General features: G+C 45.3%; 1 long non-coding RNA gene across 1 annotated transcript; it reads left to right on the top strand.

Moving 5' to 3' along the window:
* Nucleotides 1–17,899: 17,899 nt before the first annotated feature.
* On the top strand, nt 17,900–45,751 carry LOC121829737 (uncharacterized). Its single transcript, XR_006072803.2, has 3 exons — nt 17,900–18,018; nt 19,621–19,674; nt 45,566–45,751. It is a non-coding gene; the product is annotated as an uncharacterized LOC121829737 (long non-coding RNA).
* Nucleotides 45,752–72,089: the final 26,338 nt, after the last annotated feature.

Here is a 72,089-nt window from a genome sequence, read left to right as displayed (position 1 = left end):
GTTTTAACTTATTATGCACTTTCATTTTATGATTATCTCCCAGAAGCCCATTTGTGTTCTAATGAGAGACAGAAAGGGGTGGATCTGGATGGGAGAGGAGGTGGGGAGAAATTGAAAGGAGTAGAAGGAGGGGAACAATGAGCAGAGTGTATTATGGAAGTACCTATTTTCAATAAAAGAAAAGTCAAGTCACTATCACTATCTGCAAAGCAGTCTGCTGAGATGTTGGCTGAGACAGCACTGACTCTATAGATAGCTGTTCCTGCCTGGGTGTTCTAGCCCATGAATGTATGGTCTGATGGCTATTTGCACCTGGGTATTCCAGTCCATGAATGTATGGTCTGATGACTATTCATGTCTGGCTCTTCTAGCCCATGAATGTATGATCTGATGGCTATTCATATCTGGGTGTTCTAGCCCATGAATATATGGTCTGATGGCTATTCATATCTGGGTGTTCTAGCCCATGAATGTATGGTCTGATGGCTATTCATACCTGGATATTCTAGCCCATTGATGTATTGTCTGATGACTATTCATGCCTGGGTATTCTATCCCATGAATGTATGGTCTGATGGCTACTCATACATGCACCATCTGGCCCATAAGTGCATGATGTGTTTGCATCCACTTACAGCTCCTTTGACATCTGTTGTTTTTACATATGAAGCTTATACTTATCTTACCTACTTTAAGATAGTCTGTAACCATTACTTATGGTCTGATATTCTGTTAACTAGCTATAGTCATTGAGGTCTGGCTATTCTTTTCTCAGTAGGTTCTTGGGATATTTTTTTTTTATATATATAGAAGAACATAATCTGTGAACAAAGTTTTACTTCATCCTTTTCGATGTGTATACAGTCTGTTTCCTCTTCCCAGGTGATTCTACAGCATGTCAAGTTGACTCTGTGTGTGTGTGTGTGTGTGTGTGTGTGTGTGTGTGTGTGTGTGTGTTTTGTGTGATGGATTTTGTGAAATGCTTTTCTACATGTCATTTAATTTTAGCAATTTTTCTTCTTTAGCTTACTTGTGTGATGGAACACAGTAATTTTTGCATGTTGAACCAGCCTTGCCTACTTAAAGTAAGTTTCGTTTGGTTGTGGCATAAGCACATTATAGATAGTTGGATTCCATTTGTAAATCTTTTGCTGGAAATTTCAACATCTCTGTCCTTAAGAGATACTGGGGTTTGCAGAGTGTGGCAACATGACTCTGGTACTGCTGTAATGCTGACACCATAGAATGTGCTAGAAGTATTCTGTCTGTTTCACTTTTCTAGAAGTTCTCAAGTGTTGAATTACCCAAACCCTACTGTAGGATCTACTTCTGAGAAATACAACCCCAAACTTGATTGCCTTATCTGTAAACTGGAACCAACAACAGCCTTCCTCACAGAGTTCTTCTAAAAGCATCAGGTTAAGGGGGCAGATGCTCGGGTACCCACCTGGACCCCCTTGTTAGCTGAACACACCCATTCCCTAACTTCTATGAGTCTGGATACTGACAGCTTACTTAGCAGTTCCTGTATACAGCAACCTGCCCTTGGAGAAGAGGAACTGCCCCTTCTGGGCACCCCCCAGGAGCCAATGTTAACAAACACATTGCCAACTCTGCTATCTACAGTGGAGGATGACCTCCTGGATACTTCATGTCTCAGATACATCCATGGATCTGGCCAATGCTAGATATCCCTGCTCAGTATCCCAAGCTTTTCTTAAGAGGAACAGCTCAATAAATCACATGCATTTATATTCCTAGGACCACTGGGAACCCCACCCTAGGGCATTTGGCAGCTTACATAGCCCTGGCAGAGAATGAGATTCTGACATTGACTCCTGTACTGGATAATGATGGAGGACTCTCATGAGAGCTGAGCAGCACCTGGAGGTCCCCACTGTGTGGAGGAATGCAACTTCAGAGACTTTACCTGGGGTGAGCAGAACCGCAGAAGGAAAGGTGCTTCTTCCTGCTTCCTGCAATGACTCTGTGTGAAAGGTGTGAGGTGAGGGAGCTAGGCACCTTTAGGACTGCAGATCTGAGTGCTTGTGTTGAAAACAAAGTTGATTGATGTTCTGAAGAAAGACATGACAGAAAGAAAATGAAATTTTGAATTTTACGGGAAAAAATAACCTGAAATGTAAGAGCTGGCATCTTTGGGATTCCTATGCTATCCCATGGTGCTCTACATAATTATGTCATTGAAAAATGTTTCCCCACATGACCTGGCCTATATGTATATGACATCAGAACTTTTGGCTATCAGACCTAACATATTACAGCAAGAAGATTGGCCACATTGGTTATTCAGCCTTGTATACATAAACAAAGAGGAGACTAAGGAATCTTTGGCTTGGTTGTTCTGTGGATTTTGTCAGAGATGGTTCCTCTGTCATGAAGTTTACAGCTTTTCCCAATTCAATTAATTGGAACTCAGAAATGTGAGCACTGTGAAATAAAAGCCTCAGACATCTGGGGCTCTATACACCATCTAGTGTAAAGGCACACCCAGTAACTCACAGCTTGTGGATGGTAGCTTTTAAAAGCCTTTATGTCTAGAACTACTGCTCAGAGAGAGGGAGGCATTTTGTTGATAGCTAGAGGACAAGGCAGGTTTAAGGGATTTTTTTTCCTTAAAATGCAATTTATTGAGGCATCTCCTGTGCATTCCATTCCATGAAATCCATTTATTGGCATTTACAGACAGCCCATACTTGAGGAACAGAGTATACACAGGTACTGTCTGTCTTCACAGCACAGGGTCTAACTCCAGAGTCAGACTGGAGACCAGGCAGAAGACTGTCACAAAGACAAGGCTGCCCCAAAAGAACCTTATGTCAAGGCCAAGGCGCCCACGTCCTCTTTCCTAGGACTCTCCATTAGTCATCCCAACCAGAGGGAGGACATCATGTTTGCAGCCACTTCGTTTGTGAGTGTGTGTGAACAGGCACACAGGTGGGTGGAGACCGGGAAAATCTTTGGTTGTTGTTCTCAGATACCATTTGTTTTGTTTTGTGAGACAGGGCCGCTTATGGGCCTGGAACTCATGTAGAAACCTAGGCTGGCTGGCCAGTGAACCCCAGGACTCCACCTGTCTCCGTTTCCTCCGAACTGGGATTACAAGCATGTACCGCCATGCTCAGCATCTTTTTTTTCTATGTTGATTCTGACGGTCAAATTTCAGTGCTTTCAAAAGAAGCACTTTTCTGACTGAGCCATCTACTTAGTCTGGAGCTACTTCCAAATGAAAATGCATGGGCATATTGAATAAAAGGCAATCTGAAAATGATGAATTTATGCCTGAGAGAAGATGGGATGTGATCAAGAGTAAGGCTATTAAGTGCTTTCTCAGTAGAACCAAGGACAAGAGCACCAGACAAAGCAGGCAGCAACACATCCTAACAGTGTGAAGGATGCTGATGATGCTAAGACCCCACAGGTATCAACAACAACATCAACACTGGTATAAGTGCCTGACGCCACAACCACCCTTGTACATACTATTGCATTTAATTTCCTACTGATATGATGATCAGTGTATACACATTTAATATGCAAACTGACAAATTATAGAACGTTTAGTTCTATATATTTCATCTTACTCAGTACTTAAGTTGATGATATTTCAACCTTTTCACAAACATAATTTTGTATCACTTAATACTGAAATCAGCTTAATTATTCAAGGACATCTATTAATATACCCATTTGTATACCTTTTATTTCACATATAGCTACTCAAGTTTCTATTACCATTTCAACTTGGAATGTGCGGGCAGTATGGGTTGGCACCCAGAGGCACACACCCAGAAGCGGCAGAGCTGGGCTAAACACAGCCTCCCCATCTTTAACACAGAGTGTCCCCTCCATCTGCAGTAGCTGATGTGTAGAAGTCACTGTCATGTGTCAAGGTCAAGGCCTACACTAATGTGTATACTTCTCATTTGATCTCAGAACGACCAGATGAGGTGGGTTCTATTTTCAATCTTCATTTAGCTGATTTCAAAAATGGCACCCAGGCAGATTATGGCAATTAGGAGAGACATCTGCTGAGAGTCGAGTTTGACTAAAAATACAGGGTCTGGGCCGTCACTACCATGAAATCCTCTCAGAGCCAATGATGCAAGGAGATGAGCCGTGACTGAGGACATGGCCTAGGCTCAGGAAGGAAAAGAGTTGGGGGAGACTGGCTAGAAGATGACCCTGGAGAAGCAACTACTTTCCTTGGATTCTATTTTTTCAAGATTTATTCTGCTAGCTGAGTATAGTGGTGCACACCTTTAATCCCACCCAGCACTAGGGATGCAGAGGCTGGGGGATTCCTGTGAGCCAAAGGCTAGCCTGATCTATATATCCCGTTACATGGCTGGCTACATAGTGAGACCCTGTCTCAAAAAATATTTATTTTATTTTCAGTGTTGTGGGAGGAGAGTTGCGTATACGTGTGCAGGAACCTGCAAAGGTCAGGAGACATTGGATCCCTGGAGTTGGAGGCTGATGTGAGCTGTCTGACATGGGTGCTAGGAACCAAACTCAGGTCCTCTGACAGAAGCAAATGCTCTGGAACCATCTCTCCAGCCCCCTTCCTGGTGCTTTTGAAGATTTTTTTTAGTTTATGTATATGTATATTTATTTGTGTGTGATACATGTATACCATTTGTACAGAGACCAGAAGTGGGCATCAGAGCCCAGGATGCTGGCGTTACAGGCAGATTGTGAGCTGCTTAAAGTGGGTTCCAGTTCCCTGGAAGAGCAGGAAGTGCTCTTGACTTCTGAGGCCATCTCTCTAGTCCCTTCCCTGGGTTCATCAATCATGAGAAATGAGACAGATGCACTGATAGGTGAACACCCACATTCTTAGCAATCAGGTATTTTTAAACATGATGTATCAGAGTCCTGGGGTTGTAAGTGATAGGAAGTGATTCCGCCTCCTGCAGCAAACCAGCACAAAGATGTCCGGACTGGAGATGTCTGCTTCACGTGGGGAAAAGAGGGCATGATGTTTCATAGGCTAAGCATTCAGACAGCCTACAAAGTCTAGAAGATTCTAAAGACTGAAAAGGTGAAATTACAAACTGCCCAAGCAAGAAAGGAAATAGGAGAAGCCAGCCATGTAGCCACGTAAAATCCCAGTCCCTTATCAAGTCTTTTTTTTTTAACTTCTATTGATTCTCTGTGGTTTTCACACCATGCATGCCGATCCCATCCATCTCCCCATCCCCCCACATCTGCCCTTGCAACCTCACCCCAAATGCCAAACAAAATTTAAAACAAAAAACAAACCAATCACACAAAGCAGAACAAGAAAGAAGAGAGAAAAGAAGAAAAGAATCTCCTTGTGGAAGCTGTGGTGTGGCCCAGGGAGTCACACACACATTTAACCCTTCAGTCCTTTGTCTTCATTGCAAGTGTTTGGCTGCCGTGAGTCATCAGTTTGGTTGGAGGCCTCTGTCTTCTGTCACACCATGGACAATGGCCTCTCACCGGGGCTCCTCTCTGGACTTCCCAACATTGTCCTGTGTCATGGAGATCCTGCTGTGCTCTCTGGTGCTCACATCCCACTCACTCACACCACCAGGGCCAGCTCCACTGTTTTGAGGGCCCTCTCTCTCTCTGGATTGCTGTAGGGGATATATGGGGGAGGGGAATCAAAGCTCTCCTGTTCTCACACCCTCAGGGCTGGCTCACCTGCATCCCTGACAACAGGGTTAGCTCTCTGGTGGTGCCCTGGTGGGTTGCAGAATTCACTCTCCTGTGTGCCGCAGCTGGTGAGGGTCAGGGCTAATTCTCCCAATTTGGCTGCAGTATCCTGGGAGGGGAAGGGCCATCCATCCCAGTGCCAGGGAGGGGCATGGCCAGCTCATCCCAGCCCTCTGTTTACAACACTTGCGATTCCCATGATCCCTTGTGGTAACCCAGGCCACGAACATCAGCAAAGACCCCAGGTGCAGTAGGACCACAGACTCAGACACAGCCCTCAGCAGCAGCTTGGACCTGGACATTGCCATGGCCCCGGTGTCAGCACCGGCCATTCAGATCAGCTTGGCCCTGGTGGTGGCACAGCCTTTGGACATCCACATAGCCACAGGTTGTGCCCTAGCCCTCTGGCATCCCTGTGGCCTTTGGTGGCAACATGGGCCATGGACCCAAACATGGTCCTAATAAGCAGCCTAGGTTCCGATGTCACCATGACCCCAGGTGGCAGTGCAGGCCACCAGGTTTGGCATGGCCCTCACAGCAGTGTGTCCCTTGAACTCCAACATGTTCCCAAGTGGCAGCCTTGACCCCCAGTATCAGCATGACCCTTGATGGTATTAGGGGCCATGGACATCAATGCAGACCCACCCTGGCTATTGTAGGGCCATGGACCAGACCCAGACATGGCCCACAGCAGCCCTAGACCTGGTGACGACATGGTCCCAGGTGCTAGCCACTTAAGTTGGCATGGTCCTTCGGATACCTACATGGCCATAGGCTGTATCCTAGACCCTGGGCATCCATGTGGCTTTTGATAGTAACAAGGGCCACTTGACATCAATACAGCCCCCCAGTTATGGTAGGACCAGCAGCAGCCCAGGCAGACTAGCATGGCCCAGAGGCACTGTGGCCCTCGGACACCAACATAGCTCCAGGTGGTAGCCCAGACTACAGGCCTCCTCCTGGCCTTTAGTGGTGACAGGAGCCATAGATCTCTTCTTAGGCCTCCTTATCTGCTTTAGGGCCCTGGAACAAGACTTGGCTCTTGGCTATAGTTCAGGCCCAGACATCACCTTGGACTGCGGTGGCAAGCAGCAGGTCATTCATGTCAGCCTGTTCCTCAACACCTTCACCTTTTCAGATCCACATCTCTCCCCAGCCAATGAACCTCTCTACCTCTCTCTCTTCCACCTCCCCACCCAATACTCGATTATTTACCATAATAGTGCCTAAACATCTGGTGCCTCTGGTGCCTGGTAGGCTCCTAGTTGGTGCAGAGCCATTTCTGGAATCCTCTCTTAGGCCACGGCTAGAAACCCTGGGCTATGTTTGGTTGAATCCTATCTGCCTCAGCCACTTGGCATGAGGCTGAGCTGTTCCTTTATCAGGGCTTAGAAGATCCAGTTACAAAGACAGAGAGCAGCATGTGACTAAAGGCCTATGAGAACATTTCAGGGAAGAGCAAAGACCAAAAAAGATATAGGCAGCAGCCAAAGATAACCAAGACTTGGGAACATGTCCTGAGAAAAACTAAGCAGGAGATTGAAATGTTGCTGTTAAGTTTGGACACTGGAGTCTGATGGAACTTACAATTTTAGCTCTCCTGACCTCCCTCTTTCAAGCCTTCAGTTCTGTCAGCATCTTTTGAATGTGTTCAGCCATGACCAAGACCTCTTCTCCATCACTCCAACTCCAGCCATTCCAATCACCCTTTCCGTTTTATTCTCCCCACAGTATTGTCTTCTAATGGACACAATGTGTTTTCATATTGCATGTCTTATTTATCATCTGACCCAACCACCTATGAACACTAGGAACATTTGCTAGTTTTGTCCATGATGAACCTCAAATATTAGAGTAGCAGGAAGCATGTAGAGGAGTCCTCAGTAACCATTGGCTCATGGTGATGGTTAAGAGCAGTTGTCAACCTGACAGGATCTAGAATTTTTTTTAAAGAAACAAACCTCAGGTTTGTCCAGAGAAACATGGACGGTGGAGACTCAGCTCATGAGGTTTCAGAGGTGAACAAGGGCTCTATCAGGAACTGGGCTAATGGCTGTCCATCTGATATTCTACTCTGGCTGCTTTCTGTCCGTGTCCTGAGAATTTGAGTGAGACTGAATTCAGGAGTAATGGGACGGCTTGCCGGGGAAAGGCCTCCAGCTAGAAGAGCATTCATGCCGTGGCATGGTTACTGCTCTCATCCAAGCTACAGTGAAAGGAAATAAATGGAGCTGAAGGATCTGGAAACTGCATTTTGTTTGGCTTTGTAAAGAGTGAGAGTGAGTTTGATATTACAGACAGGTGGGATCAAGCCAGCAGTCACCGTCAAAGAGATTTGTGCCATTTAAGAGAAATGCCAAGCTCTACCACGAAGGACAGAAAAGGAGTTCTGAGGGCAGGACCCCACCCACTGAAGGCTCCAGCTTCTAAAAAGGAGAGATCCTGGACTGAGAGTGTTGCTGAGGGCTTCCCTGCTCAGGAACCACCATCTTGAAGGTTTGCATTGGTATATAGGGTTTTCTGCATGTATAGGGTCCTCCATCTACAGAATGAGAGCCAGGTATCCTCTGTTCTGATTTACATGTTCTGATTTACATGATTTACATGTTTCTTCTTGCCTAACTGCTGTGGCTAAAACTTCTAACACTAGGCAAATGGACACCTCTTTATAGGAGACACACAAATACAAAAATAGCATGTGTTCAATATGTATTATATATGTGTTCAATATACAATATATATACATGCACTTATATATGTTATGTGTGTGTGTTCAATATCATTAATTATCCAGGAAGTGAAGATTAAAATCAGCTTGAGTTCACACTTGTCAGCTGGAGAGATGCTCAGCAGTTAAGGCTTTATCCCAGAGATATAGGGATGGTTCAACACACAAAAATCTGTCAACATAATCTACCATATAAACAAACTGAAAGAAAAAAAAAAAACATGATCATCTCATTAGATGCTGAAAAAGCCTTTGACAAAATCCAACACCCCTTCATATAAAATTCTTTCAGAGATCAGGGATACAAAAGGAACATACTTAAACATGTAATAAAAGCAATACCGTAGGTGGAGTTTCCCTGCCCCGACAGCCTGCTCCCAAATAACTGGTAGCCACTTCCCAAGTAACTGACTCAGAGACTTAATATAAATTATAAATGTTACCTAATGACAGGGACATCAGGCTGCCTGGACAGTCACCCAAAGTTCCTCTGTAACGTTGGGGCATCCATCCCTGGCATACAGGCCTAGAATATCTGACAGACTTTTTTGAGAAGCAGGGAATTTTGAGGAACTGTCCTACCTTGTTTTAGCAAAGTTTGGTAGTTGCTTTTTTTTTTTTTTCATCCTGCTGGTCCAGTTTGGACAGTAGCTGTCAGCAATTGAGGCAAGGGAGTTTCTTTGCCTACAAGGCTAGTTTTTGCCATAAAGAAAACAAACTCCATATGGAATTTCTTTGATGCCCATCATCTTCTCTGAAGTAGATTGGTGCTACTGGAGTAGACATGTCTCACTGTCATGAAAAGCCTTAGGTTATTAAACATATTAAATACCACATTCTGTAGGTTTTTAAAGTGTTTGAAGACCACCTATCTAAATATATCTGTTTATGACCTTGAAAACATATCTAACTTGACTGTAAGTTTGACAATTATAGATGACTATTAATCTGTATTTTTAATTATATATTACATTTTTAATGAGTTGCATAAGCATAATACCCCAAACAAGAATAGAAACATACATACAGTATAACAAAATTAACTTTAAATTTGTATCAATATACAAAAATCCATAGCAATGTAAAATATTTAAGACTAGTAGTTGCTTTTTTGGTTTAAAAGTAAATTTAATAATCTATCCTTTTATCCTATCACTTCTAAGTCTTATCCACCTTTTTTCCTTCAGAAAGAGATCTTTGAATTTGACTCCTTTGCTTAGCCTTTTAAATCCTGACTATGATGGATAACAATTTGTAAGCAACCTCCCTTTAATGATAATAAAGACCCATAACCCATTTTTTTGGAAATGTGGGCATAGTTCTCTAGATTACTTTCTGTTGATTGGGGGTGCTGGTAATCTTTAGATCCTGAGAAAATTTAAGACAATGGTTAAGTCTTGGCTGGAGTAGTCTGTGGGGCTGGAACATCTCAGCCAGCAGCCTTGAAGCTGTGTTGGATGTTGGATTACCTGAACCGTCCATTTTCATTGGTGTGTGGTCCCTTTGGTCTGAAAATACATAAACTTTTAAAGGTAACATACACATCTGCATTAATACAAGTATAGACTGTGCATTGTATATGAGTCAGTCAAAGATGATTTTTGTTATGTGCTTGAGTAGGTAAAATGTACATCATGTGTCTTGTAGTTCTTTTAGGCTTATTTCTTTATGTTTGTATTCAGGATTTTCAGGGGATCTTCCTTGATCAAACCTGATTTTCTTTAACCTACAGTGAATCCACAGCTTCTCAATTCCTGTGGATATAAAAGTATAACCTCTCCTCCACAGCAATATACATTTTAACTTAAATGTTTGAAGTCAAGATATTTTTAAAATGTATAGGTTGGCTTAATCTAACAGCTTTAATGCAGCATCTCTTAGCAGCCATTGCTTCTTCTTCAGCAGCCAACAAATTCAAAGACAACACAATAATCCAACTCTCTGTGTATTTTCCATCTCTACACGGCTTTTTTTTTATGACTTTACTCCCTTTTTAAGAACTTTATTATTTTAAAACTATGTTTTAAATCTAGCATTGTATAGATGCTTTCTCTTCTCTCTCCTAAGCCTTTGTACAGTTTTAAACACACTGTCAGCTGTTTAGAGGTTTCTTCATCTGAATTTGTCTTTACTGCATATCTCTATCTTTTTCTGACCACAAGAGTCTTTAAGCTGCTAAATGGCATGGCTGGGACCAAAGCAGCGGCTGTGGCAGCTGGCTCCGCCCCATTCCTGGGTTCCCTGAGAGCCCAGCTTCATAGTGGAGGTACCTGCAGGAGCCACATTTATGGCCAAAAATCTGGGGGGTTTTTGGATCCTTGCTGCCATCAAGTAGTGTGCCAACATAAACCCCATTTAAGTGTTTGACAGCAGGGCTCTTAGAAGAGCTGCATGGTTTTTGCTGCTAATGCTGAGTCAGGAGGCTGTCTCTTAAAGGAGCTGTCAGCAACCAGCCTGCTAGATCCCAACACCTGTGCTGGGCAGCTCACAGCCCCCTGGAACTCTCTCTCCAGATGCTATGATGCCATCTTCTGGCTTCATGGCATATTTTCATACATGCAAATTAAAATAAGTAACAAACGTTGGTGTAAGAAAAAATGAAACCTTTACACACTGGTGGGGATGTAAGTTAGTGTAGCTTTTAGAGGACACAGTATGAGGTTTCCTAAAAACAAAAACAAACAAAACAAAACAAAACAAAACAAAAACCCACCCTAAAATCAGATCCCCCAAATGATCCGGTTACTACAAGTGACTTACATATCCAAAGTAAATTAAGTCAGGATGCTAAAACAAGATGTGCACTTCATGGAGTGGTCCTCGGATCTTGAAGATATGAAAGGGGTGCTATCACCCTGCCTAAACCTGGAGGGTACTGTATTAAGTGGAATAACCAAGCAGAAATGGGAAAATGCCACCTGGTTCCATCTACACGAGGAATCTCAAAACCAATCTCAACAGAGGAAGAGAGTCCAGTGATAGTTACTATGTGATATAGGCTAGGAGTGGTTAGGACAGTGGGTGAGAGCATGGGCAGGAGATGCTGAGTAAGTGATACAAAATCTCCAGAAGGCAAGCCGAGTCCTAGAAAAGATCTGTTCAAAATGTACTGTATACTTGAAAATCGCTATGAGAATAGTATTTCTAGTGTTCTTGTCACAAATAATTGATAAATGAAGTTAATCCCTATGTTAAATAGCTTGGTTTAGCCATTGCGCAATGTCTATATGTTTCAAAACATTGTGTAGTCATCAAATTTATTTTTTTATTTGGAAAAGGAGTATAGCTCAGGATAGCCCAGAAATCACAGTCCTCCTTCTTAGCCTCCCAGGTGCTAGGATTGTGTGCAAGACTACCATGCACAACTCTTTTATTTGCCAATTTAAAAAATAGAGCCGGGCGGTGGTGGCGAAGCCGGGCGGTGGTGGCGCACGCCTTTAATCCCAGCACTCGGGAGGCAGAGCCAGGCGGATCACTGTGAGTTCGAGGCCAGCCTGGGCTACCAAGTGAGCTCCAGGAAAGGCGCAAAACTACACAGAGAAACCCTGTCTCGAAAAACCAAAAAAAAAAAAAAAAAAATAGATAACTCAAATGCTTGTGGAGGGAATAAATGAAGTCCCTGTGTATCTCTGCCTCAGCCCTCAAGTAGGGGCAACATTTTGCTGTGCTTGGGAGAATCAAATGAGATAATGCATGCTAAAAATCACTTAGCACAATACCTCGAAAGCCCTAATTACATTAAGTAGAGTCCCTTTTCCAGCTTCTAATTATCTCATTTAATCCCTATATTAGTTGAAAAGAAGTACTGTTTTACAGTTGAGAAGCATGTGACCCTTAGAGAGAGAGCTAATTGATAGTATGATATAGTACCACTGAGTCTGCATGCCACAGGAGTAGCATGTGGGGTTCAGGTATCACACTGTTCCAGTGTTTTGCAGCTAAGGAGAGTTAGCTATAGAAGAATTACCACAGAGATTGAACGAAAAATAAAGAGGATGATCAAATCTATGTTCTATGAATATTTCTTATTAGGAATAAAATACACAATCACTAAAAATTGTGTTAGATTCGCTAGCATCCATTACACTGCATAATGCTGATATCTTGTTAGTATGAGGGTGTCTACATGGGGTACTTGGAAGAAGAACACATGTTGTATTCATTTTAAAGGGGCACATAATAGGCTCTTTGCACACCTTGAATGCATGGTGGTGTGATGTGGATTTCCTTACTGTCGAGCTTCCTCTGAAAGAAGGATCAGCAACTTTCTTTGCTGTAAAGGACCAGATAATTAATACTTGTAACTTTACAGGCAAGAGGGTCTCTGCCCCTCTATCCTGCCATTACAGGTATTTAGTGTGAATGTAACAGCAGATAACACACACACACACACACACACAGGAGGCATGGCTGTGTTTCAATAAAACTTTATTTACAAAAACAAACTGCAGGCCCCATGGGACAACAGGCTAAGGAATGTCACTCCCCTGGTTAACATGGCTGAATAACTACACCCCTAGGTGTGCCCTGGACTGAATGGGCAAGCACCCCTTTTGCAGTGATAGGATAGGTTGACCATGTCTATAAGTGAAACCAAAGCAAGGAAAAATATTCAAAATGTGGAGGGAAAGGCAAGACTGGAAATTGTGCTAAGGAGCTGGGCTCCTTAATTAGATTAACTAGAATTAGTATCATGCAAGTTAATGACATTTTTATATTTACAAAACTGACAAGAAGCTCAGCTACATCCCACCAGAAAGCAGAGGGCAAGGCACCTTTGACAGTCATTGCTCAACAGTCTGGGGCTGTCACATGCCTATCTCTCATTTATTCACTCATTCATTCCTTCCCTTGTTTACACATTTAGTGTTCAACACTAACCCCCAGATGTTTACTAGAGTCTCTACATATCACAGGAGCAATTCTGACAGCTAATGAAGTAATTTCTGCCAACAGGACACACAGTCTATCAGACAGGACAGATGTTTCTTTATTCAGTCATTCATTTATTTGTTTTGTCAATAACTAGGTATGACAGCCACTGACATGCCAAGATTAGAATAAATGTGACATGGAACTGACAGGGGCAAAGGAACCCTGGTCTCAGACTTCCAGGACCTCAGTCTGTAATCTTGGAGACACACATGGAAACAATAAATTATGGCATAGCACAGTATGCACTGTTGCAGAAATATACACCAAATGCTGTGAAGCTGGAAAGAACTCCCGCTCTCCCCGGGGAGTTCATGAACTAATGTTCAGGCTGTCTCCAGACAAGGTTTCCTACCCAGTGTTGATTTGTTCTTTAACTTTGCTGAAGGAATTTGAGTCTGCTTACAAACAACTAGGAATACACATGCTTCGACTTTCATCCCGTTTGATAAAGTCATCTACTCCATTATTGGCAAATTCTTCAAACTATCTTCTTTTGCTAATATAAGTAGTGCTTACAGATTTAACTAATTACCCTTAATTAAGTTAAACTGCAATTATGAATGCAGTCCCTGCTGGATTTGCTCTAGAAATGTCTCTGATAAAGGTTAAGGGTGTGCAGTATATTTAGAAATTGGTTAGCTGGCTGGGGAGGCACACAGTTTAATCTTAGCACTCTAGAGGCAGAGGCAGGCAGATCTCTATGAGTTCATGGCCAGCTTGGTCTACAGAGTGAGTTCCAGGTCAGCCAGTGCTACACAGTGAGACCCTGTCTCAATAACAACAACAAAATGACAAGAGGGCTTGGTGGGACTTCTTTGGGGAAATGGAAAACCACTCTGGGTTGGGTGAATTAGCTTGCGGTGAGAAGGTTGTCTAGACAGCTCTCAGCAGGTGCTGACACTGGGGACGAGTCTAGGAGAGCAGGGGAAGCCATGCTCCCCTCCAAATTATGAAGATGGAGGGGAAAGAGTGTCTGCATCCTCCACACCTGTTAGTCATTAGGTAGGACTGTGCCAGGGTGGAGACAAGGGGGCTAATTCCAAGATTCTTTTTGTGCACATAGCAGATGGGTTCTGGAGACCCGTGGGTGACGCCCTGCGACAGAGATGCAGTTAAGGTCGTTGAAAGTCAGTTGGAGACATAGAAATGAGCCCCATGGACACTTAGGTAGAGCAGCAGCAGCAGTTGCTAGGTACATGATGTATGAGCTTTTAGAAAATTTCAGACACCTTCAAGAGCAGAGGAAACATTCAAAAAAGTAAGACTTAGAGCTGTGCTTCTGCCCCACAAAAACTTGTTTGAGCCATACTACACCCAGTGCTTTGCCGGGCACCTTGAATGTTTTCTACGGTTATCATTTTTATTTCTTGCAAAGTTGTCATTGTGGCCATTTGATAGTTTTCCTGCTTGGGGTTATTGCATGTGTGTGTGTCCAGATTTCTACATGGGTGCCAAGGACCCTCATGCTTGGGAAGCAAGCATTTTAACCACTGAACCTTCTCTCCAGCCCTCTGCTTGGGGATATTACATGCCATACCCAATCAAAGAATAACGTCTCTGACCCACTGAGTCTGAAGAGTCCCTACAGGACTGCAGGCCAGTTCATCAGTCTGAGTAAGTGCCCATTCAACATAGCCTCCTGATAAGAGTTACCAATCCACCCTCCACATGGGTTTGCCTGAGTGGCTCCTGGGAACGTCCCTGCAAGCTGTGTGCATGAACATCTTGTTGGGCTGGCATTCTACCACTGTGCCTCTCATGATGTCGTTTTATGTTATTGATCTTGCCTGTTAACATTATTAAAAGCTCACACATTTCTCCTCATATTTTATTATAATCCGTGCAGCTTTCTGGAGGCTCTATCTCCTAGGAGATGAGCAGTTGGATCCATGTACTCCCTGTTATCTCTCTGGGATTCTTGGCTAATTAGTGGTTTTGCAACATTGAGCTGTGTCCTCCTTCCACTCGGCTGCCTGCATGTGACCATCAGCACTGACCAATCTGGCTTGACCTTTGAACATTATCTGATCTGATATTTTTAGAATTAATTCACTTATGTATATGTGGCTAGTTTATTATTTCTTAATTATCCATATTCAAGCAAGTATAGGTTTTTATTTTATACAAAATAATAATAATAATAATAATAATAATAATATTATTATCTGGGCTAGTAAGATGACTCAGTGGGTAAAGGCGCTTGCAGTCAAGCCTGATAACTTTCTTCCATCCCTGGGAGCCACATGTTAGGAGAGAACTGATCTGGCCTCCACTGTGGCAAAGACACACACACACACACACACACACACACACACACACACACACACACACCTACTTATATGGAGATGTAGTACAATCTCATATGAGGAGATCCTGGAGCTAGATGGCCTGAATTCAGATTTAGGGCTCCCCCACTCAGAAGCTGTGTGGCCTTGAGAAGGTCACTTAATCTCTCTGACAATTTGCAAAACGGGATTAACAGAACACTGCTGGGCTTGGTGCATGTTGCTGGATTATTAGGCCAGGGGTTTTCGGTATGGTGCCTGTACCATAGGTGGGCATTTACTATTTTCTGTGAAGATCATGGGGCCCCAGCTCCCTCTGTTTGTTAATATCCCTGGGATCCCTGAGCGTGCCCTATCATTCTTAACTTTTCAGTATAAAAACTGCGTACTCTATGGCCACTTTCACTGTTAACTCATAGCTTTTCACAGACATCACTTGTCCCAATTAAATGCAATTATTGCTACTCTTTCCCAATTACTGATGCTCAAATTGTTGCCACTTAGCCAGTAGGAGTTCTTTAAGCTGATTTTCTGTGTCCGTGCAGTGAATTCCTGAAGCAGTCTTGCTTTCTGGAGACACAAGGGTATTGTGGGGCTGGGATACAGCTCTAATAGCACACATGGCTAGCATGTGCCAGAGTCCGAGTTTAATCCCCGGGTATAAAGGGAAGATTATGAACCTATGTTGTCTTCTCCCATCCCCAAATGCATGAGATGGCATCCCAGGTTTCAGGAGTGTGGGGTTAGCAACTGAAATCTAGGCTCTGAGCTGGTGCTGAGCAATGTGTCCATCACTACTGCTAATGAGCCATTGGCCAGCGATGATAGAGATGACTTATTTTGAAATCATAAATTCATGCTTATCTTTCTCAACCTGACAAGTTTGTTTATGATAGTTCATTTGCCAGCTAGTGTGGGAGTTCCTCGATGGCATGTTTTTTTTGTTGTTGTTGTTGCTATTTTTTTTTTTTTTTTGTCTTACCTTGATAGCAAAAAGGATGGAGATAGGAAAATACGGATGTTCAGGAGAGCAGAGAACACAGGAGAGCACAGAGGGCAGCCAGGAGCACTTGCTTGATAGGAGGAGGATGGGGACACTGTGGGGATCCAATGACTGCCTGAGCTTCAGATTCCAGACCCGCTGACCTCCCTGCCCAAGGCACTCTTGCCTCACTACCCTCTCATGACACCAGCCTAGTCTCCCTGGAATATGTTTCAGTGTGATCTGGGGGCTGCCCAATTGATATCTGGGACCTCTGGTGAACTACACACTCCAAAGGGCACAGATTTCTTAGTTGGGGTGGAGCTAATAAAGTACAAAACCAAGGTGGTTTAAGATTTATTTTATTTTGTTTATGTGTATATGTGTGCATGTGCATACACACACACACACACACACACACACACACACGCACGCACGCACGCACGCACGCACGCACGCACGCACGCACGCACGCACGCACGCACACTGCCTTTGGAGGCCATAGGAGAGTGTCAGACACCCCAGAGCTGTTTGTAAGTTGCCTACCATGGGTTCCGGGACTCCAATGCAGGACCTCTACAAGAACATTAAGCACTGAACTATCTCTCCAGTCACGTGCTTTTTTTTTTTTTTTAAGATTCATTTCATTTTTTACCAAAGAAGTTTAACACCAGAAGCATGTTTTTTTTTTTTTTCTTGTTACACAGTATAAATGCCATTGGATATGTGACAGCAGCGTTCCCTGCAGTGACTTGGGGACCCAGGGCTCCATTTAATGACTCCACCATCTGGGAGGGCCTAGGGGTTATTGATCTGAACTTGATCTTCAGCTGAGGAAAGAGGGCAGATGAAGGAGTGCATATGGAAGACAAACAGGCGAGCACTCGCTATGCCCATCATGTCACTAGCCTACGACAGTAGCCTGAACAGGACGCCACCTCAATGTAAAGGAAGCTGGGAGATGTAATCTAGGTGGGTACCCAGGAAGGAGAGTGTGAAGGATGCCTGCAGAGCTGAGCCTGGTTCTGGTCTTTGTAACATCCTGAGAGCCATCTCAGTTCTACAACCAAAGGCTCAGGCCCTTGACAGACATTTGTTAACTGAACAAGTAGCAAATGAAACAAGACTGAGAAACAAGGTAACTGAGGCCAGGCTGCTGGATGTCTTCAGTCTCCTGAGGTTGAACATGGCTTTCCTCACAGAGGCCCAGGGAGATGTCATGAACGTGTAACACTGCTCTGGCTGAGACAAACACAGCTCAATGCCTCTCCTGAAAAGACAACAAACAGGAACAGAGGAAGGCCTTGTCCAACCACCTACTACATGTGGCTTAGTTCTGAGCACAGCCTTGCCTTAAAAGAATTCCATCAAGGAGGAAGCATTTGAAGGTCAGCTGAGAGGAGGGAGCGAGAAGCTAGGAGTTATCTGCTCAGAAAGCAGTTGGAGCAAACAAAGAAAAAGATGGGCTGTTTTCCCAAGAGAAGGGGAGATGGAGTGGGAGGGTAAGGAGATGACCAAGGCAGGTATCTAGAAGTCTCAAACCAACAGAAACTCTCTCTAGGAAGGCCTATGGCAGGCTGTGAGGAGAGCCAGTCTTACCAGCTGATACAGCCTGGGTCTTATATTTGTCCTTTCATGACTGACTAATTTGACTTGGCATAACCCCTTTGAGGTTTATTTATGCTACAGCATGGTTCAATCTTGTTCCTTTTTTAGGGCCATTATTCGTATATTCCACTTTATTTATCCACTCATCTATTGATGGGCCTGTCCACAGCTTCCATTTCTTGACATATACTTAACACTACTGGACTGCTCGCTCATGAATGACCGATGGTACAATGAAAAGTATGAGGTGATGTGCTCCCAGGGAGCCATGGGATATCAGAATCCTAAAGTCATAGGTAGAGGTGTGATGTTCCTAAGCTCCATCCTTAGGGCTCCCTCCCACTGGGCAGCTGTGGTTTTGAACGAACGCTTGTACCAACCTCGAAGTCCTCAAGTGTCTGAAGGTCCCTTTGTCTGAGAAGTATGTAACACAGGGCCCTGGTGCATCCCCAGTTCCCAGTGTCAAACCTCCCCAAGCAGGGCAGCTTGCTGAGAATTCCCAGGAGAGTCTTTTCCAAGCCTTCGTCTTTCTCCTCTGAGATACTTCCAATCTGTGATGAGGAACACAGTGTGTGATTTTTTTTTTTAAGTTCTGGTGTTGAGATCAAACAGACCCAGGTTTGCAAACTTCGCAATCTGTGCGTGTTTGGGGAAGACGGTTAATTTGTTTGAGCCTCAGTTGCTTTGGCAAGAGGAGGAGACCAGTTAAGTTCTTGCCTGCATCTCTTTCTCCTGGGCCCCTCTCTACACCTCCGCACACTATTGTCCACCGAGGAAAGGGATCTGTGTGACTCCTTGCTGCTCATCTTGGGGCTTCTTTGCACCTTTTGGTCCTTTTTAACTCATTTTCAAAACAAATTCTCTTCCAATTATGGCAATTTGGGTTATACTCTGCTCCATTTTGGCAGGAAGGCCATTATGAGCTTCCAGTGAGATAAGAGGTGGGAACATTTGACTCAGGCCAGGACGTATCATAAATGGCTGGCAAATCAGGGCATCCTAGGGGGCGGTCTACTTTGGGCAGGGCTGTTTCCCTAAGCCTCTGTGACAAACAACACCTGAAATGTTTTCTCCTTTTTAAATTTGCAGCTTGCTTGGATCCTAGAACAATTTCTTTCTTTCTTATTTTTAAATAGCAGTGTTCTGGTGTCTAGAGAGAGCTGTTCAGCCAGCCGCCGAGCATACATATGGCATTAAAATATGTTGTGAGTTGGACAACCATCGCAGAAGTTCCAGGCCTGCCTCTACCCTCAGAATGCAAGCTATTATTTGTGTCCCTGTCTCATACATTTGGAAGCTCTGTCCATGCTGGCCTTTTTCTCTCTGGGCTTCTTGACTGGATAGTTAGAATGGATGAGCCCAATTTTTATTGTTGTTGACAGGAGGACCACAGGGCTGCAGCCTCTGCAGATAGAGTTGGACAAGATTCAAATGAGGTAAGGGACTGATCACTCTGCCCATGGGAACATGGGGATCTGGGGCAGCTTTGCCATGGGTGAAAGGTGCGACCAAACATAGAATGTGTGAGGATGCAATGAGTCACTGGAGTGACTGGTTCATTTATCCATCACTGAATGACTTATGTGTATTGAGGCCACAGAATATCCCTGAGGCTTGGGCATGCAGACCTCTTCTACACCATCATCTCCTCTACACAAAACAATAAAAGTTAAAATTAATGTTCATGTTCCAATCCACTTTCTGATATAGATTAAATACTATGAGATGGGTGTTCCTATTGGCCCTATGGTAAGAATATGAAGACCCAGACTTTGGGAGGGAACCACTTACCCATGATGCACTGGGATGAGCTGAGATTCACTCACAGAGATCCTAAAGTCAGCCACAACCTGGCTGTCTAGCCTGAGTATAAGAAATAATTTTTGGCTTCTCACTCTCTGCCCTCTGTAACAAAGGGATCAATGGTCCCTTCCCTGCTCAGTTCACAGCCAATGCCAAAGGTGTCAACTAGCACTATGTAATTCAGGAGGGAGGAGTTCTGTTTGGCATTCCTGAGTTTGAGCTCCATTCTACCTAATGGCAGCAATGTCCCTCGAACAAACTGTGCCTTATCAACAAACCAAGGAAGAGCACTGTTTAAGGACTCAACAACAAATACAAAGGACTGTATATTAGTTACTTTTCTCCTGGCTGTGACCCAATTCCCAACAGGTTGAAACTCATGGAGAGACTGTTTATTTGGCTCAAGGTTCAGAGGACACAGTCCATTGTGGTGGGGAAAGCATGGTGTTGGGGGCTGCTGGTTCGCATCTCAGTAGAAGCAGAAGGGTGCAAACACTAGGCTTAACTGTTTTGTCATTAAGGATAGTGGGTGTATCATTAAGGATAGCCCCCATGACCATCTCTATCCAGGGCCAGTCTTCCCTCCTCTGTTAACCCCTCCGGAATGGTCCTCACAAGGCAGATTCATCCTTAACCATGTCTCACCAGTGCCCTAGGTGTTTCTTAATCCAATCAAGCTGGTGATCAAAATTAATCATCACAGGCTTCAAAGCAGAGACATCCTCCAATGATGGGCTTGAGAGGATACCTCTGGGGTTCCAGAAAAGAGCATCCAAATGTCTATTGCTGATTATTTAATGTACCACACAAGCCTGAGGAAGTTAAATTTGTTTGGTATATAAATGTATGCATAAACACTTAACGCATATTTGCCCTGTTTGGTCCTTCTTCTCCATTCTTCAGTGTAGACTGTCTGGTGTGGCAGTTTTGTGTGCCCACTAAATGAATTCAGGGATTGCAACACACAGTTTTGTGACTTAAAAACATTCCTGATTTGAATTAACAATGCAGGACCTGAGAGGTGGTGCAGTGGTGGGCAGCACCCGTTGTCCCAGCCTGATGATCCTGAGCGCAGATTCACCAGATCCACGTGAAAGCTGAATGTAAAAGCAGGTGCCCATCATCCCGGCCATCCTACCCTGAGGCAGGAGGCAGAGATCTTAGAGTCTCCTGGACGGTGGAGGGCCAGCTAACTGGGAGCATGTAGCACAGCAGCAATGACCAGAGAGACCTGCCTGAATCCAGTGCTCAGAGATGTCTTCTGGCCTTTACATGCATACCGTGGCATACATATGTGCGCATGTTATACATACACACAGAGAGAAAGAGAGAGACAGACAGACAGAATCTGCCATTCAAACAAGTAGATACAGAAACTGTAGCACTCGTCTGTCTTCCTCTTCTTTCAAGTTCTTCACAGTCCAAGAAAGGATGGCATCGAGCTGACAGAACAGTGTTCACCGCCCACCCAGGAAAATTATGCTGAGAGTTTAAAATAGAGATTCACACCCACTATCCTTAATGACACATTTTTCTCTGAGTGCAGCATGCCTGGAGATAGCCACTAATGATAGTACAAGTCTGCCACAATTAGCAGGGCATTAAATATTATGGATTCCAACTTAATTTCACCCTTTTAGAACTTCATAGACTGTGCATGTGTGTGTCTTACGAGGTCCAGGACAAGTGGCATTTGACAATGTGTAAGTAACCAATGTAGCGCGTGCTTTTCAGTTGTCTTTGTGGAGAAGGGTGTGTGGTTTTAAGAGTGTGGGGCGGCCGAGCTAATGTAAAGAAGGTCATGGACTCCATAGCTGTGTTGTAGCACGTGCCCAACAAGTAGCAACTGTGGACACTGACAACCCCCTATCTACTTAGTGCTTATTATTTTTTCACAAAGTCTGAAACACTTTTATTATGAAGAATTTCAAATACGCAAACAGAAGTTGTATGACCCATGTGGACCCTTATCTAGCTTCAATAATCACCCTTTTCCTTCTTTTGAGACACTGTCTCATGTAACCTAGGCTAGCTTTGAACTCCCTATGAAGCAGAGGTGATTGTGAACTTTTGATCCTCCCGCCTCCACCTCCAGACTGTTGGGATTACAGGCCTGTTCTCCCACACCCAGTGCCAGGGATGGAACCCGGGACCTCATGCATGCTAGGCAAACACTCTCCCCACCAAGCTACATCCCCAGCCAGTAATGATCATTCTGACAATCTTGTTTTCTCTCTCCCCTCACTTAGTTTTCTGGACTAATTTTTAAAAATCCTATGTACTTCATCTCTAAAGAGCCTGATACAGATCTCCAACTCATGAAGGCTTTTTAAAAACTGCTTTACTGATATCACAGAAAACAATGTCTTCCCGTTGTCTCTCACATTCATCATGATTATCAACATCTCCTCAAAATACAAAGATGGCCAGTCCTTTCAGGCATGCTCCATCTTCTTCACGCCCTGGAAGAATCCAAACACACACCATCCCTGGAGAGAGCCAAAGTGTCTAAAACTGCTGCCCTGGCCACTGATCCCCCATTGCTGCCCTGGCCACTGATCCCCCCCATTGCTGCCCTGGCCACTGATCCCCCCCATTGCTGCCCTGGCCACTCATCTCCCCCTATTGCTGCCCTGACTATTCATCCTCACCACCCCATTTCTGCCCTGAACACTCATTCCCCCATCGCCCTTAACACTTGAAACAAGTTCCTTCTATGATTTCTGAACTAACTGGCTCCCTGGGTGCCACCAACATCCTGGCACTTGCTGTTACCCCTGCCTGCCTGCCTGCAGGTCTCAGACCCAGGGAAGACTTGAGAAGAGTCATCACAGACTCCTATCTAAAACCCCACCATCTACTGTGTTCTTCCCCTAAATTGTGTCCCTGTGCTACAGAACACTCGTCACAAGCCCTGGGTCTGTCCCTTGCTGCTTGCTTATTCTTTGTGTTGAGCTGGGGGAATCTGCTCTGCTCTAGTCCCCTGCCTCAGGTGGAACTCAGTGCTGGGCAGGAGGTAACAGCCAGCACCCATTAGTCTGGAAGGAGTCGGGAGCTGTGATCTCACCCTCCTCCCTTCCTGTCACCCCCAGATTCTCTCTTTCCACTTCTGAGGTCTTTCCCAGTTCATCCACCCACTTGTCTTTCCACATCCCCTAAGACTTCCACATCTCGCCTAAGACAGGTGAGAGCTCCTCCTGGGAACCTGCCTCTGCTTGCTCTACATTGGCCTCCCTCACCAAGCTCAGCCCCTCACTCGTCTATAACCTGCCTTCAATCCACTCTGCACCTTGAGAACCAAAACTGGCTCCTACTCGTCACTCGTCCTTGTGTCAAGGACACAGTTCTGGGACAACACCAAGCAGGTATCAGGACTGATTGGGTGAATGAATCATTCACACGTGGGGGATAGAATGGCGCCTAAAAGTCTAGGAAACAGAGGGCAAGTGATGAATCTGGGTCAAGGGGGCCTGAGACATGACAAGAGGCTTTATAAGGAAATGTCTGGCCAAGCCAGTGATGGCTAAGACCTGGAACAAGAAGGGGCCCTTTCCCCTCCCCCTGCTTTTCTTTTGGAGGGTCTGCCAGGTGTGAGTTCAGGAAAGGATAAAGTTAAGTCACCAGAACACAAATTTCACCAGGACAGAGCTTCCAGGGAAGGGATTTTTTTTTCTTGCACCATTTACTACTGTGTCTACAGCACCTGGAACAAAGCAGGTGCTTAATGAACTTGGAGACAGCCAAAGATAGAACAGGAATATGAAGTGCATAAGAACAGAGGCAGGAGAGTACCTGTTTTCTTCATTCCCTGGGCAGTTACATAGCATCTAAGAAAAGACACAACGCTACCAACCAACCTTGGGGCCACCAGCACCAAGCTTAGCTCACTGGGACCTGGGTCTGCAGTGCTTGGCAGAGCCTGCCACATATGTGTGCTGAGAACATCATTGATGGTTTGTGGTTGTGTTTGTGAAATGGACTTCATATTGCTTGACTTGAAGTTAGTTAAGATTCTCTACGTTCTTCACGTCTTCAGTGAAAGTTCTGTATTAGTTCCATCTTTAAGGATTTTTCTCAGCCCTGTTTTGAAACGTTGAATGGATTCCAACCCTATCAATCAAGGTCAGATTTGTCAGGAGAGCATCTGTGTGCGAACATGAGTGTGTTTGCATTCCATTGAGCTTTCTATTTTTACTCTATGATAGTACATGCCAGGCTGTCTCCAAATCGCAGAACTGTAAGTAGCGCACCAGCGTCTTATGATCTATTAATAGGTTCTCTATGGGGTGGAAGGAGAGGCTCTGAAGACACAGAGGCTTGGCTAATTCTGTACTACACAGTTCTTCAATGCAGGGGTGCTCTCAGTCTTTGTTACGTAATGTGCAGACGGTATTCTCCCAAGACGTGGTGTCAAAAGATGTAGCCCTCAAGTGCACACACTTAGTTATAGACTTTCATTTTTTTTTTGGTTGTTCAGGTGTCCCCCCAACTCCCCAGGACATCTTTCAGCAATCTATAAGTTTCCTGGCCTAAGAACAAGTCCAGAAATTCTGTTTTCCAAAATAACAAATCATGAAGAATCTTGCTTTTCTTCATCCTTAGTTAACTAAAATGTCTGCTTTACCCATGAAGCAGAAGCCATGTTCTTATTCCTCACCCTCCTAAGAGCAGAAGCACAGGAACCAGAAACCAGGGCTCAGGTGTGAACTTTCTTGGAACCGATTCACGTGACTGTCTGAAAACTCGTCAGCTCTGAGTCCCAGCCGTCTTCCGCAAGAACAATGAGGTAACTGAGAGATCACTTAGCTGGGACAGCAGCCGGCATCTGAAAGGAAGGTCTGGCCCAGGGTAGGTGATGCCTCATCCACGGGGTATCAGGCTAATGACCCTGGGGGTGAAGTAGCAAACAAACCAGAAGCACCCACCCTAACCTTGGAAGGCGAGTTTGGTGGTGCACACCTGTAATTGCTGTACTCAGGAAATGGAGGCAGAAGGATCAAGAGTTCAAAGCCAGCCTGGTCTATGAAAGAAGACTCATGGGGGTCAGGGGTAAGAGGAGAAAGAGAAGGTGCAGGAGAGGAAGGGGAGGAGAGAAGAATAGGGGAATGGAGGAGAGAGGAGGAAAAGGAAGAAACAAAGAAGGAAGTGGAGGACACTGTTTTAGGAGACACTGGCCAGGATGGGTAGGCTCCCCAGATGGTCCCAAGGTATAGCCGCGGCTGGCACCAGGACTCCAAGCAACTGCAGGTGCTCTTCCTGGCCTCTGTTGCCAAGTTGTGTGGGAGGAGAGGGAACTATGAAGCCTCCTGTTACCAAGCAGGAGAGGATGCCTGGACACTGTCCACTCCCCGGGACAACAGAAGCAGAGAACTGAATATCTGTGCAGCCACATGTGGCGTACCTCTGGTGCACACACCAGCCAGTCCAAAGTCACAGCGTGAGACCACTAAGGGCACATCGGGCATTTATCTGATGATAGAAATAGATGCCGTGGATAGCTGTGAGCCATGACGCCCAGCAGGAGCCTGGGTCTCTGTTTATCTTAAAGAAACTCGGGCAACTTTCTTGTTTTGCTCTGAGACAGTCTCACTCTGCAGCCCAGGCTGGCCTGGGACTCATGGTGATCCTCCTCAGGCAACTTTTGGAGCAAGGTGCTTCGGCCCCTGAAAGCACCTGGTGAGTGCCTGGGCCTTCTCCATCACACGCCTCCTGGGAAGTCAGAGGGGTTGCCGTCTAATTGTGCTTGAGTTTTCTCCCTTTGCTCTCTTCCCTCCCACGCGGCTTTCTCCTGGGCATTAGGCATTTAATTGTGCGTGTCACTATTCATTGTGCCCGGGGTTCTACAGGGCTGCGGGCCTTGGCTTCTCCACTCTGCTGGCTTAATGCGCACCGACTCTTGTCCCGCCTGTTTCCTGACTCATTGTTCAACCTGTTCTCATAATTATCTCATGTTTCCGACTCAGGAGGGAGATCCTAGCGAGCTCAAGAAGACGGTGAAATATTTACTTTGCGCCAAATGAAGAACACAATTCAATTCCTTTGAATATCAATTAGAGGCATATGGTGGGAGTTGAGCTCACTAATAAAGTTAAAAGAAATACCACAGTGAGGGAGACAGTCTCTCCCTCGTAGGCACAGGCAGGAGGGCACACTGTTAACACTGGCTGTGATTTCCCGAACAGATTGTCTGAACACCTGCAGTTCAAGGGCCCTCTGACTCCTAAGGATTCTTCTTAGTATCTCCTTAGACAAGATTGTCATAATTCAGTAAGCAACCCTGGCAAGCAAATCTTACCCAGGGCTGCCTACAGCACGGTGTTGAGAATTCCAAGGCAGTGGTTAGTGACAATCCCAGTCACCAGTTGAGAGGAAGCCAGAAGAGTGTGCCCCTTGGGCATATTCGCTAATTAAAAGGACCCTATCTAAAACTGAAGGTGTGTCCCTGAGCAGTCACGTGGTTTCCTCAGCCTCAGTTTCCCAACATGTACAATCAAGATGATGGCAGTATATCCCTGAAGAGGTCATGATGAGGATCATCCCAATGAAGCATGTACAATGATTTTGAGAATCATAGACATTAAAGTAATGTGAAAGGGTGTCGCTTAGACCAACAGACACTCCCACAATGCTGTATAAGGGTGCACAGGCTCATGTATGGCTTTCAGACACTCCCACGATGCTGTATATGTGTGCACAGGCTCACATGTGGCTTTCAGACACCACCACGATGCTGTATATGTGTGCATAGGTTCACATGTGGCTTTCACACACTCCCACGATGCTGTATATGGGTGCAGAGGCTCACGTGTGATTTTCAGGTGCTACAGGGGAAGCTTTCTGAACTTGAGTACTTTGACATTTGGTACCTGGTGGAATTTTTTTGTGGGGTTTGGCTTGTGAATTAGAGGGTATTTATAAACTCGCTGGGGCTCAACCCACTTGATACCAGTAACAACATGCCCTCCAACAATGAGAGCTGCTGAAGCTGTCTCTAGAATATGTTGCCAAGGGCAGAGTGCTCCTGCTGTGTCCACGTCTGTAGTTTGCTCTCTAGCTGCAGTGTGGATTCTCCTGGGAACTTTGAAAATGTTACATGCACCAGGCACTGAGCCCCAAACAAAAGAGTGCATTCAGTCGGCTAGGATTAGGTGGGTGCTCTACTGTCCTTTCTGTGGTTGTGATAAATACCCTGACCAAAAGGAACCAAGAGGAGCAAGGATTATATTATCTCACAATTCCAGGTTACAGTCCACCATAGCAGGAAGGTCAAGGTGGTGGGAACTTGGGGCACCTCATCGCATCACATTCCCAGCCAGAGTAGAGACAAATGAATGTGCACATACTCACCACTCGCCTCCCCTCCACCACTCCCATCCAGTCCAGGACCCCACCCCAGGGAATGGTACCACCCCCAGTGGGGTAGGCCTTCCCACATCAATCAAGACAATCACTGATGCTCACCCTACAGGCCAACCTAACTGAGACAATCCCCCACTGAAACTCTCCTCCTAGGACCCTATACTATGTTCAGCCAACAGTTAAATGTTGTTAATTGTTAAATGTTAAAAACCAACCATCACAGCCGGGCGGTGGTGGTGCACGCCTTTAATCCCAGCACTCGGGAGGCAGAGCCAGGCGGATCTCTGTGAGTTCGAGGCCAGCCTGGGCTACCAAGTGAGCTCCAGGAAAGGCGCAAAAAGCTACACAGAGAAACCCTGTCTCAAAAAACCAAAAAAAAAAAAAAAAAAAAAAAAAAAAAAAAAAAAAAAACCAACCATCACAATGAGGTATAATGACTATCTTCAGGTGCTTCTAGAGTTGGGAACTCTGAAGAAAAAAAGGTCTCTTCTGTGATGAGTCACAACCACTCCACTGGCTCTCTGGATTTGGTTACAGGCTGGTACAAGAAACGAAGCCACTTACTCCTCGGGCAAAACTGCCATGGGTTGTAAAAGGACCAAATCAGAGAGAGGTGTCCACACCTCGACCTGACATACACTTCCCCTCCCACATTCCTTCACATGAATTCCATTTCTTTTTTTAACAAATCTGTGAACACTTTATCCTTTAACAGACAATGGAGGGAGTGTGATGAAGGAGATAATTAAACATGATGGATATCCAAGCACGTCCATCTCGGAGCCATTTTTCACAGACAATGGAAGCCCTAACATGGCTCTGATGAGAAGGAGCCAGACAGAAACACAGAGAGTAACATATGACTGGGTACAAATGGTAAAATTAAAGGCAACATTGTTGATGAGCTCGCTGGAGCCTGAAGTTCTGAAGCACAATATTAGCCTTGGTAGAAAATAACTTCATTGAAATATGTCCTTCGTGGTGCGCGGCTTTCCTGAGGCTCTGAAAGCATTCTGTCTCTCTCGGCATCTCGCTCTCTGTCACCAGGCTTTCTCAATAGAAGGAACAGAAAGGAGAGCTCAGGAGGGAAAGCAGAGGATAATTGAAGTCTTGCCTTGATCTATTGTTACAACTGAAGAGGCAGAGAGAGTAGAATACCACAGCCACGCTTCAGCCCACTCAGCTCCTGTGGCAGGCACAACAGTCAGTCAGCATGTACTTACCACGCACCCATTATCAATAAATCCCTGCGTTCAGCTCCCGGGGCTGGGGGCAGAGAGATGGATAAAAAACAGATCCTGCCCGCTAGGTGTTTGCAGTCTTGTTAGGACACATAAAAACACAGTCAATAATACTGAATGGTCTCAGCTCAAGTCCAAATGAACAACACCAAGGGAGACACCAATTCTAGGGTTTTTTGTGCAAAACCAACTGGAAATGGGACATACAGATCCAGCCATCAATTCAACCCTGTGAATGGATATACAGGGTGCTGATTATGGCCTCCTGTCTGGTGAGTGAGAGCGGGGCCCTGGGGGAGAAGCACCAGGTGACAGATTAAGATGAAATATTGTCCCTCTTTGGGCAGCTGTGTCTCTGTGCAAGAGACTGGTTAACAGCAGAGACCCAGGCAGAGTGGAGTTGCTGCGGCAGGGTTTGTGGGGAAGGGCCAGCTGTGTGTTGAGCAGCTACAGTAACATTATCCACCTTGCACAGAAACTGTCTCCGGGAAGAACTGGTCTCCAGTAGAGGAAAAGCAGCATCTGAGCATGCAGCAAGGCTGAGACAGGGATGCTATGGCCAGAAGAAGGCCTCACAGGTGAATCCCATGCACAACCCCTCTGCGGGCTCTTGAACCCACTTGGTATCTTCAAGGGATCTGGTGGCAGATGTCTCGTACCAGGCTTGAGGACAGGGACTGTCTCTGGGCAAGCGCAGTGAGAACTGAATGGAAACACCACGGATGTGACCTCCAGGATAGAAGCTGTAAACTGCACACGAGGTCAACAGTGCTGCTGTTTAACCACCGCTCCACAGGCTGAGCCACATCTGCCAGCGCTGCCAAGGTCCTGATGCTGCTCTCAGACAAGAAGGTTGCCCTTGAAGTGTGGCACCCACTCTGAAACATGTCAAAGACCCATCCTGGGGGCTCATGCTAGATCACTACAGGCATAGGGTGGGGCTCGGGGTTGATGCGGTGAAGCTACCCATGCCCATCTCCATCTACTGGTCTCCTTGTCTCTAGACATAGGTGTGGCCAACCTGTGGCCCCAGGAACAACTATGAATCTGACCTACCTAATGCAAAATCCCAAGCTGACTTAATTTTCATAGATACTTGGTTTGTTTTGTAACTCAGTTGAATGGTTCTCAAGTGTGAGCTTTGTAGATGACATCTTCTGTGTCATGCTGTCAGAGGGTTGGACACAGGGCACAGGTTTTCACAGAGCATATGTTCCAAGTAGCAGGAGAACAGGGTCTTTGAAGCTCTTGGATCATGATACTGCTGTGCACCAATATCTTCCAGTGGCTTCCCTAGCCCCTATGAGAAAATTCCCACTTCTCCCCATGCTCATTGGTCTTACAGGACCCACCTACCTACCCCCTGCCCTCCTTCTGCAATTTGCTTTGTCTTGCTCACTTCACTCCGGGGATCACAGCACTGTGTTGGGTTTAGAACATTCCCAACTTCACATTTGTTACCAAGAGTCTCTTCTTTCATATAGTCCATTGTTATTTCAACCCCTTTGTTCTGATCTCTGGCCTAATAAATCTTGACCAAGCTTTTCCCTGGCCATATTCCCCAGAAAAGCCATCATTACTTTCTATATCTTTTTCTTTTATTAATGTCCTTCCAAAGCACTTATCTCCCAATATCATACTGTGTATTGTTACAGTCTGCACTGCACAGTAGGCTATAGACTGGCAGAAGACACTCTCTACACAGTGCCTAGAGAGGGGCCTGCCATGTACCCTGCACATCAGAAATACAGTATTAAGTGAAAGAGCAGACAGCGCCTCCCTCCCACCTTCTGAAGCCCTGGCTTTGGAAACTACCTATGTGCTAGATTTTTCCCTAACTATGAAGGCCTCTTTGGCTGGTCACCACCATTCTTCCGTCCTCATGCCCCATCTTTACTATGAGTGGCTTACTTAGTACTGATTTTTCTTTTGCTTCTCTTCACCCATCTGAGTATCTGCATCAGGAGGCCAGGTCAAGCCTGGTTTGTTCTCTGCTGCAATCTCAACACCTGCTAAAGGACAGGCATTCAGTAAGCATCTACAGACCTGATCCCAATAGACCAGGATGCTGGTGCACCCACATTTGGCTGGCTAATATTTTGTACCCTGGGGCCAGGTCTTTTATCAACCATTCTTCACTAAAGATGTGCTATATTAACCACACATACACACTTCCCATCCACTGAAACCCTGACTCTACCATTTAGCACAACACTGTTCCTTCCAGTGTGCATGAAAGCCTCACACAGCTTGCTCATAGCATCTGTGGTGGATTGAATGAGAATGACCCCCACAGGCGCATGTTTGAATGCTTGGTTACCAGCTGGTGGAACTGTTTGGGAAGGATTAGAAGATGTGGCCTTTTTGGAAGAGGTGTGTCATGAGGGCCGTGGGTTGGGCTTGGAGGTTCCAAAAGACTACATCATTCCCAGTATGCCCATCTCTGCCTCCTGCTTATGGATCAACATGGGAGCTCTCAGCTACTGCTCCAGTGCCATGCCTGCCTGCCTGCTGTTATGATCCCCACCATAATGATCAAGGACTCACCCTCTGAAACTACAAGTCCCAAATAAACTCTTTCTTCTATAAGCCGCCTTAGTCATGGTGTCTGATCATAGCAACAGAAAAGAAACTATGACAGCATTTCAAGGCAAGAATGGGTCAGTGGACAAGCTGTGTTACACCCCTCTTTCTTTCCTCTCTCTCTCCTTGCTAGTCATTGTGCAAGATCTAGAGCTAAGCCTCGGTTCCCTCTTCTACACACTCATCTTTCCCTCCCCTGACCCAGCTAGACCAAGGTTCAAATCCCACCTTCTCTACAAATTTGCTTTATAAATCTGAGCAATGGTGATTCCACCGGTCTCCCAATAATGTTGCCATCCTTTATCAGAAACAGAGTTAATGGTCCTCTAGGGCTGTGCAGGTACTAACATAAAGCCACCAGGAGACCAGGAGAGAGCTAGACTTCAATAGCAAATATAATTCCATCATGTCAAATTTAGAGGGGGCAATGAAACCCTAGAGAGTCCCTAGTTAGAGGCCAGGTAGACAAGTGTCACAGGTTTAACAGTCTTTTTTAAGTCTTCATGGCCCATGTCCTTGAAGGCACGGTGAACAGAGCTCAAGTATCTGGTGTCAGGAACCTCAGCAGGCCAACTGGGGCCACTAGCAGACTCAGCGCAGCCAGGCATCCCTCCCTGCCGCACCTCCACCCTGCCAACCCAGCTGGCACTTGGGTGTCTACCTCGGGCTCATTTAAATAATGGAGCAAAGTGTAAAGATGAGAGTCGGTAATAAAAAGCTCGGGAAAGTATGCAGTCAGGAACTGTGAACTCGGAGGAGCCTGGGAGAACAAAGATAATCAGGAGCATTATGAGCGGCCCCAGGTGTGCTCTGGGGCTGGGAGAGCACATGCATCCTGGGAGGGGGTGGTGGGTCTCTGCCTCTCTCCTGGGAGACTTTATCCCCACCACCTCCTGCTGCTGCTCCAGAGGAGCCTGGCAGATGGAGCTCAAGCTTTTTCAAGAGTGGAAGGAAAAGGAATTTCCTATCCTGGCTGCTTCCAAACTTTCTCCTTTAATGGTTGTTGGTCCTGATGCTGCAGCCATGAAGAGATTCTAAAATCACATCCCATGTCTTCCACACTGTACCCCGACCTTGAACGGCTTTCGGCTGGCTCAGACAAAAGCCAGTGTGTCCTACCTTTCCATGCCTCAGTCCTCTATTCCCACTTCTTTGCTTCTCGAAGACACATGACCTTGCCTACTCAGGGCCCCCCCCTTTGTCTAGCCCTCCTTCCTGGAACTCTTTGAGCCTTAGCCCCCAAGTTTAGGTTTCATGGGGATTTTCTGTCTCTGCAAATGCCCCTTGATTTTCCCTCTCAGGGTCTTGCCTTCTTAAGAACCTGTCACTGCTCATCTCGCTCTTATTCCAAAGGTAATCTCTACTTACTTTATTATACCAGGTCACAGAACAGTATTTTCATGAAGTATCTAATGTGCTTTGAGCATGTCCCCTAACACTGCACTAACCCCCTTTCTTACACACACACACACACACACACACACACATACACACACACACACACACACCTGCCACCCCCGTGCCCTTTGCACACAGTTTCTCTTCTACTTTCATGCCATAGACACAGGTAAGATTGACCTGCAGATCGTAATGATGCATTTGTGTGAGAACGCACAAATGACAGAAAACATACATTGGTCTCTCTGCAACTGGCTTAATTCACTTAGTATGATTGTTTCCAGTTGCATCCATTTTCCTACAAATGACATAACTTCTTTGTGGATGAAAAAATCCATTGCACTCATGGTCCACATTTTCTCTACCCATTCCTCTGTGGATAGATACTTAAGTTGGTTCCCTAATTTAGCTATTGTGGACGAGGCTGCAGTGAACATATGTGCAAGGGAGAACTCCACTTCAATCTCTCCCTCCTGACTCCACGGGAAGCTCATGGAGAACAGGCCTTTGCTTTCGGTGTTCCCACATGGTCACGGTGTGCCCCTGTGTCTTCCCAGCACTGCCAGCATTACCTGGCACGTGGTGGTCTCTGATGGAGTGAACAGCTTCCGTGGAATGGAACTGGTCTGAGTTGGTTTTGATCTCCCCTTTCTTTTCCCTTTCTTCCCTTCTGGGGACTTGCTGGACACAGCAATTCCTAATGGCAAACTTGACAAGACTACTTACCCTCCTTCCTGGAACTCTTGGAGCCTTAGACCCCAAGTTTGAATACATGCAGTTTAATCTCAGTATAAAGCGAGTCAATGCCTTTTTCCTGGTGGTATCAGGGAGAAATGGACTAGGGACTAGAAACAGAGACACAGTGAGCTCTAGCCACACAAGAAGGAGCTATTGGGAGGAAGAATCTTACATCAAAGCAAGTCCGGCCCACCCCAGCTGGTGTACAGTCCTCTGAACTTGACTAGGCACCATGTGTCTTTGGGGATTCCAGCTGCTTGTGCTTGACGATGACCACACCCTGTAGCTCTGGCCCCCACGGAAACTCATCTCTTCAACAAGTGAGCCCTGCCTAAGCCTAGTCTGATATCTTTCTACAGAGGCTTCTAGGCTGGATGGATTGGCATAGCCAGAGAGTTGGGATATTTCCCAAAGGGTGGAATTGTAATTAAAGGTAATAGAGGTGGACACCGGCCCCTTTACCATCATAGACACTATAAATAGAATTTATGAGGGTACAAGGAGCCTCTAGAACACTGCCTGTCCTGGCCTACCTTACCAGACTCATCCTGGATTCCTTTTCCCATCCCAGGGCTCCAGCCAACATCAGTATCTCATGTCATTGTATTCTGTTCCAAAGGCAACTAGTGTGTGTGTGTGTGTGTGTGTGTGTGTGTGTGTGTGTGTGTGTGTGTGTGTAATTTTAACTATTAATCAATGAAAATCTCCCTTGGGATTTTTCGCCCTCTAAAGAAACCTGAGTCCACTCCACAGCCTCCATTCCTTGTCTCTTAGCACTGTTTGCAGACTTGCTTCCTTTCTGCCCAGACAACTCAGGGTCCCAACAGTGATACCCAGGACCAGGTCTCCAGGTGTTCACAGGGCTGGTCTCTGGCCACCTTCAGAAAGTAGCTCAAAAGCAGAGAGATGTGTGCTGACCTCCCAGTCTGCAAACCACTGCCTCCCACCTACTCACCATCCATCTGAATTTTCCATGACCTTGCCAGGCTTCAAATAATGGTCCCTGGGCTAAGTAGCTACCATGGGAACTCCTTAGAACTGCACAGCCTCATCCTCATCCTAGGCCTGCCGAATCAGAGCTTATACTTTACCAGAATGTTCCAGGTCTGCAGCATAGGCGGGGGAGTCTGGGGAGTGCCGGGCAGCACTCCCACAGCCTGCAGTTGGCTGATTTGTTCGGTTAGTAATCCCTTATCTCAAACTCAAATGAAGACAGAGAAATATGCAGGTAGAGACCTTGTCTGACCTGTTTATTATTTTATTTCCCATGCCCGGCACTATACCTGGTACTTGGCCCATGTCAAACACAAATAAATTCAGTGGTGAATTTTTTAAAAAAAAAAAACGATGATTGAGTGGTTCTCCAAAGTATTCCCAATGATGCATGTTCTGTGAGCAGCAGCCATGTTTCTCTATCTCACTGTCCCCTTGCCTTCATCAAGTACTCTTCCATGTGGGATAATCTGTGCCTAGCACTGGGAATGGTCAGAGGGCACTGACTGGTCACAAAGACAAGGCTCACTCACAGGAAACAGTCCTCACACAGCATTGAGCTTCTTCTTAATACATATCCTTACTCTCATAAGACAGCACAGCTGTCACCCTTCAGAGATGCTAAACTGTGCAGCAGATAATACAGAGTCACAGCTGTTCAAAGTACATAGTGACTGTCCCAAGTGGGACACCTATATCACATCCCTTCCCTTCCAAGGCTCAGCAAATGTCTCAGAAGAAGGGAGATTGCCGCAAAACAGTGTCTTCTGGACATGGTAGGATTGATGGATGCTCTCAAGAACTCACAGCAACTGCAATTGCCTGCATAAGACCTATACAAGATCAAGCCAGCTGCCATTCCAATATGGAAAAGGGAGAGGCTCAGAGTACCCACTCCTAAATGAAAGCTATTTGCAGTTGGGAGAGGCAGTCAGTTTTTCAACAGTGTGTCCATGCTCCAGTGAATAGCATCCTATACTCATGCATGTATGGGTAGCACTGGTTAGATACAGTGGGTTAGAAGAGGGAGGAGAAGGAGAAGGGGAGAAGAAGGAGTGGTGAGGGAGAGAGAGAAGGAGGAAGAGGAGAAGGAGAATGGGAGGAGCAGAAGAAGAAGGAGTGGGGAGGGAGATGGAAAGGGAGAAGGAGCAGGTAGAAGGAGGAAGAAGAGAAGGAGAAGGGAAAGGAGGAAGAGGAGGAGGAGGAAAAGAAGAAGGGCTGTGATTCAATGTTGGATGGAGGCACACAGGAGGAGTTGGAGGAGCAATGAGAAGACAAAAGGAAAAGAAAAAGAAACAACCCTACTCTCCTTTCCTTTTTATTTCCTTGGTGTCTACCCTCTGTCACCAAGACACTAAATGGCATATGCATCTTCAGCATGGATGGTCAAGGCTGTCATTATTTCCCCCTCCATGAACTCCTGTTTTGCTAACAAGAAGCCTGGCCCCTCTCTCAAACCTGCCCCTGATGCAGTCTGTGCTTCCCCATAAGAAGGCAGCTTTTATCTAGTTCCTGCGAGTGTGGCATCCTGCCCCCACCTGCATCAGAAAGCACTCCTGATATGCTCCAGGGCCACATGCAATGGACCACACGAGACCCATGAACTTCCGCCGGCACAGCCCAAGTCTTCTCATCCGCTCACTTCCTACAGCAGGATGTCTGCCTATGATCTCTAGGGGACTGTGCTTCTGGTTGAGCTTCAGATCATTATTTCTTGCTTTTCTTTAATTAAGAATCACCCCTGTGGTTTAATTTGCTCTTCCCTTTCCCTCCAAGGAGACTCCTCTACATCCTTAGAGGCTGAATTTATGGTTAAGAGAATTTACTTCAAGTCATCACATCAACAGCCAAGAAATGCAACTATGTGATTATTTGAATATGAGCAGAAAAGACATTTGAGAAACCATTGCATCGACTTATAAAATGAAGCAAAAAGTAAGAATTGAGAATGTAGACCTCAGTGACTGGGAGCTCTTCCTGCTCTTCTAGAGAGGCTGAGTTTGGTTCCCAGCACCAACATCTGGTGACTCAACTGCCTGGAATTCTAGCACCAAAGGATCTGATGCCTTCCTTCTTCTGGCCTCTATGGGCACACACACATACTTGGCTTGTCCCATGTGGGTGTGCATGAACACAAATGCATGTACACAACACACACACACACACACACACACACACACACACATACACACTGCCTATCCTCTATGTTTAATATTGTGGCTGTTCTGTCTCTGACCCCAGATAAGTTTATTAGGGTGCACAATATTTTGGGGAACACAATACCATCACAAGTGGTTTTCAGCCTTTCTAATCCTGTGACACTTAAATACAATTCCTCATGTTGTGGTGACTCCCAACCATAAAATTACCTGCTGCTACTTCATAACTATAATTTTGCAGCTGTTATAAATAATAATGTAAATATCTGATATGCAGGATATCTAACATATAACCCGCAGGTTGAAAACCACTGCTCTAAGTGGTTCTCACCAAAGCAACAAGTTAAGAAAAATTAAATGATCCTAAGAATGAGGGAACAATGAGACAAAGCCTTGCTTTTGGGCAAATAATTGGTTTTGTATCTAGAATGTCCACATATAGTAGTTCTTAGTATTCTCTACTAAGAACTATGATAAAGTTCAAGGATATTAAAAGGGAAAATTGGATTCTGTATATTTAAATAAAAAGAACCTAAACATGGAAACAGGAAAAGGTACAAATTGGAAGAAAGATAAAATATATCAGCTTTAACAAGAAATCCATGAGGTCTATAGGAATAAATTTATAAAATCTAATTAGATGACATGAAATAGATCTAATCAACTGAAAAGTGAAGCTAGGTTCTTCATTAGGGAAATGTAACATAAAAATGTCAAAATTATACATATAAATGTGCAGAATGTAACGGCACTCCTATTAAAACATGAATAGCGTCTTTCTTGTTCTTTGAAAGTGAAATCATCTTCAGTTCATATGGATGAAGGATATAACGAATACTAACACTTTAGGTTTTTTGCAGTGGCTTAGTCAGTAACTCCAGCAGCATCCATGTAAAACCCCAGGCACAGCAGCATACATCCACAGTTCTAGCTCTGGAGAGGCAGAAACTGGAGGATCCCCAGAGTACACTGGCCATTCAAGTCTAGCCAATTGGTGAGCTCTTGGTTCTGTGAAAGACCACCCAAATATAAGGTGGGGAAAACTGAGGCAGACACTTGACACAGAATTCTGGCTTCCATATACATGCATATATATGCATGTGCACTTGAATGCATATACCCACATCAACTTATAGATACATCACCTCCACATACCCCTACACAAGGAATAATATATACACATATGCAGAGATTAAGACATGGGCTTTGTCTTACCAAACATCAAGAGATACCACAAAGTCATCTGAAAAAGGTCAATGTCATATTACCACTAGAACAGGAGGAGTCTGTTTCCTATGGCTTTTTTAAACACCCCCAGTGTTAGTTACCCTTACCTGCACCCCCTCTGTCCTACCCTCCCATCCTCCTCTCCCCTTAAACCTTCCTATTTTTGCCCATCTTTAAAGATATTTCTTCCCCCCACTCAATGGTCCCCTTCTAGTTCCTGGTTTCTACAAGTTCTCCATTTAAAACACACAAATGTAAATATTCAAAGCTAGGGTCCACAAATGAGAAAGAACATGTGTGGTTTGTTTTTCCTGTTGCTAATTACTTCCCTCCGTATAAGCTTTTTCTGGATCCATCCATTTACCTGCAAATTTCATAATTTAATTTTTGCTTACAGCCAAATGAAATCTCCCTGTGTATATGTACCACATTTTCATTATCCGTTCATCAGTTGATGGACATCTAGGCCTTTTCCATTTCCTGGCTATTGTTAATAGAGCAGCAGTGAACATGGATGAACAAGTTTCTTATATGAAGTCCTTTAGGCATATGCCCAGGACAAAAATAGAAAAAACATAGTCAGTGGGAAAAAATAGACCACCTTAAAATATATCCTAATAAATATAAGATTTTAAAACATGGCTGAAGACACATCTATACTCAATGAAAAAAAGGATGGCTTATTTGGTAAATGGCCATGCACAAATGACTTTGAATTAAAAGGGTATGGATAGTGAGTACAAGGTTAGGTTGAAGGAGTAACTCCTGGTGTCCTGTGGCACTGGAGGTTGACTGAAGACAATAATGGTGTATTGTGGTTTTAGAAATGACTTACAGATACTTTCAATAGTCTCACTCCAAGAAATAGCAAATATTTGAAGTGACTGACAGTCTGGTTACCCATTTCCATCATCACAGGATGTCTACCTGTATTGAAATAGCATGCTGGACTCCACAACAGGATGTGTACAATTACTATGTGTCAATTAAACTACAAATGTGGTGTTAGGTTACTATCCCATGCCACATAAACAGTAAATTCATGTGGATTAAAGAACCATCTAAATATGATTATATGTAAAATGCACACACAAAAAGAATATCTGTCTAAAGTAAATAGAGGGAAGATAAGCATTCCAAGAAGGGGAATGCTAATTTCAATGCATCTACATACATTTCTATAGAAACAAGTGCTAGCTCTACTCTAGGCAACTATATGCCATAACCTGTATCATTGCAGCTAAATGTTGTACTTCTCAAGTTAATAGAGGAACTACATTGGGAAAAGCATTTTCCATGCCCATAACAGGTAGTAAATTACTACGCACGCCACACAAAGAACTCTTACAAATGGAGAAACAGAAGCAATCCCATGGCAAAATGAACAAAGGCTATGAACAGGCAATCCGTCAAAGAACAAGGCTAATAGACAATAAATACATGAAAACAAACTGAGAATCACTGGTAATCAGAGAAATGCAAATGAAAGCAAGGAGTTATGAGTTCACACTCACGTCCCAGCAAAAATTAAAAAGAGAGTTAAGACCCACGGCCACAGCAGATGATGGAAAAGCTCTCTCATGCTTATTAATGCAGGGAAGGGGAATTCTTCCTAAAAAGCCATATGGATGCATCTATTAAAATTAAAAACACACATATTCTCCAACCCAGAAGCTCTGATATTGTGATTCTGTCCTACAAAAAAATAAATAAATAAAAGTTTCAGTGTCCAAAGATAGATGTTTATTACAGCATTCTTCAAAGACGAGGCAAACACTGAAACTAGCAAATGCCTATCAGTAGGGAAATATTGATTAAATTATCGTATGTCACAGCAGGGAATAACACAATGTGCCATGCAACCAAATAAACGACAAATGAGAATCAGAACAATGGCTGAAAATGAGAATTATGCAAAGAAGTATGCATACTACAACACCATGTTCTAATAAACAAAATGCTTTAAAGAAATTTTATATAAGGGCTGGCAAGATGCCTGAGGGGCGGGGGTGTGGAGAACACTTGCCGGCATGCCTGACAACCTGAGACATGTCTCCTGGGAACTGGATGGTAGAAAGCATGAACTAACCACTGCCCCTTGTCCTCCAACCTCCACCCTCTAGCTCTGGCACATTCGTACCCCTCACACACATACCCAATAAATATATGCAATACAAATGCAACAATGAAGACATGACTATAACACACATATATATGAGAGAGACATACAAATACATAAAATGGCAAATACACAAGACTATTAACAAAGGCTGACGGTGTGCTTGGGGTGGAATGGTAGAGTTGATCAAGATAAAGCTTGGAAGAGATATGGAGAACAAAGCAGCCTCAAATCTAAAAGTGCTACCAGCAAAAACACCATGTGGGATATGACTCCACTTTACAAAGCCAGCACTTGATCTAATTCCCTTCTTCCATCCACTTCTTCCAGCGCCATCCCTGACACAGTCCCATCCATGGTACAGCACTATTCAGTCAGCAAAGTCACCAGCTACCGCTCCATACACTTGGACATGCAGCCTTCACGCCCCTTGGTGGAAAGAGATGGGCATGAGTGCCAGAGAGATGGCTTAGTGGCTAAGAGTACTTGCTGCTCTTGTAAAGGATCTGAGTTCTGTTCCCAGCACCCATGTTATTGGGCAGCTCACAGCTTCCTGAAATTCCAGCTCCTAGGGAGCCTTTTGGCCTCTGTGGGGGCACACACATGCACATGCACGTGCATGTGACCCCCCCCCACACACACAGAGATCCACAGAAATGAATCATTTCTATAAAAGAGAGGGGAGTATGAAAGTGTGTAGGGATAATAGAGGGCATAGGTCAGGGAGGTCATAGAGTTTGTCCTCATGCCCACTGGACGAATGAGAGAATTCAGTCAACCACTGATCAGAACTATTCAAAATACTGCGTCCGCACTGTGTAAGGCTCCTTCATTGAAGTCACTCCCTTAAGAGCATCACAACTCTCCGTACAGTGTTCTCACTGTATAGGAGTTGTGATTAACCCAAAGCTGACCTCAAGTTTGTTCAAAGGTTAAATGTAAATGCTATACATTTGTATAAGGGACTTGAGAGTCCTTGGATTGTGGTACCTAAGGAAGTCTTGTGGTAGAGACAGTCATGATTGTACCTACTGGCACACCCCTACTAATTCATAAAATTCAACTGGGAAATACTTGGAATTTGGTAAGCCTGATCCATTGTTTGGATGATTGGGTTTAAGGAAGCGATGGAGGGAGTAGGGCTGTAACTCAACTGTTAGACTGCTTACCTAGGATTCACTGTTCCCTGGGTGATCCCAAGCACCGCATAAGATGAGAATGCCAGTCCATTCCTGTAACCTCAGCCATCTGGAGCTACAGGCAGAAGGATCATGAGTTCAAGGTCAACCTCTGCTACATAGAGAGGATGAAGAATATTAATAATGGAGATTATATTTAAAAGTGAATGTGTCTATACCTGTGAGTGACACAAACTATTGGTCATACTCTTGAAGTTATCAAAAAATGTTACCCAGTTTCGCAGAGCTGTGCCTTAGAGTGCAGTTGGTGCACAGCGACATTCTGCCTTGTTTTCATTTTCAGTCTTGTCTTACTGAACGTGATAACATTACCTTATGTCTCCACTAATAGAAATGAAAATATTAGCGAACACTTGTTCGTGACATATGCTTGCTTGTGAATTGTAACCATAGGTTGGCTCAATGCAGGAGACAGAAAAGTTAGCAAACATGTTCTGCAATAAATGAATTGTCCGTGTCCACTGACTTCACAATGAAGAACATTTATATTTGATCACTATCTGCAAATTATTTGCTATGCATTATTTATATGGGCATCATCTCTTAATAAGCATATATAAAGCATATGCATATTTCCCCAGAGAACTGATTGTTAAATATTACTGACACACCACTGACTTATCATTGCCAACACTTGTGTATTATCAGAAACATAAACCAAAGAAAAAGGTGAAATAACTCACTGGCCACTCACCCAGGAGGCTCTCCCAGGTTCCTCCCATTGCTCAGTATTCTCCCAGCGCCCTTCACATTGGGTCAACCTTTTGGCCCTATCCAGTCCTTCCTCACAGACTGCCACCTCCCACAGAGTGGCTGCTTAGCAATGAGTAACCCAATGAATTGGGAAGGAGAGTGAGGGGAAGGCGTGGCACGGAGGCCCAGAGACCATATTTCATGCAGGGAAATGTTGGACAAAGCATCCTTTAACAGCTTGCCTGGAACTGCAGGCATCAGCAGGGACTGAACCTTTAACTGTTTGTTATTCTGTAGCCAAGCTTTCGGGCTGGATTCATTTCAACGGAATCCTGGGCTCCTGGGCTGTGGATGAAGTCGACCATATCTGCAGCAACTTTCTATCTGCTTGCTTTTTAAAATTCACTTTTAGAGTCTCCCAGTGACTCCATTTGGGAGTAGTCACACCTGTAATCCCAGCACTTAGGAGGATAAGGCAGATAGATTGCCATTAGTGTGAGGCCAGCCTGGACTACATAGTGAGTTGTTGGCCAGAGCTAAGACAGCAAGACCTGTCTCACAAAACCAAAAAAAAAAAAAAAAAAAAAAAAAAAAAAAAAAAAAAAAAATTAAATGGCACAAATAAAGATATAGTCTCAGAATCTTGACAGGAAAAGGTCCTGGCCCCTGGTAGGATCTTATCTCTTGCTGATGGGTAAACTAAAAAAGTCAACGCGAGTGGAATGCTCATGCTGCCCTCTGAGTCTTGTGAAGCAGCAATCTGGAGAGCATCGACAGGGAGTTCAGATAGGCTGAGAAAATGCAATCTTAGAGCCCAAAGCAAGCATGCTCATTTCCCCCACCCACAGCATTTATCAGCCTGGGGCTGCAGCATGGCACAGGTACTGTGAGCACAAACCTTGGCTATGAACCTTGCTGCCATGCACCGCTGGTTTTGGGCAGGGCAGTCAACCCTAGTGGACCTCAACTGTCTTATCTATAAAATGAGGGTCACAGAGAGCTATACCAATCACTCATTGCAGGGATTCAAAGCAGGCTGTGTAGCCAGGCTGGCTTGGTAGTGCAGACCTGCAATGCCAGCCACTCAGAAGGTTGGGGCAGAAGGAATGCAAGTTCAAAGCCAATCTGGGAAACGTAATGATACCTTATCTCAAATTAAAAAGTGAAAAAGAGGACTCTTGCTTAGTATGTGGAAGGTGTCCCTGGGTTCTATTCCAAGGACCACAGAAGAGCCAGTGGGCCACGGAAGAAAATTACGTGTGCATAGGACAACACAGCTTTATGTGTAATTGTCAAATTTGGGAAACAGGGCTGGGGAGCCAGCTCAGTGAGTAGGAGCACACAAATTGTAACTTTATATGTAATTTTATATTCATAAAAGGGAATAGCACACAGCAACACAAAGGGAATAAACTGTTGACATACACCACAACATGGTTATGTCTCAATATAATTTAGTTGAAAGAAGTCAAATTTAAATGTTGCAACAGCTATATCATATACAGCTGTGGATACCTATATATGATCAAACTAGCTAAAAATTCCATCACGAATTGGGAAGGGTGTCCCGGAGTCTATAGCTGAGTATTTATGGGCATTTGATGGCTTCTGGGGAGAGAGAGTCACCTTCCTTTAGAAATGTGGCCACTTGTGGTTTGCCTGTGTCCTAGTGGATGTCCCCACACCCATACATACGTACATGCGCAGAGCTAGTTGTGGGAATTCAATCCAGTTAGCCAAAGGCTTCAGGGTAACAAGCCCCAGGACTTGGTCTTGTCTGCTTAAGTAACTGCTTAAGAGCTAAGGGGGAGGGGTCGTGTGCTCTCTCGGGTGGTCGAAGCAGGAGCAAGCCTTGCAGTTGGTCCTCATCACCCTTGGGCAGAATAACAGGATACAAGCAGCTGGATGAGCAGTGGTGACTACCTTGTTCTGTATTTGTGAGTCTGTATTTCCATTGCACCCCTTAACAAATTATTAAAAAGACTTTTGTGGGTTCACACTTCAGGACTCTGTGGATTAGAAATAAAATTTTGAAAGCGTTGCACGGTGTGATTTAAAATACACAGCATTCCAGGAAATATAAGTATAGAAAGCAAAAATGGAAAGGAAGGAGAATCAAATGGAAACACACACCAAGAAGCGATCAGGGCTATTGCATATGATTAACACTGCCACCAGGGTGAGAGTTCCATGGAGGCATCTGGATGTCAACCTGTATCACACTGTACACTTGCAGATGCAGAGTTTAGTAAATGCCTATTATACTTTACAAAGTTGATAAAAACTTAGTCATCTAAGGCCAGCACAGTTTTCATCTCAACACCCAGACAGTTGCTCTCTTCTCTGACAAGCTCTGTCTTCCACCTGGAGAGAGCACTAACCAGTTCTTTTCACTATTCATTAGTCGAGAGCCTTGACCTTAGGTTCAGACAGATGTGTGCTGATGTTTGCTTTATTGCTTCCTAATCTGGACCAGCCTCAGGAGATATTCATGAGTAGTACCATGGGCTCATTCACAGGAGGAAGAGGAGACAAGGTGAGGAAGTTCATCACATACTCACTCAACACATGGTTCTTCCATGTCTGTGTCCTGCCTCCTATGGACAGAATCCTGGGTGGGGGGACTGTCTCAATAATCTCCACTCCTCTTCCTGAACTCTGCTCAGAGCAAGGCATGGAATGAAGGTGTGCCAGACACAGTTGCCAATAACCTCTGTTTTCAAACAAACCTACACCATCGCCAACCAAGGGGAAAATAAGTCTGGTTCATGGTACTAAGCTTCCAAATTTGACGGACCTATCAGTGTACAAAAGGCAACTGTGAACTAGGGTAGGGTCCCAGTGTGAGGGCACAGGAAGTGTGTTCTGTACCCGGAGAAGAATAGAGGAGTATTTGTTCTGTGGAAACGTGCACCCCAAAGAAAAAATAAAGGGGTGGGAAGTTTTGAACAGAATATATCAAGCTTTACTCCTTAATTTTTATGGAGCTTAATTCTTTCTCATCTTTCAGTGGTGTGAAGCCAGTCAAGGGCAGACAGGCAGAGGAACTGTCCTTCAGTGGTGTGAAGCCGGCCAAGGGCAGACAGGCAGAGGAACCATAATAATAGAGTTCCTGCCACATGAAGAGAAATATCAAGAGTGGAGAATAAGCACTGTGTCTAAAACTGAATTTTCACTCTAGGTTTGCTGGCTGGGTCTTCAACATAATATCTGAGCTCACAGAAAAACTGAGTAAAAGACTTCTCCTGTCATGTCAGAAGTCAGCACAGACAGCAGCAGATCCGCAGGGTGACAGCCTTCTCTGAAACACCTGTGGAAGCTCTCACAAAGTCACAGCCTGACCATATCTCACATTGGTTCCCCAGCCAGCTCCTAACCATAGGTCCAACAGACCATAGATCTGCTACCCATTACTTCTTGATCAGTCCTGAACAAAAGGGAGTCTTCTCCATGTTAACCTCCCCAGTGGCTGCAGGACATTAACCATGCCATACCTTTGATGTATATTATGACTCTTAACACGCTCACTCATTAACTCACCCTTCAGAGAGGATTCGCCCAAATTGTTCATGACCTTGAAGTATCTCATGGAAAATGAAAGTTACAAATGCCTTTAGCCAATTGTGGCTCAGGAAATCAGGAGCCTGAGCTGGCCTGGCTGTAGGTAAAGCACAAGCCTCTCTCCACAGGGAGTACAATACACTCTGTATCCATGACAGCACCCTGTGGTTATCACAAGCCTTGAGATATTTGTTCACATCAATCACTGGCAAGCGGGAATTTCTAAACCTGTGTTTACACCTCTCTGTTTTTAGGTTGGGATTCAGGAATCCTATTTCTCCTGGCTACAGCTCAGCTTTACCAGAACAGCCAAGGCAAGGAGATTCGGGCTTTGGTGCCAACAAGGAAGACCCACTGCAAGTTTCAGCTGGGAATCTCTGAGCTAATGATAACAATGCCACTCATGTCATGAGATTGCCCTAAGAATAAAAAGAGACCATGCAGGCAAATCCACTGGAGCCCAGACTCTGAGTCAAAGTAAAACTTAAGACAGTCATTCCCATTCGTACCAAAGTTACATAAATACTGTCACAAGAAGACAGAGCCACTCTGTAGCACAGGACGCCATTGTGGTTTGAGAATCCATGTCAGTCACTGTCCTAGTAAAACACTCTGATCTAAGCATCTCGGGGAAGAAAGGGTTTATTTCATCTTACATGTCCAAGTGACAGTCCACTACTGAGGAAGGACCTTAGGGAAGGAAGGTGGAGATGGGACTCGAGACAGGACCTGACACGGGAACTTAAGCACAGTGGAATGCTACTACTACCTCACTGCTCTCGGGCTCATATTCAGCTGCCTTTCTTAAGCAGCCCACACCCACCAGCCTAAGGGGTGACACCACCCACAGTGGGTTGAGCCCTCCTACATCAATTAGCAATAAATAAAGTGCCCACAGACACACCCACAGCCAATTAGATGGAAGTAGTTCTTCATCTAGGTTCCCTCATTCCATGTTCGTCAAGCTAACAACCAAGACGAGCCACCACAATTGCCTCGGGAATGACTTCAGAGCTTTGTGCACAAAGCCACTGCCATTCAAAATTTTTAGTCATTTTAACTGCATTTTAGGTGGTAGGCATTACATGCCCCAGTGCAATTGTGAATTGAGTAATTTTCAGGTGACTTAGGGAGAAAAATCTTTTTGTCAGATTTCAAGGACATCTCATTTAAATCCAATCTATCATATTTGGGAGCCTCCATTATTTTCCTTAAGGCCACAGCCTCACTGTCCACCATTCTACAGGCAAGTCTCTCCAGAGCTAGGGATGGAATTCTATTGTGGCTCCAAATTTAGACCCCAGGAGGCTAGAACTACCACTCCTTTGATCTTTGTTTACCACTTAGTCACAGACTGTCTTTCCTTCGGTCTGCAAAGACACTCTGTCCACCCGGAGAAAATGGGTCCTAATAGTAGCCGTGGCCTGAGCACTGTAAATGTCACGAGTCTCTCTTCCCTTTCATCTTTCTCTAAATATTGCCGTAAAGACTTTCTTGTTCCTACCTGGTACCAACGTCTGGTCCTGCCAGCTTCTGCTGCACGGCTTTTGTAGCAGTCTGACGGGGTGCTGTGTTTCCGGGAACCACCCTTCAGTCCCCATACCCTTGGCCATGTAACTTGGCAGGGCCTCTCACTCTTGCTAGACCAGAGCATTCTTTATGACCCCCTAACACTGAGCTTGACTGTGCATGTGCTCTGACTAGTGGCCGGGAGCAAATGCAATGGAAGCTCTGGTCCCACAGCCACTGCTTCACGGGCCTATAGAGGAGGACGAAAAGTGTCCCAGGCATACAGACCACTTTTGATCACCTAAAAGCCAGACTGCCTCCAGACAGCTGTGTAAATGTAGAGCAGATGAGCATGGCCAATCAGCGAAACTGCAATTGACCTCAGATATGCAGGGTGCTCCGAGTCCAACCAAGATGAGCTTAAAGCCCACAGACTTCTGGGTTAACCACATGTCTGGGTTAGCCATATGCTAGTGATGCTTCACAGTGGCACGGCACAGGCTCCTCCGCAAACTTGCAAGGACTGTGTCCAGAAGACAGGAAGGAAGCAGCTGAGGAGCCTTCATCTGTGCCCACCCGGCACTCTTTGATTAAGCCTTAGGTAGTAAGGGAAGTGGTAAGGGACACTCACACACTCACAGCCTCAACCAAATGGCCGACCTTGAGGTCAAGTGTGCCATCACCTCAATCCAAGAGGAACTGAAGCTTGATGATTTTCTTGAACATAAAAAATTATCCAATTCCACAAACAGACACAATTACTGGCCACGGAGACAAGACTCAACTTGACACCAATTCACTCCAAATGGATGGCTTGTCTCCTCTCTGTCACCCAGAACAATTTTACCATCACAAGCTTGCTTTTGAAATATGAAATCTTGGGAGAATTACAACTTTCTCTGTAGCTTGGACTTTTTTTTTCAGAGAGCTATTTTAAATACCCCCCAAACTTGTGTGGGAGTGCCAATCGGCCACATTTAATTGGCCAGATTGCTAGCCTCAGAGATGCAGCACTCTTCAGAAAATTAAACATAGATGTGATTGTTACTTTGCTCTGTTATTGTGGCTACAGAATGGCAAACCAATCTGTTGAAACTGAAAAATCCAGCCACTCAATTATCTGTCAGGCTCACATAGCTAAATACCCACCAAACAGGGTTTTGTTTTCCTCCTTTGCAGCATTGGAATTTGATTAAAGATATTGCTAGCTGGCCATGGTGCATAGCCAGGACTCAAGGCCTTCCTAACAGCCTCTCAGTTCCTTAGGCAAAGGTTGATTCTGGAAAGATAGACTGACCATCGTGCACTCGTGTATTCACTTGGCCTACAAGTGTTTATCACGCATATTCTCTGTGGGGTGCTGAGGAGAAAGATAATGGAGAAAAAGGCGTCCCACAACTAGGAAGATGAGGAGACTGAAGTGGAAGCCAGGAACAACTGGGACCTTCTCCTGGTCCCATTGGGGATATCTGTCAATACATGCAGGTACATTTGATATCTGATAGGAGGTTAGGTAATACTGAAATCTGGTGATCAGAGGTTAGGTACACTGCTAAATAACCTACAAGAACATGGTGGCTGGATTAGAACCTAGCCCAGTCTCAACCATCAGTTGTGTTGATGCTGAAATTCTGAATACTGAATTTACTTCTTTAAGAGCAAAGGATTTTATCCATTGGCTCTGTCTTAACCATTCCTGATCTCTGCCTCAATACAGGGTTGAGCACAGGCAGGAAGGTACCCTATAAATGATGGGTGTGTGGATAGATGGGTTGGTGGGTGGATGAGTGGGTGAATGGGTATATAAATGGTTATATAAAAGTGAGTGGATAGATGGATGGACAGGTGAAGATAAGTGGGTAAGTAGATCGGTATGTGAGATCCACTTAGGTGGGTGGATGGATATGTGAGTAGACAAGTAGTAGGTGGGTGCATGGGTAGATGAATGGATGGACAAATAAGTGAATGAATAGATTGGTGAATGGGTATATGAATGAGGAGGTAGGTGAGCATGGAGATGGATAAGTGAGTGGGTAGATGGGTGGGTGGGTGAGTAGATAGGTGTGTGTGCGTGTGTATAGGTAGGAAAATGATTATGTGAGTGGGTAAGTGTATGGATGGGTGAGTGGATCTATAAATTGATGAATGGCTTGATGGATAGGTGAGAGAGTGAGTGGTGGGTGGATGGGGATGGATGGATGGATAAATGGGTGTGTGTGTGGGTGGATAGGTGGGTGATAAGAGGGTAATTTGATGAGTAGATGAATGAATAGATGGACATATGGGTGAGTGCACAGATGTGTTAGTTAATGGATGGGTGAGTGGGTGGGTGAGTGGGGGTGAGTATATATGTGTATGTATGGGTCTCTGGATATATGGCTCAGGGAATGAATAACTCTGGATAGATAGGTATGTAAATATATGGGTGGGTGAATGAACACGTAAATGGATGAATGGATGGATAAATGATGGATGGATGGATGGATGGATGGATGGATGGGAGGGAGGGAGATGAATGAGTGGATGGATGGTTCTCACATTAGTAGATGATATCAATCAATACATACAATAGATGTAAATTCCTTCAGACATCATAAACTTGTGGTTATACTATCTACTAGAGTCTAAGCGGCTCTAAGACTATGCATCCATAGGACTATGCTTAGTAATAAATCTTATGTTCTGCAACACCCAAAGCTTTCTTAGCCTTTTTCTTAGCTCTTCTTTTAACTTTGATAAGATGTACCGAGTTCTTTCTGCAAACCTCTCCAGCCTGAAATGAAGATAATCTGTCTTCTTTTATTTCTTAACCACTGGAAATGAGAGTAAATTCGTCATATCTCACATTCTGTAGATTCATTTAGTCAATTATTCTACTTTGGGTCTGAACTCATCCCTAGTAATGTACAATCTGTTTTAGATGTTAATTTTTAATGGTGTGATTTTGGCTTGTCCTTCAAATGAGTTGAGCAGAAACACTGATTTATTTTTATCCCTTTCATCAATGCCAGGGAACAGAATAAATTACTCAGGAATATGTTCTCTTGTCTTTACTTTCCCCTCCCATAAGAGATTATGAAGATGAATGTCCAAGGATTGATCTTCTCTTTAAAAGCCTAGCTGTGCAGAGCAGCTGTGAACAGGAATCATGTGGGTGCCATGTCAAGAGACACCTCAAGGCTAGCAGGATCCTTCCCTGCCTTTTGGGAAGCCACAATTCAGAGAGATTCTGAACCTCAGAGCTGGCAGGTACACTCGTATTGAGAAGCTAAGGTATGATGATGTTTTAGTCATGCTTTCAGTCAAAACACCTGCCTTGAACAGCTTCGTGGAGGAAGGACTCATTTTGGCCCCTGGTCTCAGAGGATTCTACCCACTTACCCATCCATCCATATACTCATCTATCTATCTATCTACCTACCTACCTATCTATCTATCTACCTACCTACCTACATATCTATCTATCTATCTATCTATCTATCTATCTATCTATCTATCTATCTATCTATCTATCTATCTATCTATCTATCTATCCACTCATTCATCCATTCATCTATCCACCCATTCATCCATCCACTCATCTATCCATCCATCCACCCATCCATTTATCCATCCACCCACTCATATATAGATCTAGTTACCCACCCATCTAGTCACACATCCATACATCTATCCACTCACTTACCCATGTATATACCCATTCACCCACCCATCATGGTAGGGAGGATGTGATTAAGCAAAGCAATCTACATCAAGGCACTTAGAAAGAAAAGAAAGCAGGAGAACAGAGAGGGCCCAGGATAGGAAACTATCCCTAAGGACATGACCCAGTGACCTACTCTTTCCAGGTTAGTCTCTCAAAGAGCTTGGAACTCCCCAGATAGTATGAGAAGCTGAGATTTAACCCTTTAATACCTGTGCCATCTGGAGGAGCATTTCACCCAAACCATAACAGAAGCTAAAAACCAATGACCTACAAAATATGTTTCTGAGCACAGAGGCAGAGAGCAGGCCTTAGCTCTGGGTGTCCAACTGGCCTTATGTATCCCAGCATACCTACAAATGCAACCTAATACAAAACCATACACTTACTTAAAACATTGAGTATTTGTTGTTTTCAATTTCTGCTTGTAACTCCAACTGCATGGTTCTGGAGCTTGAACTTGGTGGGTGACAACATCATGCCACAATATTACAAAAATAAATGCCTATGTAATCCCGTAGTTCATGGGCTGTGTGTCAGACACCCTTGCCTGAGACGAATGTACTTCTCTGATCCTTCTTGAATTTGGCTTCTCGTTAAAAATCTCCCAAGGAGAATCACACACTTGAGGCAACTTTGGAAAGCCTCTCCTCCCGAAGACTCGGATGAGGTGTGTGTGTTTTGCTAACAAGGTCCTCTCCAGCCGAGCTCAGCTGTCCAATCACCCGCTGGCCCCCGAGCCTGCTGTACTTCATGAGTTCGGTTTGGAAGCTCACCAAACACCTGTCATCATCACTGTGCTGATGAGTCGGATAGACTTGGCCAAAGTTAAAGGAGGTAAAAAGAAAGGTTCCTTTGTTTGCTCAACAAACACCTACTGAGGTGGGCACAGTGCCAGGCAGGGATGATCCCAGGCAGCCGGCAGATGCAGTCATTGCTTTTCCGTTGCTCAGTGTCCACTGCGGGAGAGAGGTAGAGGTGTGCTTTGGTTTTGAGCCTCCCTTATTGTCTGTAATTCCTTAAGACTCAAAGAGAGAGAGGCAGACTTCTTTAACTATGTCTTTCGGTTCTTCTCTTTTTGGATGTTTTTTATGTGTCTACCTCTTCTCCACATTTCTGGTATTAGCTTTGAAAAGGCATAAGAAAGAATTCGGCAGCCAGGTAGTTGCCAGTGGACATCCATGGTCACTGTAAATCAAGGACAGAGTTCTCAGATATGCTCCTATTCCTTTTCTTACTCTCATCCCTCATGTTACACACGGATGCAGGAGTTCCAGGCATCATTTCTATATCCACTGAAAGCAAATGCTGATACCCACTCTGAAGAAATCTGACCTCTGTTAAAGGATGGAAAACCTCGACTTTCTGTATTTTCACTCACATCTAATTGGTCAGAATCCTCACCCATGGTTACCTTCTCCTGGGAGGAAGCATAAAGGAGAGGAGCCTGAGAAACAGTCCACCTAGAACACATCATGAAGGAAGCATACGATTTTTCAGAAGACTCCCACTTTTCCTGCGCACGCTCCAGCTACTAAGCGAAGCACTTTCTGAAATCAGGAGCTAGGGAAACAGCAAGCACCTGGTACACTCACCATCTTAATCATCAGAATGAGTCATGGTTCCTACTTTATGGGATAAATTTAGTTATGGACAAAGAAACTAGCAGAGAGAGAGAGAGAGAGAACTGACTAGTCCAAGATCAACTCATGCCCCTGAGCGTGAGTGTGTGCAGTAAAACTCACTGAATCATGTGCACACAAACCACACACTGAGGGCAAAGAGACAGGAGTCATGAAAGTGAAATGGTCTGCTGGGGTTGGTTGGTTCACACTTGTAAGCTCTGTGCTGGGAAAGAAGAGAGGAGCATGCTAGGGCTCACGGGCCAAGGAGAGACCCATTTTCCAAAAGAAGATGGGAGGGGACTTAGTTAGGGCTTCTATTGCTGTGAAGGACACCATGACCTCAGCAACTCTTATAAAGGAAACATTTAATTAGAGAGGCTCGCTTACAGTTCAGAGGTTCAGTGCATTATTATCATGGTGGGATATGGCACACGCGGCAGTCATGGTGCTGGAGAAGGAGCTGAGAGTCCTACATCTTGATCCACAGACAGTAGAAGGAGACTGTGCCACACTAGGTTTATTTTGAGCATAGGAGCCTTCAAAGCCTGTTCCCACAGTGACATACTTCCTCCAAATATGTCACATCTATTCCAATAAGGCCACACTTATAGTGCCACTTAACTATTAAGTGGCACTTAATAGTGCCACTCCTTATAAGCTTGTGGGGGTCAATTACATTAAAACTACCACAGGACAGATCTGAGGATGTTTTGTGGACTCTAGGGTCATGTACACACACACACACACACACACACACACACACACACACACACACACACACACACACACCGCCCATCCCCAACACTGAGAAATGGGTTCTCATTTCCAGAGCAAGTACACTCTGGTTCTAGAATTCCGAGTTAGCCCTAGAAAGGACTCAGTCACCTCCAGGAGCCAACACACACTGCATGCCATCCCCGAGCTGAAGTTGTATATGAGTAATATTCCCTCTTGTATTTGAATCATTGGCCAGACATGCACATGGGCAAGTGGTCACAGAGAGGACAGCTAACTTTGAGAGAGGGACATCCAAGATGTATGTGAACTCAAGAGATTTCCTTCACCCTGTTTTTTCAGGTGGAGCTTAGGGTAAAAATCAAGGAGAAAGGAGTCTAGTGGGCTGTATGAACCCAGAAGATAAGGGTAAGGGACAGAAGGAAGGAAGGAAGCCAGTAGGAAAAGCTTACTGTGTAGCAAAGTCCTGCAGGGGCCAGAGACTCAGAGTACCATCATAGACCTGTGTCAGCTGAACTGCAGTCCCCAAAGGTGCCACATCAGAATCTCCACAACCTGTGACTAGTCATGTGACATATGTGACTGACTGAGGTAAGCACCTGGCAATGAGGACAGTGCCACTGGCCATACCAGTGACTGGTGGCATCACAGAGTACCTATAAAGGGGAGACTGAAGAAGATGAGGACAAAGAACAATCAAAGTAAGAGACTGAGCCCTATAGGGAGGAGACCGTAAGCCAAGGAATGAAGGCAGCATCTAGAGAAGTTAATAAAAGCCCGAGAAATGGATTCTTCCCCTCAGCTAGGTAACATCATCCTAATTTCTGAAAAAAAAAATCCTCTTCCAAATCTAGCTGGGCCCTTGAGTGGGCTGGCTCTCCCCTGTACTTATTTCAGAAGAAGTCATGGCCTAGAATGGGCTCTTCAGAGTGCAGAATTCCCTTTCTACCCAGTTCATCCAGGATCAGACACAGTCCCAAGCTTGACCAATCATTAAACTATGTCTCTTGGCCACAACAATTGGATTAGAGCAGAAAATGACTGTTGCACATGGGTACTAGCTGTAAAACACAGAGTCTCACACTTGCAAGGCTATCTCCACAATGCTCTCCCCACCTACCTTCCTGGTACCTTGGATGCTTCTAGAGACAGGAGCCGTTAGGAAAATCAGAAGCGTAGAAGAACTTGAGAATGGTTGGGATTCTCTGGAGAACTCTGCTTATTTGTACCCACAGTAGACCTAACTATGCCCAGGCCCATTAACCATGCTGAATGTTCGTTGTACAGCCTGGCCTCGACTTGGTCAACCTGGGGAGTTCTACCCAGCACAGACCCTCCTACAGAATAGGAAGGTGGCATAAAAATAATTTCTTAGGGCGTGAAAAGTGCCTCTGCAGACCAGAGACCAGGCTGGCTGCACTGTGCAGCTTCAGGTACTCAATACCCGATGCACACGGCTGATCAGGCCTTCCCCAAAGAAAAAAACTGCAACTATTGTCAGGGACAGGTCTAGGTCAGCCGACTCCAACCTACAGTCCACTCGCAAAATGAAGGCATCTTATGACAACCATGGCTCCTGTGGCCGGGACATGATGCCCCTCTCTGGAGTGGAGAAAAGGCTATTTCCAAGGCAGGGATTGCATCAAATATGAAATGTAACAAAGGGAGGCCCTGGAGCTCCATTGCTTTGAAGGGTCTGTCAGTGTTTTCATTACAGCCCATTTTCCTCGGCGATTCATCTTCGTTCAGGAAGCTGGGCTGACAGCTGGGGCTCGGCACCCACAGGCCCAGTCCCAGAACTGTGCTGAGAGTTTAATGTAGTCGGAATTGTTCGGCCACCATTCCATGTTGGAGACTTGCAGACTGTGAATTAGATCCAAGTTTGAGACTTCTGACATTTTTGTGGCAGCTCTTGTTCTGAGCATCCTTAGTGGCTCTCCTGCAAATGGCAAGTTTCTGACCATATACACTATGAAAAGCAAGAGAGAGCCTGCTCTGATTCTTCAAAGGGGGTGATGCTGGGTGGGGGGGTGATAGTCAAGTCACATGAATAATGTTCACAGGTCTTATCAAATTAGAATATGTGTCTTATGAGCTCCAATAACCATTTAGAAATTGTCCCCTGTCTTCTGACCATGGTCCTCACATAACCCCGTTCCCAACTTCAGATGTAAGCACTGTGTGATCCTGGACAGGTGTAATGGGATGTTTGCAATACCCTGAGATGTCTGTCTACCTAGGAAATGGAAAGAGTCTCAGAGGCTACATATTGTTACAGGAAAGCTAGAGGCTAAACTTCATACTCAGAAGGAACTCAAAAGTCAGCTCACATGTTGGTTGGCACATAGATTCTGTGTATATGCACATGTTCATGAGGGTGAATACACAGGTGTTGCTCTCAGGTGATTCCACTAGGGTGCCTGGCCAACAGGCTTTATTAGTCCAGGCTTTGGTATGGGTACTAGGGGTCTAGTGCTGCCTGGATAACCTGTGGTCATCTCAATCGAGATTAACAGTCTTAATGTAGTTACATCTGCAGTGAGAATTGTGCTGTACAAAGTAACACATTCACGGGGTCCAGAGATTGGACTGTGGGCATTGTGGGGTCCCTCATTAAGCCTGCTGCATAACCCCTCAGTCATTCATGTGGTTCTTCTCTGAGGTGGTCCCGAAAGGTGGCAGGTAAACATTCAAAGGCTGCCTTTTAGTCTCACGGCCAAGGACACAGACGCTTTCTGAAGACAGACATGGGAACACAGCCATTGCATATCCCTGGGAATCTCAGGTCTACCCTGGCTCAGGTCTCCCTTCCTCCCTCTGCTGGGACTCCTACATTTGGCCAGCTCTGGCCCCACCTTGGGCTCTATGTCACACTCAATAACTGGGTCGGCTTTTGTCTTCCTTTCCCATGAATCCTAACATTCTGATTTTATATTTATGACCAACTATTTAAAATACCTCTTGAGTGTCTGACCACAGCTCAATTGCCCATTATTGCTCTAATCACTGGTCGCTTTGTATTCGGAAGCTGCACAGAGCAGGAAACACGATGCTTGCTCTCTGCATTGAACCTTTGCGTTTGGAGGGGCGTTTCTCCCCCTGCTGCAAATATGTGACACAGAAGCATATTTCTATCCATCTGCAGCCATGCAATATTGCAGGTAACTGTGAACAACACAGCAATAAAACCGCAAAGGGGCCACTGCCTCCCACGCATGTGGGCTCCCAGTTAGCTGTGCTGATGGCAGAAGGCCCTCTGGGGCCTCTGCTGATTCACCAAGTGGTACCTGCCACCTGGAGATACCCACGAAGGTCAAAAGGATGTGGAGAGTGTTGCAGCAATTTCCAAAAGTCCCTGCCTAAAAAGCCAAGTCGAAACCCAGCCCTTCTTGGCTCTGCATAGCCCTGTTTGCATTGTGCATCCACAGGACAGGTGAAGAACACCACTCTCTCCATCAGAGTGGACGATTCTTGTCATCAGGAAGGGCCACCTTGTCACCCACGTGATTCGGAGGTAAGAGGACAATCAATAAGTAGACATCTTATGCCCTTTGTTTAGGGGGTATGAACCACAGAGAAATTGTTGTCAAGGACACCTAATCAACACCGGCCCCCACCCCTATGCCCCATTCAAATTCCTTCCATCCATCTATCCCCCCTTTTATCTTAATCCTTTTTCTTTCTTCCTTCTCCCTTCCTTCTCGTTCTCATGAGTCTCTAGGCTTTCAGGTTGGGAACAGAACTGTAGCTGGCCATGTTAGATGTTAGTCATCTACTCAGAAGTAAACTACTCCTAGATCTAACCTTGCCTGCAGGCAGAATTTTAGTTTTCTCAGCTCTCTGAGCCTTTAAATGTAAGTCCTGTGAACAGGCTCTACTATGCGATGCTGAAGCTATCTTCCGGTTGCTTTTGTTTCTCCCTCTAGAGTAGCTCAAGTTTTCTCCGGTCCTGCCCAGCCCCACAGACCCTGCAGCCACTTATTAAATAATCACTCAGAAGCTTATATTAATTAAAGCTGCTCGGCCATCAGCTCAGGCCTACCACTGACTAGCTCTTACATTTAAACTCAGCCCATTTCTGTTCATCTATATGTTGCCACATGTTCTGTGGTTTTACCTGTGTGCTATTACATGCTGCTCTCTGGATGGTGGACTGGCATCTCTGACTCAGCCTTCCTCTTTCCAGAATTCTTCTCTCTGCTTATCCCACCTATACTATACTTCTTACCTGGCTACTGGCCAATTAGTATTTTATTTATTAACCAAACCATAGCAACACACATTCACAGCATACAGAACGACATTCCCATCACTCTAGAGCAGTGGTTCTCAACCTGTGGGTCACATCCCCTTTGGGGGTCACATATCAGATGTCCCTGCCTATCAGATATTAAGATTCACAACGGCAGCAAAATTACAGTTATGAAGTAGCATTGAAATAATGTTATGGTTGGAGGTCACGACAACATGAGGAACCACGTTAAATGGTTGCAGCATTAAGGCAGTGAAAACCACTGCTCTCCAGGCTTGTCAGTTGCTTCCTACTCAAGCACTCCAGGGGAAATGGCGCCCCTCTCTGCCCTGTGGCTACAGCTCCTAACTGCTCCATCTCTTCCACAGCCCTGGTTCCTCAACCCCTGCGCATCCTTGAAGCCTGTGTCCCTATAGTCTCTCACTGCTCTCTCTGCTCTGCTTAGACAAGCCTCCTTACAGGCAGGGAGCCAGTCCTGTGTCCACACACACACAGCCATGCTCCTCCCAAATACAGATTTGCCCAGGCCCCGTTCTGTGGGGCCCTGTTTGTCCTTGTCTGACTCCCACAGCGGGAATGCAGTAATTATAAGCCTGGATCTCACTGTCAGAGCAGAATTCAAATCTTATCTGCTGCTCCTTTGGCTGTATGACTTTGAGGAAGTTCCTAAGCCTCTCTGACTCCAGCAGCCTCCTATGTCGAATGGAGAGAACGGTATCAACTTTGTATGCTTGTGGGGAGAATGTTAATAATGTTAAATGCTAAGTGGAGAGACCGAAACTACAGCGGCAGCTAACAACCAATTCTGCAGGTGATACTGCACACCTGCCAGGGAGTCACTTAGGCACTGTATTACACACACACACACACACACACACACACACACACACACACACACACACGAGGGGCGGGGGCAAGGTTCAGCTGTCAGCCATTGAATTAATTCGGAAAACTCAGTTTGATACTGCCTGACCAGGACAGCCATGGACAAGATGTGGCCCCTGACCTCAAGGACTCTGTGTCCGTGGAGGGAGTTAGGTAGCAGATGTGAAAATTGTCAGACATCTGCTCTGCATAACCTGTGGTTAGAGCTCCTCCGATCCTTTGTTACTAAAATGCTGTGTGTGTGGATTTTATTTAAAACTAATAAAAGAGGCCCATGGAAGAGGATCAGGAGGGTACATCACCCCCACCCCCAGACCCCACTGCATCCTTGCATCTTTTCCCCATTGGGGAGTGCCTAAGCCAAAGCCTAAGTTGACCTCTGGTACTGATACCTCAGTGGAGGCTGAGAACGGCTTTCCAGAGAGACGGTTCTTCTACAGCCCTTCATGATTTCTTCATCACAGCTATGCCCTCAAGGTGCCCCCGGGCTCTAGCAATGCCCTCTGGACTGGGATGGCCAGACCCTCCTGCCCCTAGCACTTCCTGTCAGGTGGACTGCGGAGTTTGAAGGAAGGTGTCTGAAGCAGGCATTCTGTGTCCAGGCCCCAGGAAAGGAAGACAACCATAGGAACCTTCTGGGTGGCAGAGTAGTTATTACACCAACCCCATCAGCATCCCAGACACACTGTCCTTTGTGGTGGGGGGCAGCCTTGCACATTGCAGATGCTGAGAAGCATCTTGTGCCCCCCCACAAGATGTCACTGCCACACACACCCTCCCCAGTTATGATGGCTCAACATCTCTCCTTATCACCCCATGTGACAAAACTATCCCTGAGGAAGAACACTGGTCTAAGTCCAGCACTTCCTGGAGAGAAAGCCCAATGCCTAGAGACTTGGGGCAAATCCAGGGAATCTAACACACAATTGACAGGGTAAGAAGAATGAGGACAAGCCCTGGTCCTAGAGTCAGAAGATAGGAGGAAGGGTCTCCTGAACAGCCATACTCTCACCAGTGACTCAGTATGACTCCATAGATAAAGGAATACATCTCTGCCTGTCCGAATGGAGCTTCAAATGCCATCCAGAACATCCGATTACAGAATAGTGTGTGGTTTCAAACCAGTCTCCTGACATTTCTTAGCTACAGGCCTTAACTCTGGGAAATGAGAAAGTTGGTCTAGTCTGGGAATGGTATCACTTCCCTCACTCCCCATTACCAGGCCTATGACAGACATTACTAATCAATCACAGCACACTTCCTTCTGACAAACCTTTCAAATACTCCTTCATACATTTATGGAAGCTGATGTGGCCCTACTAACTGACTGCTAATGTCATATTAACTATCCATAATACTAGTCTTTTAGCAGCAAGTTTCAGGCTGTGCTGGAGGCTTCCAGAGAGCCTCCCCAGGGATGCTCTGGAGAGAAGAGAACAAGGCAGGTAAGTCTTCAGCCTCTCAACCCTTCCTTCACCCAGATCTTTTATCTGCTCTCCATGACAGGCTTCTGATCCCATTTCACTGGGGCAGAGACATCCCTTAGTGGAGCAGTCTCTGTGAGGATGTGCAGAAGGCATTAATAAAGTGCTACAAGCTGAGAGGCTTAAACAACAGCAAGGCATCCTGCCAATTCCAGAACCTGGAAGGGTGGGATCATGGCACTGGCACCTTCTCCCATTCATGCACGGCCCTGCTTAGCATCCATGACCAGGGAAGACTGAATGCATGCATGGAGGCAGTTACACAGGCCTGTCCCCTTCCAGGTTGTCACCATCCCAGGGCCCTCTTCCGGCCTCTTGGTTTGCTGGCCATTTCTGTCTGATGGGTGCCTCAATCCACCTTTGTTTTCTCTCTCTCCACTACACTGTTTCTTACTCACAGATGGGTAGCCAACTCTCCCCTTCTCTAAGGAAGACAGTGCCGTTAGAGGATGGCCACTAATGACTTTGACTTACCTTTGTTAAGACTTATAAGGGTCACACTCTGTGGTGCTGGGACTAAAATTGCAACAGCCAAATTTGGGTAGGAGGCTACAAGTTTATCTATAACATTCTATCCCCATCCCCTTGTGTCTTCTTCTATCCATCCTATGCCAGCACCCCTAAGATATTAACCTAAAGAGCATCAACCCACATCAAGAATGTCACCCAGATCAAGTAAATCAAATACAGGTGAAGTTCAACCTGAGGCAACATTTCTCTCTATGAACCTTTGAACAAACCACACTGGTTATCTGCTTCTAAAATATGATGTCAGGCAGGTGTAGGAGAGACATGGTGTATTGACAAGGGTTAGGTTTCCTCCCTATGGTTTGGAAACCTTGACATTTGCCTTCACTGGGCCTCCCTGTGACTGACTTCCTAATGAGGACTCTCAACCCTGCTTGATATAACCTCAAAATGACCCTTTCGGAAACCCAAGTTCATGGGTCAGTTTCACACTGACTAGCTAGGGGTCAAAGGTTCCCTGATGACAATAGATATTTTGACAGTGAAACCTGTCCAATCAAAGCACAGAGCATAGTCCTCAGAACCCTAGCAACTAGCTTCTCCTTCCTCCCCCTTAGCTGGGAAAAAGCACAAGAGTTCAATTAGTCACACATTTTGTCTCTGGCTATATGAGGATCTGCTATCTGATGCAATATTCCCATTGTATATGGGTTTGGTTGGCATTGTCTCTAGGAGTTGTTACATGCATGCTGGTCTCCTCACAGATCCGATAGCTCTGGTGTTCACAGTCTTAATAAGTCCTTGAAGATCATTGACTTTCAACAGGCGTGGAACTTAGGAGCCTTTTGCTCCACTTGGATAACACACTTGGGATTTTAATCAACTTTAACGTGTGTGGATTGTATACATTATTCAAGAGTTCCACGAACCCCCACATAGATCCTCCTGTTGACAAACACCCTGTGAGAAACTTAGGCTGTCTCTGTGAAGCCACAGGGCTCTGTTGATATGCACGGCAGCAGTTCCCAGAAGAGCTGAAGTCAACACCTATTTGTGCTCCAGCCAGATCTTGGGAAATTGGACATTTTCTGTTCTAAAGAAAACTCCCTACGTTGTTCCCCATGCTTCACCCTCAATATCAATGTAAATGCCAACTCATACCAGAAGTATATGGTACATGAGGAAACAGCTCTGGGAAGCTCTTGGGAAATGAGCCCAGGGGCCCCTGCTTCTATCGCTTATGGGGCCACAATCCATCATGTGACAGTGGCGTTCTAGTAAGTTTTGACTGGTGTTTGACTCTCAGGCTTCTCAGGTTTCCAGCAAAGTACATCAGCTATCAGAAATGTGTGAACATAGACCAGCCTATTGCATCTGTCTACCAAGGGCTAACTCATAAAACATGAGGGAGTAGTATTCGGAGTACAAGATACGGCAGGCTTCAGGAGCTGCAAATTCTATTCCTTACATCAGTGATGACTTAGGAAAATCTCTTCCCTCAGTGTTGGTTTCTTTATAGGTAAATAGGAACCACAGCCACACCTACCTCTTAGCTTAGTTTGAGTACCAAATGTGCACATGGCTAAGGTGTTTTGCATGTTGGATGGGACATGGTCAGTGGATACAGATGTCCCTAAGCCCAAGGAGTCTTATGGAATTGCCTCTGTTGGTGTTCTCGGACAGCACTTTCTATAACTATAGCAATTTCTCACAAGCATGGAAAAATGCATGTATAAGCAGTAACAATAACAGTAACAGTGGTGGAGGATGGTTGTGAGCTCTAATGCTAAGCCCTTCATAGGCCTCCTTTCATCCAGTGCCTCCCAAGGAACTACGCAGCCATGACAGGGAACTGTAGCTCCATTTCACAGATGGAGCAGTGATGGTTCAGAGAGGTCAAGGAACCCGTGCCAAGGTCTCAAAGCTTCAGAGTTTAATACGAATCCAGTCCTGTCTGGTACCAGAGTTTGTGAACTAGGCCTGTGAGATGACTCAGCAGGCACAAGTGACTTCTGCCAAACATCACAGCCTAAGTTTGGTTTCTGAGATCTACAGAATGGAAGGGGAGAACCAACCCCAGAATTCCTGAACCGCACTACACAACTATGTGGATTCTTATTTAACGTCTTGGAGTCTCAGTTTGGACTGGTGACAATTTCTAATTCAGAAGTGAGGGTCAGAATCAGGTTGGGCATTGTTTTGATTGAAGATGCTCTCATCATCCAGGGATCTGGCTGGGAAGCTGGATGTGTGCTACAAGCCTTCCTCCACATGCCCTCCATGCACCCCAGGGGACATTGCCACCTGCAGCTGAGAAGCTGCTAGAAGGAGCTCTCCCTACAGAGGGGGAGACAAGGAGCCAGAAGAGTACATCCTGGTCCAGCTAGCAGGCCTAAGAACCAAGCAGTTGGTTCTCTTGCTGATCCAGAAGAGACATGGGAATAATATGTACCCACAGGTGCCTGGGCGGTGTTCCCAAGATCACTTCATAGTGAGTCAGTATATGAGGTACCTTAGCATGGGTGGTGCTATGTGATTTCTCCTGTACTAGGCATAACCACTGTGATCTTGTATTGGGGAAGCTGTGATGATCCACAGGAAACGTCAGGAGAACAGGCCAGTAAACATTTCCTTGAGAAGGGCAAGGGTTTACATCATCAAGGGATGTATGAGGTTCATGAGACCTCCCCAAATCCTCACACCACCCCCTCCCCTCCCACAGTTACACAGAATGTAGAAAGTCGATCAGAAGTCGAGCCTCTTTGGTAGTGGCACTTCTCGTTAGCTGCCCAGTGGACTCTTCAGTGATGCAGCTTTCCATGAATCACCATGTTATGGGTAGGACTCCTCAGATGTCACGGTTGCCTTTGAGTGACTCATAGGCTTGAAAATAACCCCAATAAATATGATGGTTCACCAAGCTGGACTTGGACGAAGCCTCTCTCTGGTCTGTCAGACCTTGTCTGTGTGGGAGAAATAGACATTTCTTTATATATCCCCAGGAAAAGTCATACAAGTCTATGAGTATCTAAGATCTTCTCATTGGATCCAATACAATCTCAGGATCCTCATGAGGGAGACAGAAGAGCTAAAGAGAAAGAGAGATGTGAGGGTGTCACAGAGGTTAGAGAGAGAGAAAGAAGAGGGATACCACACACCTGGCTTTGAAGATGGAGGCTGGCACTCCGGGACACCTTTAGGAGAGGTGGCTCAGTGAGTAAAATGTTCACCGTGGATGAGGACTGCAGTCTGGACTCTCAGAAACCACATAAATGCCAAGCAGACATTGTCCTGGTAATCCCAGTGCTTAGGAGGTAAAAAAAAAAAAAAAAAAAAAATCCCCAGAGATTCCCCAGAGAAAACAGGATTGCTAGACTAGGCAAACTAGTGAATCTTGGGTTCAAATGAGAAAAGCGTGGAAAACAGTCTAGAAAGATACCTGGTATCAATCTCCAGCCTACATATACATACTCATGCACACACACCTACACACACATACACCCATTCATACCAAATACATGTATGCATACATATATACATGCATACCACAATCACACACATACACACACACACATGCACACACACGCACACGCATGCACACACACACACACACACACACACACACACACACACACACACAAATAAAAAAGGTTTGGAATGATAAGTAAATTGATTTCCCCCTAGTACTTGCAGAAGGAATACAGTCATACCCTCCTTTGTCATGAACTTGACTCAGTGTAAGAGACTAAGTGTACCATTTAAGCCACCAAGTTTGTGGTGACTCTTATAGCATCCACACAAAACTGATACACACTGTATTCCTCAAACACACTTCAATACTCGATCCAGCTCATACATGGACAGAGGAAGACAAAACTGTTTCTAAGCGGCACCATTGTGAGAGGTTGTACAGCTGGGCTTTAACACGGATTCTGTTTGTTGAGACCTTGTTGTTAAATATTCAGAAGGAAAAGAGACATGGCCCCATTCAGAAAAGAATGCCAGCATTTTGTATCTGCAGAAAGGCAGACTGTAAAACAGGATGCCATGAAGTCTCTTTGTAAAATGCGAAGTGATAGACATATGGGCTGGATTATTATTATCAATATGAATTTTAAAATCGTAGGAGAGTTCCCAGAGTGTCACTCTGTAGGCTGTTCTCCTACCCTCCCATCTTCAGGAGCAGAAAGAGCAAGAGGGAGCTGGCAGCCAAGGCAGAAAGGAGACGACCTAGTCTTTTTCAGAACTGGGAAAGGCTGGGACCATCTCAAAGCTGGTCACATCGGACGATGAAGCGTGAATCACAGAACAAATGTGCAATGGAAAAAACCTGCAAAATAAGCCTAGAGACGGAATGCTAATAGGCAGGCAAATAAGGGGAGATGAGCATTTGAATATTCATGAATCTAATCAGGAGCTGTGGATGAATGCAGAAATGGTCCTGGTGGTGACAACATGCTCTACAGAGAGGAGAATGCTGCCTGAGAAGGTACAAAGAAATGTGAGCCAGACCTGTGCCACCGGCCAGGCCTCCTGGGACATCGGCTTGGGTCCCACAGTCTAGCTTCTTTCTTCATCCGTCACTCATGCTGTGCTGTGTTTCATCTTTTCTTGCCATGGGAAGTTTCTGCTTCCACAGAAGAAAGGAGGCAAGGGGGAGAATGCTAATGCATGCAAGCATCCTCCAGGGGCCAGGCTGAGCTGCCTGCTCTGTGCAGATCGGTCTCATCCCCGCCTTTCTAGGGGATGACAATTGCCCCATTTTCCAGAACAAGAAACTGAGGCTCAGGAAAATTATCTACTTTCCATGTCAGAAAGCTGGGAAACAGTGGAGCTTGGATTAATCAGCTTCTCCCTAGAGCACCACAGCCTACATCTTTCCGCCATCACATGGGCCTCTACGTTTCTCCCTAGCACAACCTGAAGTCTTGGAAGAGCACCATTACTCCCTGCCCTGCTGACCCTGGGACACTCATTCCCTGAAGGCGTCTCTACAGTCTGCCTATAGACTGTCCCATGAGGTGGACACAGGCGCCTGACTCCCTTGAAGCTTCATGTGCAGTACTTGGGAGAGGGGCTGCAGAAAGCTGGGTGTGGTACCCACAGATGCAGAAGGAAGGCAGTGTCTTAGGAGGAGACAGAGGAACCCCTTTTGTAGTGGTGATGAGGAGTACCAGCTGCCATGAGATAGCCCCTTGGAATCTGCTGGTATTCCCAGCAACATCAGGCTACCATGTGGTACCCATGCTGGAGGTCCACACCTTCTACTGCCTCACCTCATCTCCCTGGAGATGGCACATGTGTTCGGACACTTCCGGGTTTGATTGAGCCAAGGTCAGCAAGGTGGGGCCCACTGGAACTCCTCCCACAGCCCATGTTGCTCTAGACATAAACTCCTCATTGGAAACAGATAACATTCTCTGGGCACAACACTCGAGAGCACTGAAATGTCAGTACTAACAGTAATGACTTTGGCTTTTGAACTGTCTGAGGCTACCTCCTAGTTCCAGATAACGTTACTGTTGAAGGCCAGATCTTTTTCCACTAGAAACATCCTCTTGCTTAAAAAACCCATCCAGGGATACCTGAGCCCTGTTCCTCTCCTATCCATCCTCTCATTGGGGAGGTGGTTCAATTTGTCTATGGCAGATTGGGATGCCTTGTGGTGTCCATATGTAGCCTGCACACTGACTATTCCCTCTTACAGGCCTTGTTCAGCCACAGGCATTTCCATCTGTGTTGATCTGTTTTAATGGCCAATTTGACACACCCTATGGGTATGTCTGTGGGGGGCTATCTTGACTGTTAATTGATACAGGAAAATCCAGACCACTGTGGGCAGCACCATCCCTAGGCAGTGGGTTCTGAACAGAGTAAGAAAATAGGAGGCTGAAGAAATTGCTCAGCAGTGAAGAGTGCCTTCTGTTCTTGTGAAGGAACTGAATGTGGTTCCCAGTACCCATGTCAGGTGGCTCACAGCCATCCGTAAGCTCCTCCAGTTCCAGGGAAATCTGATGCCTGCAGCCTCCATAGGCACCTGCATTCGTGTGTGTGTGTGTGTGTGTGTGTGTGTGTGTGTGTGTGTGTGTGTGTGTGTGTGTGTTTACATCCACACTAAAACTAATAGAAGTAAATCTAAAATGAGGAAGGAGAGCGCCAGCTGAAAAGAAGCAAGCAAGGTCCCTGTGTTTATTCTCTCTCCCTTTTTGACTGTGGACATGACACTTCGCTACCTTGATTTCCCCACAATGATGGTGTATACCCTGGAATTGTAAACCAAATAAACATCATATATCTTTGTACATGTCCCCTCCACTGACAGACTCACCACCCTAACCTCTGGTCTTGGGAAGGGTCCTGTCAGGTTTAAGGGCTCACTTGATCTGATCAGTACTACCCAGATAATCTCTCTCTTGGTTAACCCAGAATGCTAGCCTGATCTATCCACAGGTTCCACCTTCACCCAAAGGCAGAGGGGGTTTTTACAAAGTAGCTTCGTGACAGCAGTCATCTTGAGACCATACTGGGATTTGATATTTACAGTAACTGGTCGTGGTGATCATCCCCACCCTTTCGGCATCTCCTACACAAGAGGCACTATCCAAATGACCATACACAAACAGAACACTGTCACAGGGACTGCAAACAGCTCCCAGTGTTAAGGGGACAGTGCAGAGGTCAGGGAGGTTAATAACTTGGCAGAGGACACACAGCTATGGCAAGGAGAGGTCGTGCTTAAACCCAGGTCTGTGTTCCTTCAAAGCCCAGCCTGCCTCCGGAGCCCTCTGTGGCTGAACTTATCTGTGTAGCCATCTCAGGGCCTCCTTTCTTCTAATAGTCAGGCCCTAGATGTTCCACAGAGAAGTCTCACTCCCTGTAATCCTCAAATCCATTCCCCACAATTAGCATAGAAGTCCTCAAAGGGCTCAAGAGTTGTCCATGGTCTTGGACCATGCAGACATCACAGGAACCCTGGCATGCATCAGAACCACTGCAGCCAACCTGCTGAGGCCAGGTCATGAAGACCATGGCACCTGGGTTATTAGGCTGTCTCCACCAGACTAGAGAACTCTGGAGTGTCGTGGGGCCACAGAGATCTACAGAGTCTCCAGAGCAGGCTGAAGAGGCACTTCCCCATCTGTCAGGTACCCAGCTGACATGGGTACCCACCCACAGCTCCAGGAAGCCAATGCTGCACATATTTGCCAAGCTGACTGCCCAGTGTCCCAGGCCTGCCCCTCCCCCCGCAACAGAGCCTGCGACAGATGGTCCAGAGTCACTCCAGTGGAAATTAATGGAGTCAGACTATCCACACACTTCTTTTCAACCGTAGAAAAATATTTTCCATGAGTCAAACACCAGATGTATTTTGTTTATGGGGCAATTTAGCACTTGCGAGGGTAAGACACTGAAGTGGGGAAAAGAACGGTGCTGGCATTTCATGCAGCGCCTGGCCACATGCCAGCCACCTGCAGTAAGGCATTGGGCCTTGCCTGAGATGCAGCCTGCATCTCGAACTCAATGCTTCCACACTTCCTAGAGAGGAAAAGCACCGCTTCAGGGAGTGTCTGTTCCCCGGGGCTGAGTTTCTAACTATGCTGAAGGGGTAAGAGCCTGAAGATGGGGAGCAGGTGGAGAAAGGAGGCAAAAGGAGAGGACAGCATTGACTGTGTGACTCCAGGAACAGGCAGACATGGAGGAAAGAGTCATCCCTGCTCTCTTCTGTAATGTAGAATGTGGATCCCTACCAGCAAAATAAATATACACGGAGATCTCTAAGAAATGTTGATGTGTGTGTGTGTGTGTGTGTGTGTGTGTGTGTGTGTGTGTGTGTGTCTATGTGTGTGTGTGTGTGCGCCTGCCTCTGTGTGTGTGTGTGTGTGTGTGTGTGTGTGTGTGTGTGTGCCTGTGAGTGCCCAAGCACACTTGTGTGAGCACATATATAGAGGTCAGAGGTAAAAAACAAATGTCTCCCTCAATTGCTCTCCATCTTTTTTCCTTTTTCCTTTCTTCCTTTGTTTTTCTTTTTCTTTCTTCCTTTCTTTCTTTCTCCCTTTCTTTCTCTTTCATTGATTGGTTCAAGACATTGTCTCACTATGTACTTACCCCTTGGGTGGCCTGAATATGTAAACCAGGCTGACCTTGAACTCAAAGATCTGCCTGCCTCTGTCTTCTGAATCTTGGGATTATAGGCATGCACCACCTCTTACAATTCCTTTTTTAAATTGTGTGTACATGTATGTATGTGTGTGTCTCCCTCTCTGTGTGTGGAACTTTGGACACGTGAGTGCAGATGTCTGTGTGGGTCAGAGGCATCAGATCTCCCTGGAACTGCAGTTGCAGGCAATTGTAAGTCGCCTAATATGTATGCTGGAAATAAAACTCAGGTCCAAGTGCTGATCCACCTCTCTAGCTCCTCTGCCTTATTTGTTGAGACTAAACTCCCTCACTGTACTTGGACTTGGGAGTTCAGCTTGGCTGACTTGCTAGCAAGACCCCAGAATCCTCACACCCTTCTCCTCAGTGCCGGAGTGGTAGAAGCTAAGATATGGGGCTGGAAGGCCTTCATGATTACATGACACTTTGCTCCCTGAGCTCTCTCCCCAGATTACTAGGGAGAACTTTTGAGAACTGCTTCTTCAAACCACAAAGATACACTTAACACAACACTGTATGATTTGTCGTTACTTACTCGAATTCTCCATGACTCAGCTTTCTCATCTATAAAATGGATGGATGGAGCCAAACATGGCAGCCCAGGATTACTGTGTGTTTGACAACAGTCTGGGCTACATAGTGAGGGCCATACTAGCCATCGATACATAATAAGACCTTGTCTTGAATAGGGAAACCAATAAGTGTTAAGGTAGAAATCACCTCTTGTTTAATTTATTATGAGACTCAAATGAGACAATTGACTTAAAGTGCTCAGAACAGCAACTTGCATGGCTGCAGCCATTTGGTGACATTATTTATATTCAAAATCAGTTGTGATAAGAATGAGATTCACCCTTGACTCTGATCTGCTGCTTGGACACACAGAATGGAATGGAGCTTTGAGAGCCAAGGGCCTTGGGCCAAAGGGAGTTCCCTGCCTTTCTGGTCCACAGGTTTGTGTTAGAAGGTAGCTCCACCCACTCACTTCTACTTTACTCTGGGTTGCTCATGCATGGCAGGGGCAGAGGTGAATACTTCAGTGAGACCACTTAGTCCCCAGAGTCTGAAGTATTTACTAGTTGGCCTTTCCACAAATCCTTTCCCAAGATCTGGTCTAAATGGAAGAGAGAGCTCATACAATCTGCATTAAAACAGTCCAGTGTAGCCCTTCTCACAGAAATGGCCAATTAATTACGATATGGAACCGAAACAGGGCACACAGCCCTTTGCAGCCTCTCCCCTCTTCTGGTTGTCTTGGCAGAGACTCAGCACAAACTCCCGCCTAACTGGGCAGGCGCATCTCTGAAAGTAACCATTGCCACAGTGTAATAATGACCTCATGAATAAGCAGTCTAATGAGAGCTCAGCACCAACTCAAAGAGAAATGAGATTCGGTTGTCATCTGTTTGGTCCAAAGTATGTACAACACTGCACAGTAAGCCAGGAAAGAGAGACCTCCCCCGTGTGGGCAGCAAGAAGGGTGTGACCTGCCCTGTGCACCAGCTCTTCCTAGTAATCATCAGAGTTACAAAAACCCTTTGATTCCCAGCATCCCCTTCTAGAAGTTTATTCTGTAGATCTGACTTCAAATATGGCCAATGCAGCCAGGGCAATATTGTTTATAATAATAAAAACTTGGAGGAGTACAGGTGTTAATTTGGCAATAAGGCATACACACACACACACACACACACATATATATATATATATATATATATATATATATATATATATATATATATATATATAAACTGAACCCAATTCACTTAATGAGGTAAAGAAAGAATGCATTAGACCTAAAAGAAATGAGAGAGTATTCCTTAAGATAAGGAACTAAGACACACACACACACACACACACACACACACACACACACACACACACACACCACATGAGCATAAATGTTCACATCCAGGCAGAACATTTCTGATGTTGGGCAAACAAAGCTGCCACCACCATGGTTGCTTGAGGGGAGGCTTCTGAAGTCTGTGTGATCTGAATTGTATGTATTATTATTGTAAGGAGTGAGTGTGCCAAGGTGTGTGTGTGTGGAAGTCAGAAAACAGCTGTGTGGAGCTGACTGTCTTGTTCCATCTCTTGTGAGTTCCAGGGATCCAACTCAGGTCAGGCTTACACCTGGGGCAGCAAAATATCTCTGGCTGCTAAGCCAGCTTGCTCCCATGGGCTTCAGAACCAGAGGAAGCATTACACTTTGCCTTTTTTGTTTGTTTGTTTTGGAGACAGGTCTCATGTAGCCCAGGCTGGCCCCTAACTTGCTGTGTAGCTGAGGATGACTTTGAACTCCTAATCCTTCTTTCTCCACCTTCTGAGTGTTGGAATTTCAAGCATGCATTACCCTCAGCTTCAAGCTATCCTGAGGATTAAACTTGGGACTCCAGGCATAGGAAAGCAGTCTACAACTGAGCCACGCCCCTAGTCCTTTGAACTTTATACTGTCATTCCCCGTTATTTTTAATCACTTATAAATGTTGTTAAGTTAACTGAAAATAAGTTTAAGTGACATTAAGATTAGTAACAGTGCTCCCCAAGAAAAGGTGCCCCCTATATGAACATGATACGATTGCTATCTGTCTGAATCACCCTTCTGAAAACTCAAGAAAATAACACTTGTGCACGACAGCGGACCAGCAGGCTACATCCCTCCCTGATGTAAAAACTCCCAGCCACTATTTGCAAGTAACCAACATTATTAGCAGAAAAGAAAAATCAATAACTCATCATGGTGAGGGCCTTGAAGTCAGGCTAGAAAGTGTGGGTACCAGCAACACCTTCATAGCTGAGAACTTTAGAGGAGCAGTATGGACCCCTCTGACCCATGCTCCCTCACCACTGATACCAGGAACCACATTGACCCCCTCCTTCAGTGAGTGGCTGGGATGGGCTAACACCAGGCACATGACTTGTGTAGGGCTGTGGGAAGCACATCCCAGGAAACAGATTGAATCTTTCAAATGTTGAAATTGAGACTTAGGGAGTCACTAACCAAGGTCCCAGTTTACACAGTCATTACGTAGAAGTCAGGAAGCACCACCTAGATCTGCCACCTTGAACTTGCATCAACTATTACATTTTGCCTTTCAATTAAATGAGTTCAATCAGTAAGTGACCCGTCTTGGTAGCCGCTGCTCAGTTCATGCCCTTCCCATCAGGGCCCCGCCGTGCCAGGATCAAAGTGCCTAATGACAGTGCTCAGACCAAGTTTCCACATGTGTCAATGAACTGTCCCTTGCTGGTATGGTTGACACATCAGCCTTGGCGGGTGGGGTGGGGGTGGGTGCCATCTGGGTCAAGAGGGTTCTCCCCAGCCAAGGATCCATGTTGTAGATTATTATTTTAAGATGTGTTATATTTGTTTATGCTGTGGAACATTTATTTAATGATGCAAAGGTATGTTGCATTCTTTTATGTTGCATTTGTTTAACTCTAAGAAGCTGTGTTACTTTACCTGTCTAAAACACCTGATGGGTCTAATAAAGAGCGGAACAGCCCATAGCAAGGCAGGAGAAAGGATAGTTGGGGTTGGTAGTCAGAGAGAATAAGTAAAAGGAGAAATCTGGGAGAGAAAGATCAAGGAATGAGAGAGGAAGGAGAAGAACTTCAGGGGACAGCCACACAGCCACAGAGCCAGCAAGAAAGAAAGAAAGAAAGAAAGAAAGAAAGAAAGAAAGAAAGAAAGAAAGAAAGAAAGAAAGAAAGAAAGAAAGAAAGAAAAAAAGAAAGAAAGAAAGAAAGAAAGAAAGAAAGAAAGAAAGGTATACAGAAATAGGAAAAGATAAAAGCCCAGAGGCAAAAGGTAGATGGGATCATTTAAGAAAAGCTGGCAAGAAACAAGCCAAGCAAAGGCCAGGCATACATAAGTAATAATAAGCCTCTGTGTGTATTTATTTGGGAGCTGGGTGGTGGGCCTCACTAAAAGCAAAGAGTAAAAAAAAAACTAAA

The sequence above is a fragment of the Peromyscus maniculatus genome, chromosome 5 (genome assembly GCF_049852395.1).
Source record: "Peromyscus maniculatus bairdii isolate BWxNUB_F1_BW_parent chromosome 5, HU_Pman_BW_mat_3.1, whole genome shotgun sequence".
NCBI classification, from domain to species: Eukaryota; Metazoa; Chordata; class Mammalia; order Rodentia; family Cricetidae; genus Peromyscus; species Peromyscus maniculatus.
The sequence above is the reverse complement of the archived record's forward strand: the minus strand, read 5'-3'. Positions and strand labels throughout refer to the sequence as shown.